At 36.3% G+C, this 72,089-nt stretch overlaps 2 pseudogenes; one reads left to right on the top strand and one right to left on the bottom strand.

The window, feature by feature from the left end:
* Positions 1-27,195: 27,195 nt before the first annotated feature.
* On the top strand, positions 27,196-44,349 carry LOC131169365 (protein SAWADEE HOMEODOMAIN HOMOLOG 2-like; annotated as a pseudogene).
* Positions 44,350-46,002: 1,653 nt separating this feature from the next.
* On the bottom strand, positions 46,003-50,491 carry LOC131169364 (protein kinase STUNTED-like; annotated as a pseudogene).
* Positions 50,492-72,089: the final 21,598 nt, after the last annotated feature.

Raw genomic sequence — 72,089 nt, 5'->3', positions numbered from 1 at the left:
ATAAGGGGTTCATAAGCCCCAGTGTGTCACCATGGGGAGCTCCAGTGCTGTTTGTGAAGAAGAAGGATGGAACTTTGAGATTGTGTATTGATTACCAGTAGTTGAACAAAGTAACTGTGAAGAATAAATATCCGTTGCCCAAAATTGATGATCTGTTTGATCAGTTGAAGGGAGCCGGTGTATTTTCAAAAATTGATCTCAGATCAGGGTATCATCAGTTGAGGGTAAAGGATGCAGATGTGTTAAAAACTGCATTCAGAACCCAGTATGGGCACTATGAATTTCTAGTGATGCCATTTGGGTTAATAAATGCACCAGCAGCATTTATGGACCTTATGAACCGTATCTTCCATCCATATTTAGATCGGTTTGTAGTGGTCTTTATTGATGATATTCTGGTGTATTCCAAGACCAGGGAAGAACATGATGAATATTTGAGGATTGTTCTGCAAACCCTGCGAGAAAAGAAGCTGTATACTAAGCTGTCCAAGTGTGACTTCTGAATGAGTGAAATCTCCTTTCTTGGACGCATAGTATCAGCTGAGGGGATTAGAGTGGATCCCAAAAAGATAGAAGGAGTGATGGAATGGAAGCCTCCCAGAAATACAACTGAGGTCAGAAGTTTCTTGGGGCTAGCTGGGTATTACAGAAGATTTGTGAAGGGGTTTTCTCTTATAGCTGCTCCAATGACCAAGTTATTGCACAAGAATGTGAAATTTGGCTGGAACGACAATTGCCAAGCCAGTTTTGAGAGGCTGAAAGCTATGTTGATAGAAGCACCAGTGTTAACACAGCCAGTGTCTGGAAAAGACTTTGTGGTCTACAGTGATGCCTCGCATAATGGGCTAGGGTGTGTATTGATGCAAGAGGGGAAAGTGGTCGCTTATGCTTCCAGGCAGTTAAGGCCACATGAACAGAACTACCCTACTCATGACCTGGAGTTAGCAGCAATTATCTTCGCACTAAAGATATGGAGGCATTACTTATATGGTGAAAAATGTTACATCTATATAGACCACAAAAGTCTAAAATATTTGCCAATCCAGAAGAAGCTCAATCTTAAACAGAGGCGATGGATTGAGTTCCTAAAGGACTATGATTGTGTGATAGATTATCATCCTAGGAAGGCGAATGTAGTTGCTAATGCTTTAAGCAGAAAATCCATCACAGCTTTAAGATCACTAAATGCCTGTCTGTCCTTAGCTCAAGATGGAGTTATTTTGACTAAGTTGCAAGTGAGGCCAAACCTGCTACAGCAGATACAAGATAGGCAGAGGGCAGATGAAAAATTTATGGCTATTGTGAGTAAAATTCCAGAGGGAAAGGAAACTGATTATGAGGTGAAAGCAGATGGGTGTCTATACTATAGAGGAAGAGTGTGTGTACCAGATAATGGGGAACTGAAGACTAGTATTCTGAAAGAAGCACACACTAGTGTTTATGCTATGCACCCGGGAAGCACAAAAATGTATAATGATTTGAAGCCTCATTATTGGTGGCCTGGTATGAAGAGGGATATAGCTGACTATGTAATTAAGTGTTTGATATGTCAGCAAGTTAAAGCAGAACATCAAGTTCCATCAGGATTGCTACAGCCTATAAGCATACCTGAATGGAAATGGGACCGAGTCACTATGGATTTTGTTAGTGGTCTACCTCTCACCCAAAAGAAGCATGATGCAGTGTGGGTGATAGCGGATAGATTGACGAAGTCAGCACATTTTCTGCCAGTTAGGACTGACTACTCACTGGAGAAGTTAGCAGAATTGTATATCAGTGAGATAGTTAGATTGCATGGAATCCCACTTTCCATCATATCTGATCCAGACCCAAGGTTTACATCGAGATTCTGGAAAAAGTTGCAAGAAGCCTTGGGCACACAACTCCACTTTAGCACGGCTTTTCATCCCTAGATAGATGGACAGTCAGAACGAGTAATCCAGGTAAGCTTAAGAACTAATTGAATTTTCATGATTAATAAATTGAAATGATAGTAACAATATGAATTATGTGATAAATCCTGGAGGATATGCTAAGGAGTTGTGTCATTGAGTTTGAGGGGAGTTGGGACAGATATCTCCCACTGGCAGAATTCGCATATAACAATAGCTACCAAGCTAGCATGCAAATGGCTCCGTATGAAGCACTATATGGGAGGAAATGTAGAACACCAGTGTGTTGGACTGAATTGGGCGAAGATAAGTTAGTAGGACCAGACCTGGTGCAACAGACTGAGGAAAAAGTAAAGATAATCAAAGCTAATCTTAAGGTTGCCTCAGATAGACAGAAATCTTATGTCAACTTGAAGAGAAAAGAGATAGAGTATGCAGTTGGCGATAAAGTATTTCTCAAAGTCTCACCGTGGAAGAAAGTATTGAGGTTTAGGAGAAAGGATAAGTTAAGCCCTAGATTCATTAGCCCATATGAAGTCATTGAACGTGTGGGAACAGTGGCCTATCGGCTAGCTTTACCACCAGAACTGGATAAAATTCATAATGTATTCCATGTTTCTATGCTGAGGAGATATTGCTTAGACCCTTCACATGTCATTTCGATGGAAGAGATTGAAATCCAACCGGACTTGACATATACAGAAGAACCTATACAGAACCTAGCTAGGAAAGTGAAGGAACTGAGAAATAAATAAATTCCACTAGTGAAAGTGCTTTGGAAACACCACAACACTGAAGAGGCAACTTGGGAAAGTGAAGAGATGATGAGGCAACAGTTCCCTCAACTGTTTGCATCAGGTAAATTTTGAGGATAAAATTTTTATTAGAGGGGAAGAGTTGTAAAACCCTCCTTGTAGCAACTCCGCACATTCTACTGTTCCGGTGACCAGTGTTGGTCCGGACAGCTAGAATGTCCGAAAAAATATTTAAACTAAAGTGAGGAACCATAATTAACTCAAATATTAATAAGAAAAATTTTTAAAAAATTTTAGAAATAAAATACAACCAAGTTAAATGAGCCGGTGCCCTAGCAATGGGTAACCTAGTGAGAAGTTGCGGTTCTCGCAACTAGGAGCCCTAGACCCAGGGGAAAAATTTTAAAATAATTTTTGGGACTCCAGAGAAGGGTCATTGAGGTTCTTATGGCATTAGAATGCCAAAAAAATACTTAGAAAATTTTTTCTATCGGTACAGACAATTTTGGCTCGTTAAGCCAAACGGAGGGCATTTTGGTCATTTCGTCTTCAGAGATGATTTTTGGCCAACTTGTCCAGTTAAATAAATAATTTATATAACATAAAATATGAATAAATATTGTTAAAAATTTAATTGCAATTAAATAGACAAGAAATGGAGAGAAAATGAAAAAAATGGACTTATGACATCATAATGAGGTCATTAAGACTCTCCCAACCAACCCAATATGGACACATGGCATAAACTTATTTTGAAAAGACAAAATGGGATGAAAATGAACAAAAAAATCAGATCTCTATCTCCCTTTCTTCTTCCTTACCGTGACCCTCCTCCATAACCACCACTTTCAAGCTTTTTCAAAGCTTGATTTCACTAACTTCTACCCAACAAAACCCTATACTCCCAACACAAAAAAGTATTCTTGCATCTTAGTGATTCTTTTTGGAGCAAAAATAAGAGAAAAACAAGAACCCTAGCAAGTGGGGAAACTTCACTCCATAGAGGTTAGTGACCTAACCTTAGTTTTCACCTTAAATTCATGTTAAGGACTATGTATGAGTGCAATTTATAAAGAAAATTTGTTGAATACCATTTGTATGCCAACCCATAATTTTTGGCAGCCATGGTTAAGGCAAGATTGTGATGATTTTAATGAAGTTAAAAGGGTAGTATGGCTGCCCATAATATGCATCTTGTAAGTGAAGTGATGAAATGCAATGATAATGCATGGTTTTGTAATGTTGAGTTAGGGTCGGAGTGGAAAAATGAGACTTTGACCATGTGATGATGGAAGTAGGTTTTAATGGTCAATTAGTGACCATTTGGTTTGGTTTGAATAAAAAATGAAGTGAATTGTGTAGTGGAATTTGGGTTTGGTATGGCTGCCCTTGGTGACCTGTAGGATTGAACATGAGTCCAATAGGTTTGGGTAGTAATAACTTGAATTGTAGAGGTTCAATTGGTGCAAAGCCAATTGAACATGAAACTAGACACATAATGGCACAACTTTGGTGAAGAAACTATGCCTAGAAAACCAAACCAAGTTAACCAAAAGTTTGCCTTAATCCGGGTGACCTGCATTCTGTCTGGGCAAAATGACCAAATGAATAGTATTTAGTCATTTGGCCATAACTCAGCGTAGAAAGGTCCAATTAACCTGAAATTTTACAGCAATAAGCTGAGATACACATCTAAAACTTTCATGAAGAAACCTAACCCAAATTATGACCAGAACATATTCAAAAAGTGAGTTGCATTCACTGTTCCAAGTATTATAGATTTGGTCAGTCCAGAAATTCTGGACAAAATTTCAATCCGGCCAGTTGTGGTTTTTGGGCCATAACTTGAGATACAAAACTCCAAATGGAGTGATTCAGAAAAGGAAATGCAACTAGACAAAATAAGGAACAACTTTCATGTTTATCATTTTGCCAAATTCCCACTGCAAAAATGACTAATAGAATAGTAAACACAAAGCATGAAAACTGAAAATTCTGTCCAATTAATATTAAGTTTAGAAATAGTATTGGCAATCAATACCAATAAATTTAGAATGTAAAATGTGGTATGTTGGGAGTATTAGAACTAATATACTTATTGCCTATGCAAAAGTCAACATTTTTGTTGACCAATGAATGGAATAGTAACACTAAAACTTAAATTTTAAAAATTGTGAAACTTAAAAGTGTAAAATGCCCTAGTATACCTAGCAAGATTGGTTTGGATAGGTTCGCATGCCAATAGGGTTCTGTTAGCAGTACTGCATATGACTTCATGCTATTCTGTGTTTCATGGCTTCCCATGCCATTCTGTGACATAATAGCCTTTGGCTATGTTATTTGAGTTGATATACTTGGGTTTTAACCTTAATAATTATTATAGCTTATTAGCTGTTCTGTTGCACACCGGGAGACACAATGTGAACAATGGTGTGATAGTTCGAGGTACTTAGGACCCAGTGCCAGTTACCCATTTATCCAGTCCAGTCGACTAGTCTGGTTTACTCGAGCAATGATAATAAACCTTACAAAATTTTAATTGAATAATACTGCAAATAATATCAGAAATTAAGTCTACTAAAAAAATGTAAACATACAAAAAAATGTAAACATACACTCTGCATACTTATTTTTATTATATTTTATTCTATTCTATATTGTCACCACTAAGCAGAATTGCTTAGCGCGTTGCTTTTGCCACGCACAGGTACTAGAGACCTAGCTGGGGAGCCCAGTAGACATCAGACAAGGTGAGCCTTTAGAGCTGCATCCGGAGTCCAGAGTCACCTCACATCTGCACTGCATACGGTAGGACATTAGGATTTTGGATAGCATTTTGTATTTTGCATTTTGTATTAGTTTTGGATTGTAACTATAAACTTTTGTAATTATATAATCATGTAAATATATGAAATTTCATATTATTGAAATTTTCTGCATATTATGTTGAGAAATATTTATGAATGTGCTTTCAGTGATGATGTGAACAGAAAATAAAAATTTCTTAAAATAGTGTTGTGATTTGAGATTGAGATTTTGAGATTGACTTGAATGTGTATAATGGAGTTTGGATTTGGAAATTATATTGAAAGTGTTTTTAAATAGGTTCAGAAGAACTATTTTTTCAATTTATAGCCGACACTCTGTCAGATTTTCTATAAAAATTGCGTAAAAATTCAGATTTATCAAAAATTGTAAATAAATGAATTAAAAGGGATAAATTGTAATAGAAACATGAATTGGTACTCTGGCACACTGAGTGGCATAACTTGCTCGGCTACACTGTAGACGAGTAAGGGGTGTCACATTTAGTGGTATTAGAGCATCGGTTTAGGTGTTTCTGGGCCTAGATATAGTGCATACCATTGCATTGCATTTGTAAGTATTGAGGTGACTCTGATGCAGATTTGTTTGTTTTCTTATTTTGAATAGGATATGGATCTTGCTTTGCAAAGAGCAGTTGATGAAGAGGTAGAGAGTTGTGCTCCACCCAGGGCTGAATCTAGGGGCAGGGGAGAATCTGCTCCACCAGCAGCTGAGGCACCTGCCCAACCTCAGTTTGCTCTATTTCAACAAATGACTGAATTCTATCAATAAATAATGGGGGCAATACCACCACCACAACCACATCCACAACCTCCACTAGCACCACAGAAGTCGCATATGGAGAAATTGAGAAAGCATGGGGCTGTAGACTTCTTTGGGAAGAGGAAGGATGATCCCATGACCGCAGAAAACTGGTTGGATAGAACCATTAGAGTGTTGAAATAGCTAAACTGCACCCCCGAGCAGAACCTGGTGGGTGCTGTGTCCCTACTTCAGGATGATGCATATCCGTGGTGGGACACAGTAACCAGTGAGGTGTAGCCAGAACGGATCACCTGGGAATTCTTTCTCATAGAGTTCAGGAAGAAATATGTTAGCAAAGTGTATTTAGAAGAGCGAGGAAGAGAATTTATCAATCTGAGATAGAGGCAATTGTCAGTGATGGAATATGAGCGTGAGTTTGTTAGACTGAGCCGGTATGGGAGGGAGATAGTCCCTATTGAGGCAGAGAGGTGCAGAAGGTTTGAAGAAGGGCTCAACGACAATATAAAAGTTATGATAACAGCATTGGAAATCACGGATTTTGCTAAACTGGTAGATGCTGCATCAAAAGTGGAAAGGGTCTGAATAAATGAACAAAATAGAAGGGAAAGACAGCAAAAGAGGGGTCCGGGTCAGTCTAGTACATTTTATGCTCCTAGTAAGAAGAGTAAGGGTCCTCCTGCTCAGAGTTCAGGACCACCACAGGGTCAGGGTCAGTCTCAGGGGCCTAGACCACAGTTCACACCTAGGAGAGGCCAGTCCACACCATCAGTGGGCAACTCTCCAGGGACAGTGTTTAGTGGACCAGCCCTTGCATCTTCTGCTTGTTAATACTGTCAGAAGTGGCATAAGGGGGAATGTTGGCGAGTGACCGGTGCATGCTTACGGTGTGGATCGACAGAACATCAGATCAAGAATTGTCTGAAGAGGACTACCACAGTTGCTCTGACATAAGCTAACAGACCTGCTCCTGCACCACAAGAATTATGTGCCTAGTTTCATGTCCAATTAGCCTTGCACAGATTGAACCTACACAACTCAAGTTATAGCTGCCCAAACTTTTTGGACTCACATCCAGACCTGCAGGGCCACTCAAGGCAGCATACCATTTCAATTCCAATACCATAATGATCTCTAATTTAAGGTCAAAATTCATCAAATGGTCACTAATTGACTATTAGGACTTTCATTCACCAACACTTGAGCAAAACCCTAAGTTTGCTCTAAACCCTAACTTCCATACTTAACTTCCATGCAACCTATACTCTATCAACCCATCCATCATATCCATCACATGTATACATTAATATACAAACTTAATTGCAACTAAACCATCAAACCCTCACTCTCTCTTAGCTGCTGAAATTTGAAGTGACCTTAACATGCATATTTTTCTTTCTTTTTCCACAATTCCTAGTTGAATTTAAGGTTCTAACATGGATACAAAAAGAGAGAGGGAGAGAAATAGCACTAACCTCATTTGATAAAATTCCCAAGCTTGCTAACTTCACTTTCTCCACTCCCTTTTGCTCCTAACCTCTTAGGCAAGATCTAAAATTAAGTTTTTGTTTTGGGGGCTAAGGTTTTTATGGTGGAAATTGAAGGAAATTCAAGCTTGAATTAAAGAATAAAATGGAGGAAGAGGGAAACTCATTTCCGGCCAAGAAGTTCAAATGAAGAAGATGACCACTTTTCTTCTTTTATTTGCTTTGTTTTTATCTGTTTAAATGTTTGTGTCTTATGGTAATTAGTTAGTAAGCTTTTATTGCATCATCTTTACATGTGCATGATGTCATAAATGTTATTTAATATCATTTTGTTTTCTTTCTTTTTTTATTCATTTTTAATTAATTTTTCTTTAATATTTATTCATATTTTAGATCATAATAATTATTTACTTAACTAGACAAGTCGGTCAAAAATCATCTCTAAAGACGAAATGAGAAAAATGCCCTCCGTTTGGCTTAACAGACTAAAATTGTCTGTACCGATTGAAAAATTTTTCTAAACCTTTTCTTGGCATTCTAATGCCATAGAAACCTCAATGACTCTTCTCTAGAGTCCCAATAATTATTTCATGAATTTTCTCATGGGTCTGCGGTCGGTAACTGTCTTTACCGATACTTCCCCGTACGGTCACCCATCGCTTGGGCACCGGCTCATTTAACTTGGTTGTATTTTATTTCTAAAATTTTTTCTAAATTTTTCTTATAAATATTTGAGTTATTTATGGCTCCTCACTTTAGTCTAAATATTTTTCCAGACGTTTTAGCTGTCCGAACCGACACCGGTCACCGGAACAGTAGAATGTACAGAATTGCTACAATGAGGGTGTTACAAGTTTAATTGCTTCTAAAGTTCAGTAAACATATAATTGACTCAGAGTTCATGAAATATGAATCTCTATATAAATTTATACATGAAATAATTATCCTTGATTATTTGGTTATTTTTATTTTAAATTATGCACCACTAAGCAATATGCTTAGCGCGATGGATTGTTTTCTCACGTAGGTATTGGAGAGATTGACCAGTAGAGTCCTGACAGAGATTCCGAGCAGATCTTCACTAGTATGGGAGTCACCTCAGCAGAGTATTTTTGGTAGGGCACATGTGTAATTAGATTTTTGTATTTTTAATTTCTGTACATAAGTTAAAGATATAATTCATTTTGAGACTGTAATAAATTATAAATTATTGTATATGAATTCTATTAATAAAAGTAAATGTGTTTTATATGAATTGATTATATGACATATGATATGAATTAATGATATGATGTGATACAGGGAAGTTAATGAGATGGATATGACAAGAGGTAAATTGATATGGATTGAACTTATAATATGAAAATTTTAACAGGTAAATAGTGGAATCCGCCATGTACTAATAAAACTAAGCAGACTCTGTCTGAGTCTTCATAAGAATTAAATGAGATAAAAAAAATTATATGTTTGATAACAAAAATAAATGGACATTAAATTAATAATGTACATGACAAGATAAGATAGGGTGCTCCGGCACTGAATGTTGCACACCTTGCTCTGCTACACTGTAGACTGGTGAGGGGTGTTACACATACCAGGAGATTGTATATGAATTAGTGGCTACCAAACTCTCAAATAACTAGGTCTCTTTGACTCAGTCTCTATTCCTTATATAACCTTTTAGAACCAAAAGCCCGAGCTAAACTTGAAGAGAAAGAAAAATATCCTCTTATAGTCAACTACGCCTGATTGTCCATATAATAACATTTAACCTATGTTTCTTGGTCTTTCTCTTCAAACTTCATCATCTCCTAGTACAATTGTGATCTACTTATAAGGTATCATCCGCATTAACCCTTTACTGTACCATTGTCCTTCCTGACATAATATTTTATAATTTATTAACTTTACTTATACTCGATCTATGATTCATACCTATCATCATTTATACTGTGCCCTCAACTTTTGTTGAATCCTAAAAGATTTCTCACACTAATAGATTCTTCTAGCACTAATTCCACCTTTACCTATGGTCATTAATTTGATCCTTAAACTTTCTAGTGATTTATAACTACCTATACTTGTCGCTTTTCGTTCTACCCCTACTGTTGTTCTGTAATTATTCCTTCACTGCAAAGTGATTCTGTTGATTACACTAAAAACGTTTGCCTGACATTCATAACGAACCTCTAACTACCTTTTCACTATCTCAAAAGTATACCCTAAAGCCTATGTGTCATTATCTATAATTCTTTCCTCTCATCATACCTATTTGATTCATTAGATTGACTTTTATTCAACTTACTACTTACTAACTTGTAACACCCCTAAGTTCGGTAGTGCGTTCTACTGCTCCGGTGACCAGTGCTGTCCGGACGGCTAGGAAGCCTAGAACTACACTTCAATATGAATGAGGAGACATAAATAATGAAATACAAGAAAAGAAAATACAAGAAAAACAAAGGAAAAATCATAGCAAAGAAATGTAACCGAATAAGTGAGCCGGGAAACCTAGCGATGGGTGACCGCACCGGGAAGTCACGGCGTGGACCGTTGGTAGCCACTGATCATGGAACCACGGAAAATATTTTTAGGACTTAAATAGACCCTTGTTGAAGAATAAATATCATTAGAAATATCAAAGAAAAATTAAATAAATAGTACAAAGAAAAGTGAGAAATCGAAAAACAGACAAAACCCGGTAATACCGAAAAATCGGGAACATAACCCGAACAGGGGCATTATGGTCATTTGACATCCCGAATTGTCTTTTGACCTAAATGTCCATTAAAAATAAATAATATTACACTTATAAAATGAAATGAAAAATTAATTTGGTGGTACCTAAAATAAATAGCTAAAATCAAGGGTTTAATGTGGGATTAAGTGAAAGTTTAGCTTAAAATATGATTTAATTTTTTAGTGGACCACTAAGGGAATTAATTAAACACATAGTGGGACATGTGTACACTTAATATGCAGCTGAAACTCCATCTTCTCCACATGAATTCAACATTGCCGTGAATGAAGGTGAGAGGAAACTCCATAGCCATTTTTCATGCAAGCTTTCTTAACTCTCCATTTTCAACTCCAACCTCTTAGGTTTCTTCATTAAACTTTGTCTACACATCACAAGGAAGATATTGATACCAATTTTGAGAAGTTTGGTGAAGGTTTAGCAAGTTACAATCAAAGGTAAGTTTACATTTTTGAGAATTCCTTTGTTAAACTTTATGTTCATGTAATGGGTGTTAGTTTGGTGAAGGAAATTTTAAAGTTTAAATAGTTATTGAGATAGCCATTTTTGGACAGCCATGGGGTCACACATTTGATGATTTATTATGCATATAATTGATTAGAAATAATGTTGATCATGGTGATTTAATATCCTAGTGAATTATTTCACATATATATGTTGATTTATGCACTTGGATGGGAATTGGTTAATTTGTAGGGCACTTTGATGTTGGAGGAAAATTTTCGGCAGCTTGGAAAACTTGAGTAAATGTATGTAGTCATGGAAGTGTAGGCAGAATATTGACCTAGAAGTATTGATGGATATGTATGGAGATTGATATTGTAAAGTGTATGTAAGATTTGTAATGGTTAGGTGTGTATGTAATGGTATTTAGAACTTGTAAATGTGAATTATATTTGGTGTGTTGAGGGTAATGGTAATCTGCCCAAAATAATGTTAATGTAAAGTAGAAAATGCTTTTGGTAACGTACCAAAACAGATTGGTAGGGTATGGAAGTAAACTTTGCAAGGTAAAAATGTGTTTGAAGTGGGGTGTGAAAGGCATAGTGAGGGCAGTGTACATTTTAGCCTATAACCTTAAATGTGTAACCTCAATTGGTATGAGACCAATTGGAGGTGAAACTAGGCACAAAATGTGCCAACTTTCATTGAGAAAACATACCAAAATTCTGCTTGCAAGGTGACCTAAAAAAATGACCAATTCGGATTAGGTGCAATTAGGACCTGAAAAATGACCAATTGGGCAGCAGTGAGTGTTTAGGCCATAACTCACTCAAAACAGGTCCAATTGACCTGAAATTTTAACCATGAATAGTTAAGACCCATACCTACAAGTCTTATGAAGACACCAAAGCCCAGAAATGACCATAAGCAAGTCAAACAACTTGCACAAGTTCGGGTCCAAAAACTGGCCGAACCAAAGTTGACCAAATTGACCTAAAATTGACCTAATTTGATATCAATTGACCAGCAATAGTATAATGACCATAACTTGGTCTACTTAACTCGGATTGACCTAAAATTTTGCCCCGCGTGCAATAAGACCTAGATCTACAAGTTTGTAGTTTTGACCGAAACCCGAAAACTGAGGGAACTAGGCCGTCCGGCTAGGTCAAACCAGTATCCCGGAATCCAGCAAGTTGCATTAAAATGCACTAAACAAGGAAACGAGTTTGGCAAAACGTACCAAACCTAAAACCCTATCGAATGTGACATATTAGCGACACTAAAACCTAATTTACCTAAAACGCAACGAGGGTCGGTATATTAGGTGATTAAGTGAATAATTGAGTTCAGTGCATTATTTACCAAACACCATCGATAGAGACAATTTAATTTGGTATTGAAACACTTCGAATTGTGTTTCTCAGTTAACAAGGACTCAGCAAAAGGGAAAGAAATACTGAGTCAGGACCAGGAGACAAATATCAGAGGTTTGTGCACAACAACTATTTCTCTTGAATTTTTCAATTGAAATAAATATTGACTATTTGTATATTATTGTTTTAAATTGTGGAAATGTGTTTGATGGACACTTATTGATTGAAAAACATTGTGAATGGTTTGAAACTGTGAAAAATTGTTTGAATGATATTGATGGATACTTATTGATTGAAAAGCACTGTAAATGGTTTTTGTGGAAATTGAAGTGAATTACGAATTGTGTTGCCATTTTGTGAATGAAATTATAACTTTGGAAATTTATTGGATTCTTACAGATCATTTGAATAAAATGTTTGGAATTGTTTTGACTCACAATTGGCATGACACTGATACTATGTTCCTCCTCCATTAATGGGGTGAGTGTGATTATTCCTCCCTCTTTGACTTATCGATGCAGGGTGAGTATGATTATGTTCCTCCCTCTTTGACTTCCCAGTCTGAGGTGAGTATAGATGACTACTCATTAGATAGCTAGCTTCCTCCCTCATTGATTTCGATTATTGGGGTGAGTATGTCTTGTCGTGGTGTACAACACGGCATATATGGAAAAATGTGTGTCATGACCTAAATTGTGTTATTGATTGGCAACATTGTATTATTCAATTATTTGATCGAATTGTGTTATTGATTTGCAAAACGATATTATTCAATTATTTGATCGAATTGTGTTATTGATTTGCAAAACGATATTATTCAATTATTTGATCGAATTGTGTTATTGATTTGCAAAACGATATTATTCAATTATTTGATCGAATTGTGTTATTGATTTGCAAAACGATATTATTCAGTTATTTGATCAATTGTGTTATTGATTTGCAAAAAGGTATTATTCAGTTATTTGATCAAATTGTGCATGAATTGGCAATACGGTATTCTTAAACTATTTGACTAAATTGTGTTATTATGAATTTTGATAATTTGTGAATTGGAGTTTAAATTCTTTATGACATTCATTGTCTTGAATTTAACTATGGTTTTAAGTATCCACTATTGATATGATTTATGAATTGTGATTTAAAATTTGTATTTGGTTAATGTTGTGCACCACTGAGACATTGTCTCAGCGATAGCTTTATTCTTTGTCGCAGTAGAGAGACAGAGCAGTGACTAGGCTGCTAGTACCGCCAGCGAGAGATTTTTGGGTATAGTGAGTATACCATATGTGGCATTTTGTACTGTAATGTATATTCACTGTATGTATATTTTATTCTTGGTTTTGAGCAGTTGTAAATTTAAGTTGTACAGTAAAGTTGTAAAATAATTATGAGTTATTTGGCTTGTAAAAATTGTGTTATATATTTGTATCTTAGTCTTTGAAAATCACTATGGATTTGACTTGAGAAATGTGTTGTGTTGATAAAAATGTTGGAGTTGAGATTTGAAAATATATTGAAGTGCTTTTTACAGGTTTTCTGAAGAACTGTTTTGTCCAAAATACAAATCGCACCTTGCCAAAATTTTTATAGATACTCCAAATAAATCAAATGAGTTAGTTGTTTCACTTCAGTTCACCAAAGTCTTTCACACCTGTAAATAGTGCTCACCACTGTAAAAGAAGTAAGAAAAGTTTTTAAAATCCCTTGTAGTGTATTTAATGGATTATCAGTAGACGGAGTTGGTAATTCATTAGGTATACTACGGGATCATGTTATGCCTTACAGAGGGGTAGGGTGTGACATAACTTCTTTTCTCTACCTAATTAGATAATTCATAATACCATTGCACATCTTCTAGCTTTTGCTCATTATTATTGTATTTCTTGCCTAATCTTCTTGTTACTGTTAACAAGTTAAAGAAATTTTGCTCCGTTGCTATCCACTTCACTTTAGAAATAGGGAATAGATAGAGTATGATCCAATCATGTAACTCTAAGCTCTATATTCTAGCCCCTGGCACTACCTCAACTACATCATGTTATGAATATCACATTACTAGATTCCATACCTCCATCACTATTCTCACTAATGTGGTCCCATTTTGGGTTCTCCATCCTTGTCATTCACCTTGCCAAGAATAACACTTAGCCTACCCTATATCTTAACCTTGTTCCTTTTATTCTGCACCCTTCAGGTTGTCCTTTCATTTATTTCTTTTATCTTACCCACAATAGAACTTGATTATTCTATTCGTGATTCCCTTCTTCTTCCTAACATGACAGCTGTACTTGCTAACTGTATCTTTCAGAGTCTCTACCAGGTTATCACATATCTATGCTGCTCAGATTTAGTCCTTTGACAATTTTAGCTAGTATTGCCACTGGCATTTAGATTATGTTGCATCTGCAATCAATTGTCCAAATTTTTATTCTGCACTTTCTCTATCTACTAGCCTTCTGTCATTTATCTTCGCTAATTTATTACTCTTAACACTATTATAATTAGATTATACTATTGTTTTGAACAATATGAAGTTAGAAAGGAACTCAGGAAATTGCAGTCATGCATTTATTGTGTGATCTCTATTCTTAACCTTTAGCCTCGATAATACCCTTACTACCTTGAGAACTAATTCTGCAGTAATTTTATTTTATTTTATTTTATTATTTTATTTTTTTTCCATGTTTACTCAATTAGCCAAAACTTAAGATACTGGGCACCCAAACCCGTTATTCAATTCAAAGGTTTTACATCCATCATGATCTGATCATTTATGGTTTATATAATGGAACTTGTATCCTTTCCAGGATACCCAAGCTAACTACTCTCTACCACACTCTACAGTCCCATCTAGGGCACTATTTTATTGGTCACCATCATTAGTATTAAACCCCTATCTCTCTTGAAAGAATAAGACCGCTTTACGTCATAACTGACTATGAAAAAGGTACTACATCTACCACCTTGCCACAACCACGTCTAGTTATCTACTCTCTTATCATACTGCAAACCCCTTAAAGCGTTGTTTCATAGGCTATGAACATCATCCATAGCATCCTGTCTCCTTTAGGGGAGAAAAATCATACCCTGCGCCCTGCTGCTACACAATGAAGATACTGTTTTTCACTAAACTTTAGGGAAAAGGCCCATTGCAATGCCAAAACTATCTAAGACCCCATATCAAAGACCAAATGGCCTCACCCTATAGGTGTTACCTTTAATTTATGACTATACTAAAACCTCTAGTCTTTCAGCAATTCCTGATGTAACTATACCTCATGTTAGGGTAATTGAGTCACTGACTCTAGCTACCTTACAATTCTGACCCTTCGATATTCTAGCTCTAGAGTTTTAATCTCTACCTAGGATTTCCAAACTCTTTTGTAGTAATAGAACCTTGTTCTGGCATAACTGTACCAAAATAGAGGCTGTCTGCAAACATCCTCGTCATGAGTACCACAGGAAGCACGCAGCTCTACATAATAATCCTATGTCGGTACTGTAATCTACAGCTTACAGCATAAACATCGAGAACATTGCATTGTTACTACTGTACATCCCAACAGACTAGGTTTCCCACTCTTTTATCTATCCTGAATCCATTGTTACCATGAACTTACTTCAACTGGCTATTCACTAATGACTGCTAGCAACGATATCCTCACTCCCATTTAGGGTAGCTATACTGCCAAAAATCACCTTTAGGTCCTCGTGCCTTGCACTAGATAGGCACACCACTTGGACTCATACTAATAGAAACATAGTGCTTCTTGGAGTATATATTTCCATGGCAAACCTCAACATGTTTGCTAAATCTATTTCACATCACCATGTACTTTACAAAACTGAGATGCTAAATTGAAGCACTCTTATACTACCTAAGGAATAACGCAGAATCTAGAAGCAATGAATTACAGAAGACGAAACAGAATTCTATACTCCGCATATAACAACTTTACGTGCACACTTTCCCATGAATCTAAAGCCTAAGATTTGATACCAACTTTGTCACAATCAAATCTCATGAGCCGGACCAGCACTAGGACCTGGGCTATCATAAAGCCCCCGAGACCTGTAGTAAGCCTTACTGTTCCCAAACCTATGACCAAGCCCCCAATTTAGGCCCAACATGCATATAAAATAATTTAAATTAAACTATTATAATTTTATTTCTGACCAACTTAACCAATAATTATCAGAAACTAAAATTAGGGAAGCCCAGCTCAACCCTATTACATCATTTACAAACTATTTAAAAATAAAAAAAAATTCATTTATTAATACAAAACTTAAATTCATACAGTCCCTAACAAGATTAATACTACTGCTAGTACATGCGGAGTTCTAAATTACAAATTTAGAGAATAATAATACAATTAAGTAATTATTGATAACCTGCGAGAAAAGAAGCAGGTTATTCTAAAAAAGGTCTCCTCTTGTAGCTTGGAAAAAAATAGGATGAACAGGAGTGAGCGTTCGACTCAGAGAGTAAAATACCAATTTTAAGTACAATTTTTACAACTATCTAATGTTAATGCATCCTAAAGAGTGGAATACAACACTTTCATAGTTTTCGTACAAATCACATCATAGCAGTAAAAAGGTAAATTTGGAGCACTCACGCACACATATAATTTTCAAACAGTACATATATGGGAGTTGATCCCCTATACAGCTTTCTTAATCCAACCTCTGCAGCGAGTGTCTCTCAAGCCAGACTTTCGCTTGATAAACCAAATGCGGAGGCAAGCGAGATCATCTCGAGCCTTGCCTACCCCAACTTATCCATAAAGGATCAGGTCCCAGTGAATGTCTCTCAAGCTATGTCTATCCATCCTATCCATATCCAATACCACACACCACACGCAGGTCAACACACACACTGCTCTAAATTATCATAAAACAACATCCATGGCACTTCATCAATTTAGAATGCAATATAAAACATGCCTAATACTTAACTACATAGATACATATTTATAAGTGATGCATGAGCATGCCTGAACATATAATAATATTGAAATTATAATTAAAATTAATATTTTACTCACAGTACACCAGAGACGACTGTAAAGGTTGGGTGAAGGAAGATGATTAACCTTGATCACCTACATAATTTTATTGTGAATTTATTAGTGCTAATTCAATTAAAAATAAATTTAAAGAGGCAAACACATCCTTATTTATGCTGAAAATTTGACAGAGTTTCTCCTCTATCTAAGACATACCCAACCTACAAAATAGTTCAAATAACACTTCTAAACTCAACCCATATCTCATTATCATTATATGACCTCTTCTTGGGCCCTCCAAACCAGGCAATAATCACAACATCAGACAACTAAATTATAAGACTTTAAAACTAATATTTTTCAAAAACTATCCAAATTAACTTTAAAAATTCTATAAATTTGCCCCGCGATCCTTAGTAATATTATAAGGCTATTGCAAAAAGAATAATAATTTTCTGATTATCCACGAATATTTTATAAATTTTATTCTAACTCAGTACAAGATAAAAATTGAGCAATATAGAGTTCAAATTTACTTATACTAAATCTAACACTTGGAACACATCCAGAACATCTGAAAATGCTAGGATTGACTATAATATCAACCACGTTCTGAGACGGGCCATCGGGCAGCCGGATTTGGCTGAAAATGTGGTCCCAGTGTCGGTGAGCACCTAAATTAACTTCAAATTTTGTTAATAATTATCATAAACTTATTTTTAAATTTTGCGAATCGAAAAAGTTTGAAAATCTCACAAAGTGATTTGGACCGTCGGATTATCGCCTTTTTCAAATGGTATCCAATCGGAGCGAGACCAGTCCTATCTCAAAGATTTTGCCATCCTGAGTCCATCGGTGGTCTCAGATTTTTGATTCGACGATCAGATCGCCGGGAAAATGGCCGAAAAGCCACTTCCATAACTTTCTTTCTCTTCGTTTCTCATAGGAAACTTCATCATTCTGAGCATGGCTATCACACCCTACACCTTAGTAAGATGTAACATGATCTCGTAGTATATTTAATGATTTATCGTACTTCGCCTACCAATAACCCATTAAATATACTACAAGAGATTTTAAAACCATTTTCTTATATTTTGGAAGTGGTGAGCATTTTAGTAGGAAATAAAAACATTTAATTGAAGTTTGAAAACTAGTTAAGATTTTTGTCCCATTTTATTTTTTCGCAAATTTTATAAAAATTTCGACAAAGTGCCATCTGTATTTGGGAAAACAGTTCTTCAAAACCTGTGAAAAATACTTCCAAATAATTAATTTTAACCCCATTTGCAACCACCAAACTTCAAATCAACAGCAATAGCAACACTTCAATTCAAAATCCAATTTCAAATCAAGAATTGATATCTCAAAACATTTCATAAACTCATGCACATTGCATTTTAAATATTTAATTTACATTCATAAGTTAATTTACAGACACAAAATCTCAAAAATAATATTATTATACATTGACTGTACAACTGCTCAATCTACCTTAATACATATGACACTAAACCATTTACATCAAAATGATTACAAAGGTATTAACAAATACCCGTACAAAAATTCTTCAACTATGCTCCTCTCTGACTGTAGCAGCTCACTCTGCTGCTATGTCCTTTTCTTTATCTGCGACAGCAAAGAAAGCTATCGCTGAGTATAAAAATACTCAGTGGTGCACAATAAATATAAAATGCAAAATATAAAACATTTGTCATTAATTCATAGTTCAAATATTTCACAATCACATTTCACAATTTTTTTTCAAATCACATTTATAACAAATCACAATTTTCAAAACTTAATATAACACAACTTTGATCAAACAATTTAATAATCATAGTGTTGCCAATCAATAACACAACTTAGGCCATGACACAAAATTTCCAAACATGCCGTATTGTACACCACGACAAGGCAAACTCATCTCACTAATCGAAATCAATGAGGGAGGTGGCTAGCTAGTTAATGAGTACTCATCCAAACTCACCCCTCAGACTGGGAAGCCAGAGAGGGAGGAATATAGTCAAATATCAAACTCACCCCACAAGTGGAGGAGGAACATAGTAATATTGCCATGCCAAGTGTGAATTAAAAATAATTTAAATCAAGTTATTTAAATATTTTATGCAAAACACAATCGATTTCCAAAGTCAAATTTCCATTCCCAAAGTGGCAACAAAGTAGTTCTCAAAACCCATAATTAACACAATAATTTCACAATGCATAACTAAACAAATTTTCTATGAGAAAACGATAAATTAAGGTTTATTGTGCACAAACCTTACATGAGCCGCCTCTATGCCTTGACTTAGTCTCTTAGACCTTCCGGGTCTTTTTCAGCTGAAACACAAAATTTAGAGTGTCTCAGTATCCTTGCCTCACAATAATTCCAATAATTAATCCCAATATGCTTAAACTTCATTCTTGAAAATTTTCATGTTGAGGTTACTATTCATGGTACTATCAAGTCAAAATATTGACTTTCTTATGCTTAAAAGGTATGGGAACTCCAACTATACTCACATACCACATTTTGGTTATGTAACACCCTCCCGGTAACCACTCCGTACATTCTATTGTTCCGGCGACCGGTGTCGATCCGGACTGCTAGAACGTCTGGAAAAATATTTAAACTAAAGTCAGGAACCATAATTAACTCAAATAGTAATGAGAAAAATTTAGTAAAAATTTTAGAAATAAAATACAGTTAAGTCAAATGAGCCGGTGCCCAAGCGATGGGTAACCGGAGGAAAGTTGCGGTTCTCGCAACGAGGAGCCCTAGACCCGGGGGAAAAATTATAAAATAATTTTTGGGACTCCAGAGAAGGGTTATTGAGGTTTCCATGGCATTAGAATGCCAAGAAAATACCTAGAAAAATTTTTCAATCGGTACAGACAATTTTGACCCGTTAAGCCAAACGGAGGGCATTTTGGTCATTTCTCCTTCAGAGGTGATTTTTGGCCGACTTGTCCAGTTGAGTAAATAATTAATATGACATAAAATATGGATAAACATTACTAGAAATTAAATTGAAGATGAGTAGTGGAGGAAAGAAAAGAAAGTGAAGAAAAAGCTTATTTATGACATCATTGTGATGTCATTTAAAATTGCCAACCAATCACCATTAAGTAACCATTTGACTAACTAATAAAAGAGCTAAATAAAGACCAAGGAAGACCAAAAACCAGCTGCCTTCTCTTCAGCCAAAAGCATGAGTTTCTCTTCTTCCTCCCTCCATTGATGTTTAATCAAGCAAGCTTAATTTCCTACCTTGTTTCACCATAAAACCCTAACCCCACTTCATTAAAATTTTACCCTACACCTTAAACAAGCTTTTGGCAGCCAAGAAGAGGAAAGAAAGAGAAGTTTGAGTTGGGAAAAAAACTACCCTATTCAAGGTTAGTGCACTATATACCTAAAACTCTTTAATTTCATGAAATGGAACTTGAATTTAGTAAGAAAATGTAATTTAAATGAACAAAATTCATGTGTATGTGTACATGAGTTTTGGCTGCCCTAGTGAAGGAATAGGAAGGAGTGTTTTTGATGAGCTTGAAGTGAACTAAAATCATGTAGGAAGTTTATAAACATAAGAATAATAAGTTGGTATGCTAACTAAGGCATTTTGTAGAAAACCTAATATGAAGCTAGGGTTTTGGGGAGTGAAAATTGACTTGGCTTAGGAAATTGTTAGAGCACATTTTAATGGTCAATTAGTGACCATCTTAGGTAAGTTGACCATAAAATGGACTGAAAAATAGGATTGCAAAGTGAAGTTGCAGGCTGCCCTAGGATAGCAGCAGAGGGACTGAAAATTTAGTCCACTTGCACTGCCATAACTTGGGCTGTGTTGGTCCAATTGGTGTTTGGCCAATTGGACATGAAACTAGGCTTATAATGGCACATTTTTGCTGAAGAAACCATGCCCAAAAGACCAAAGCAAGAGGACAAAAAGTTGGCCCCAATCCGGATACCCTGCAACAGCACCTGCAGAAATGACCAAATGAACAGTAACTGTTCATTTGGCCATAACTCACTGTAGATATGGTCAATTGACCTGAAATTTTTACAGCAACAAGATACGATATAGACAAACAACTTTCATGAAGAACATCACCCAAAATTATGCCATTAACCTATTCAAATTATTGGCCAAAGTTAAGTTATCAAACCTGCAACTCTGCAGATTTTCACTTGAGCAGTAATGTTTGGATGGCTATAACTCTCTCTAGAAAACTCGGATTTAGGCGATTCTTGAACCGATGAAAACCTAAGGCATAGTAGAACATTTCATATGAAGAAAGCTAGGCCAAATTATGAACTTAACTTGATCAAATTACTGACCAAAATTGGACCAAAATCTGCAAAAACCCAAAAGTGCAGCATGAACAGTGCACGTGAACAGTAAACTTATTTTGGCCATAACTTGAGCTACAAAACTCCAAATGGAGTGATTCAAAAAAAGAAATTCAACTAGACAAAATAAGGAACAACTTTCATGTTTACCATTTCCTCAAATTCCCACTGTAGAAATATCAAATGGAACAATAAAAATGAAGCACCAAATCTGAAAATTTTGTTCAATTAGCATTAAGCTTAGAAATGGTATTGGCAACCAATACCAACAAGTTTTAAATACAAAATGTGGTATGTTTGGGGTGTTAAAACCAATACACCTATTTTCAATCCAAAAGTCAACATTTTTATTGATCAATGAGGTGAATAGTGACACCAAAACCAAAAATTGGCAATTTTGCCAAAATGACCTAAGTTTTGAGAAAGTGACCAAAACCAACAAGTTTTGAATACAAAATGTGGTATGTTGGGAGTACTAAAACTAATGTACCTATTGTTTATGCAAAAGTCAACATTTTAGTTGACTAATGAAATGAATAGTGACATGAAAACTTGAAATTGAAAAATTGTGAAACTTAAAAGTGCAAAATGCCCTAGTAAGCCTAATGTGATTGGTTTGGATAGATTGGCATGCCAATAGGGTATTGTTTTAGCAGTACTGCGAAAGGCTTTATGCCTGTATTCACGGCTTTATGCCCGTATTCATGGCTTTTATGCCCAATTATGTGATATCATGGCTTTTTAGCCATACTGACTGCATACATGGTTGACGTTCTGCGTCCCATGGTATGACGGCCCAAGGCACCGCGGTGTCCAGTGCCAACGACCCGTTATCCAGTCCAGTCGTCCAGTATAGGTTACTTGGGCATGGAAAAGTGTAACTGTGATTGAACTGATTATTAAAGGAAATACGAAAATTAAGTATCAGGAATGATTACCAAAAATACAAAGAAGCTCAAGATCATGAAAAAAATAATTAACGAAATGCATGAAGTTAATATCATAAAACATGATTAGCCCTCGACTAAAACAATAAGTGAGTAATTATTCCTTTCTCATGAACACAATAGCAAGGAAATTATTATTTTTATTTGCATATTATATTTTCTTGTATTATTGGCACCACTAAGCTTTATGCTTAGCGCGTCGCTTTTGCAACGCGTAGGTACTGAAGATTTGGACAGAGGGCCCAGTAGACCACAGATTCGATAAGGCAGTTCACAGTTCTGCATAGTGTCCGTGTCACCTCAACTTCTGCAGTGCATTGGTAAGACACTAGGTGTCATTTTGGCATTCTGTAATAAATTTTGATTTTCTCATATGTAATGAAACTTATGTAATGTATTTTGATTTTCATGTAAATAATGCAAATTTGTGCTTGTAAATGGAAAAGTGAATATTGATCTGTGACTGTTACATGACTATCAAACGAGATGAATGATTGAGAATTGAAATTGAGAAATGAATGGTTAACAAATGTTGAGATGATGATTTTTGGAGTTTGAGAGTAATTGAATACGAATATATGAATATTGGAAGTGTTTTTCACAGGTTCCGAAGAACTGTTTTCTCCATTTTTAGCCGGTACTCCGCCGGATTTTCTATAAAATTCTCGAAACCTTAAATAAATTATAATTTCGATAAATGGCTTAAATAAATTATATTTCACAAGTTATATTCAAAAGGAAGAATAAAAATGAATTAAGATAAAATAGAGTGCTCGGCACACTGAGTGGCATAACTTGCTCGGCTACACTGTAGTCGGGTAAGGGGTGTCACAGGTTACCAATTTTGTTAGTTTTGGTTGTTTTCTCAAAATTTAAGTCTTTTAGGCAAAATTGCAAAATTTCAGTTTTAGTGTCCTATTTTGTACTGTTCCATTGATAATGTTGCTGTTAGAATTTGGCTAAGTTTTCTTCATAGAAATTGTTCCTTATTGTCTTAAATTTATTTTCCTTTTTGAATCACTCCATTTGGAGTTTTATAGCTCAAGTTATAGCCATTTGAACATGGCTGGCCAGATTGCCCTAACCCAGATTTTCTAGGCACCAAATTGGTTCTGGCAGTTTTAGGTCACCAATTTTGGGTGGCTAAATGACTTAGTTAAGGGTATAATTTGGGTTTGTGTTCTCCATAAAAGTTGTAAGTCTATATCTCAGCTTTTTACTGTTAAAATTTCAGGTCATTTTGACCTACCTAGCCCAAGTTATGGTTCATTTGGTCATTTTTATACAGGTCAGAACACCCCTTTTCGGATTTGGTCAATTTGTTCACTAGGTTTTAGTCACTTTCTGAGCATGATCCTTGAATGAAAAATGTGCCATTTTGTGTCTAGTTTTTATTACCAATTGGCCTCACACCAATTGGATTGGTGAATTTTTAGTTTTGGTCCCTGAAAGGGACCTTGGTCCTGCTACCTGCAGAATGCCCATAACCAATCTGAATTTCCATTTAATTTCAACACTTCCAACATACCACAATTGGTCATACATGACCATTTTTCAGCTCAAACAAGGTCAAACGCACCATTTGACCAATTCTCAGAGTTTTGTCTCTCAAAACCCTAGGTTCAAATCCTAACTCACTTAATTTGTTACATTTAATTAGTTCCAAGCAAACAAACACCATTTCTCAACTCATTCAAGCTCTCTAACATGTTTAATTCAATCAAACTCAATCAATTCCTACCACATCTCAAGTTGGCAGAAATTCCATAGAATTCTATACATGTTATTTTTGTTTCATTTTTTCACAATTTCTAATGTAATTCAACTACTTAATTATGAATTTAAACATAAAATTGAAAACTAATCACTAACCTCTTTTGTTAAATTATTCCCTCTTCAAATCTCCTTTCTTTCCTCTTCTTTTTGTTGTCAATAGTCTTATCAAGCTTCAAAAACAAGGTTTAATGAAGGAATTTATAGAAATTATGGTTAATTTTGGGGTTTCAAAAGCTCAAAGAGAGCTTTAATGGAAGAAAGGAAAAGAAAAATGAGAGAGAGGAGAGAATAGGTTCACAGCAAGAAGAAGAAGAAAGGGAAAAAAAATGAATTTTTTTTTTCTTTTAATTCTTATTGGCTCCTTTTTATGTTACATTATCTCCCAATTTTCAAATTTTAAAAATTAATATTTATTGTGTCATGGATGATGTCATAAACTTTTTGATTTTTTTATTTTTCACTTCTTTTTCATTTCTTTTTCATTTAGCTCTTCAATTTAAATCTACATTTCAAAATTTTCATTTCTCAAATTTTATTAGAAAGTTAGGTCAGGAGTCAGCTCTAGGGGTAAATTGACCAAATTGCCCCTTGCCGGTTCGATTCAGTTTGTAAATAATTCAATATTTCTTTCGGATCTCTGACCTAATTATTTGACCAGCTTAACAATTTTTTTTCGTGATTTTCTCTTTTTCACTGTGTTCGCAATAGTCCTGAGGACCTCAGCGTCACATTTTACGGTTCGAAATTTGAGTTTAAATTGACCTCGCAGTCCTTTCCAAGAATGTCACCCATCGCTGTGACTCTCGGCTCATTTAACTTCTTATGTTCCGTTTTTCTTATTTATACTTAACCAATTTACAATTATTAATTATTTATGTTCAGAGCTTATCTAATTGTCTTAGACATGGTTTTAATCCCTTTAATTATCCGGACCGGCACCGGTTACCGGAATAGTGAAATATATCAGGTTATGCAAATAGGGGTGTTACAATGGCTGGTCGGAAAATGGAGCTAGGTTCGTGGGGAGTTGATGGCAACTTGGATTGCCGGCGTTGGTGGTCGGAATCGGCTGGAATTTCTCTCTCTCTCTCTCTCTCTCTCTCTCTCTCTTCTTTTCCTTCCCTTTCTTCGCTATCTCTTTGTCCCTGCTGCCTATTGCCATGGCTGCCACTGCTTGACATCGTCTTGAAGTGGGGGAGTCCCACTAGTGCCTTGCCGACGTTGGTGCTGGCCGGCTGGCCGGAAAACGAGAGGGAGAAAGTGAGGGGGAGAGTGGTGGTGGTGGTGGTGGTGGGGGGGGGGGGGGGGGAAGAAAGAGAGAGGGAGAGAGAGAGAAAAAAATTAATTTTTTTTTAAATTGCTGCAGTAGCAACAGTTGACAGTGGGTGTAGCCCATTGCTACACGCCACTGTTACCTCCCAATTCCTTTTTTTTTTGTTATTACAATCTCGTAAGATTTTTATAAACTATACGTTTTTAGTAAAGTGATTAATTATGAAGAATTTAATTATTTAATGGAAAAAAGGTTTTTTTTTTATGTAAAAGAATGTGATATATTTCAGTAATATTATAAAAATAGTAATTATAAATAACATTAAATAAGGTATATTCATCTAATATTTTGCATTTAAAATTTATGATTTTAATTAAATTGTAAAATTTTATAAAAAAATTTGAGATATTAATGAAAATATGATGATTCAACACAATTTTAAACTCACCTTATAATATTTTTTAAATTGATATTCTTTTTTTTAAGTAATTAATTATAAAAAATTTTTTAACTTAACAAAAATTACTTGAAAAGAAAAGAAACACATTTAATATTTTTTAATAATACTACAAAATAAAATATTAGTTAAAAATAATAATTAAGTAAGATCCCATTTTCTATAATTTTAATAAAAATTATAAAACTTAATAGAAAAATTTAAAATATTAGTATTATTTTAATATTTTCTATAATTAATATGTAATTTGCTATATTTAATGGGTAATTTATTAGTGCAGATAAATAAAATTTTATATTTATAATTTTTTAATAAAATTTGTAATATATAATTTATCTATTAATTTTTTAAAAGATATTCTATGTATTTTTTAGTGAAAAATTTTATTTTTTATTATATTAATAAAATTTTTATGATTAACTACCTTATAAAAAAATATCATTTAGAAAAAAAAAATCTCTTAACATAAATTATACATTATTTTATTTTTTTATAATAAAGTAATTTCTTCCTATAAAATTAAGAAAACATGGGAATAAATTTTAAGAATTATCCTTGAACTTATATGGTTATAACATTACAATCCTTTAAATTTAAAATGTAATATAAAATCTCCTAAATTTTTAAATTTTTTACAATAAAAAACTTCTAACTTTTAATTATTGATTTTTCATTTAGAAACTGACGTAAATAATTTCTACATGGTGCTTAATTAACACTTCTCTTTTTCTCTCTTATATAAAATATAAAATTATTCTCACTATATGTAAAAAATTATTTTGTCTATAAAAAAAAAATGATTTAATTTATATATGGCATAAGAGAGAAAAAAAATACTGATTAAACTCTATGCTGAAATTGTTCAAGTTCAGCGTCTAACTAAAAAAATAATAATTAGATATTAAAAAAAATTTTACGGTTTAAAAAATGAAAATTAATAAAATTTTATACTATAAAATAAAAATTAATAAAATTTTATACTATATTTTTAAATTAAAAAGATTATAATATTATAACGAGATAAATTAAAAAACTTCGTTAAAATTTACCCGAAACGATGGAAGACACCCAAGTTAAAGCTCATCTCCGGTTGAAAACCTCAAAATGGCCTTCCAATTTAAAATTGAAAAGGAAGGCCAAGGCCACTAGAGCCTTTCCCGTTTATCTATCTGATAATAGATTTTTCAGTGCCTCCCTCTTGCTTCTAAACAAAAACAGATATTGCCCACAACAAATAACAATCTGATTCTTGCAGTAAGCCAATTCTTTTGGATTGTCTTTGCTGTTCACATTTCAGTTGATAGTAGTCATGGGTCGACCTCCTAGTAATGGCGCCCTGCCTTTCGCTTCATGGCCAGTGAGGCATCTTCTCTTTCTCCAATTTTCTTTAAATTCCTTAATATATTGTGTGTATGCATAACATATATTTACAAGTTTGCATGTCGGTTTCTGGGGATACTAACATATGAATTTAGAGTTTTTTTTTTTTCAAAAAAATTAATTTAGAGTTGAAAATAGGATAAGGTTTGATTTTATTGCTGTGTTTATCTGCTTGATTTTCTGGGTTTCGATCTTATATCTATCTATCTATATATATATATAGTATTTAACTGTGATTTTTGGTGCTGAGTTGTACTTGTAATGCCAGTCGTGTTTAATTTCAATAGTTTTATTTAATTAATTATTTTTGTCCTTCTAGTAGTTGAGATAGGTAAAATTTATCTTTGGTGGCCTTTGTGGATGTTAGGAATATGGTGGTTTTATCAAAGTCACTTCTGTGTGTGAACTTTTGGCTTTCAATTAATTTTTTTTTCTTAAGTTATTTCTGGGTTTGAAAGGTTTAGGGTGTGCCGGGAAATATCAAATGGTGCTGGTAATGCTTCCATGGAAACCTCAAGAGAGGGAAACTAAAAGTATGAGAATATTCATTTTTGTTCATTTTTGTTTAATTGGTCTTGCAAAAAAAGGGATATTTTTCCTGCAGTCCCAAGAGTGTTCTATTGCTTTTATCATTATAATTCACTTCTGATCTAAAATGCTGATTTGAGAAATAAAATTTTTGATGAATTTAATAGGAAATAGTTAAAAGGGGAAAAAGGAAAAAGCATTCCTTTGTTTGACAGGAAAAAAAATGGAGAAAAAAAAAACATTTCCCAACTTCAACAAACTCATTAAAATTGTAGGAACATAAATTGAAATTACACAAATAGATACTCGTTAGTCTACATACTATTGCTAGTCATCTTTGGTCATCATCAAACACAAATAGCTACCAGTAGTCGCTGGCTACAATCATGATTTACCATTTTTTGGTTTTATTTTTTTCTCACATTCAATAATAAATTGAAAAATATGAAATTATTTAGAACTTATTAAATTATTTTTGTTGAAAGAGAAACTGTGATGTAACAATATGGAAATCAATCTATCATTCATGGTTTTAAATAATGGCCATTACGTTACGTAACATAATGACCATTATTTAAAGGTTTTGAACGCCTCCTGTTACCGTTACACCTTTTATTTAAGGGCAACGGAAAAAATGCACCTGTAATGGCCAACGGCTGTTTTTTATCGTTAAGTAATGATAACAGTCCGTTACGTCATTGTTTTAATTTTTTTTTGTCCAAATGGGCAGTAGCTCTTCCTTATGCTTTGTTTTTGGTTTGGGGAATTTTAAGTTGCTATGTCTTACTTTCTCAACTTTCCATCTAAAATTTTCTTTCTACAAATCTTTCAGTTATTGTCTCCTAAGCTAGGATCATCAACTAGTGAGCTAAGATCATAAACTATCTTTCTAGTTCTGCACATCCATATCATGCAGAAGATGAGTTATTTATTTTTTAGTATTTTTTGCTTATTTGTTGAAGAAAATTATTTTTGATGCTATCTTTTCTATTATTTTTTATTTTGTAGCATGAAGCATTAGTTTGCCTTATCTATCTATCTATATACGTATATATATTTTCTCTAATTTTGAACTATTTTCAGAATTAATTTTAGTAAAATACATAAGTAATTAGAAAATAACATAAAAAAAACTTTTAGGCTTCGTTAATGTTTGTTAAGTATAATGTTAGTTCTTACATGTAGTTATTTAGTTTTAAATTGATTAATGCTAATAATGTCTAAGCATAATAGATTTAATGTCTTTATTTAATATATTTATTGTGAGAAAAGGTGTTTTCATTAATTTGTAAAGAGGTTATACACAAATATATACACAGTTGCAGTTGTCTCCTATACTAATTTGGAGTTCTACATTGTTTAGGAATTGTACATTGATTAGGAATCCTTTTCTAACTAGGATATCCTATAAGGATCGACTTCTATAACGCTCCCTTTTAAAGTTGGAGCATAAATGTTAATCATGTCAAACTTGTTACAAATGTAGTCAACCTGAGCTCTATTCAGAGTTTTTGTAAACATTATTATATTATACTAAAAGAGGGCATGCTTTCACTGTTCCTAAGAACAGTGAAAGTTTCCTTTTGCCCTTATGAATGAATCAACCCGTACATTTGCAAGGGTCCAAAGGAGGGAAAAAAAAAAAATCCCAAGCCGAAGTGCAGTAGATGGCGTTAAAATAAAATGGAGGAACTGATAGGACAGCAAAATTAATCAACGCGTATTATGCAGATGGAAGCCACGATATCTATCTTTTGGGCAATTCTTTTTATTTTTTTATAATTCTTTTTAATTTATTTCCTTTTACTTTTTATTTTTTAAATTATACTTATTCAATATTTGTATAAATATTGTCTTAAAATTCAAAAAATTTTATCATTAAGAAAATAATATAATTATAATATTACATAATTAAAATATGAAAATTGAGAAATTTTTTTATAAAAAAATTATTCTTAATTGTTCATTTGATTTATTAATTTATGAAATTATAGTATTATATTTTTTTTTTCAAACTATGTATAATATATTTTATGTGTGTAGAAAATGAAAGTAATTAAATAAATTTTGTAATTAATTATAAATAATAATTTTATTTAAAAAATATATAGTTTATTTATTAATATTATTATAAAAGTTTTAATGAAAAAATTACACCCGCAGCATTGTGCGGGTATGATATAGCTTGTATCTCCTAATTGCTCTCCAGTTTTAATGTGTTTTATTAAGATTACCTCTTGTTGAAGCTTTTAATGAACAAAATAGCAATCAATCTCAACATGCTTGGTTCGTTCATGGAACATAGGGCTAGAAGCAACATGGAGAGCAACTTGATTATTACACCACAATTGTGCAAGTAGAGAGGTCTTAAGGCCAACCTCATCTAATAATTGTAGTAACCACATTATCTCACACACTAATTTTGTCATAGCTCTATATTCTGATTCAATATTAGATCGAGAGACTACGCTTTCCTTTTTTCTTCTCAAAGATACCAAATTACCTCAAACAAAGACAATATTCGGTAGTTGACCTTCTATCAGCCTTAGATCCTACCTATTCTGCATCTGAAAAACACTCAACATTCAAATACCCATGATTACTATATAATAAGCTTCGCCCTGGAGCTTCTTTCAAATAATACAAGATTTGTCTCAAAGCTTCCCAATAAGTAACTGTTGGAGAAGACATAAATTGACTTACCACACTGACTGGATATGCAGTATCAGGATGAGTTACTGTAAGATAGTTCAATTTACCTACCAATCTCCTATACTTTTCTGGATCTCCATTCGATCCTTTGTTACAATTTGCAAATTTAGGATCATTGGTGCACTGCAAGGCTTAGCACATAATTTTCTCATTTCTGCTAGTATATCAAGAGCATACTTTCACTAAGACAAGAAGATACTTTTCTTACATTTCATAACTTCAAGACCCATAAATTACTTAAGTAGGTCCAAGTCTTTTGTTTGAAACTGGGTATGATGGAAATGTTTAAGGGATGAAATACTTGTAGAATTATTTCCAGTGATAACAATATTATCAACATACACTACTAGTAGAATTATTTCCAGTGATAACAATATTATCAACATACACTACTAGTAGAATTAGGCTAGTCTTAGACTGCTTATAGAACACTGAATGATCGCACTTACTCCTTTGCATATCAAACTCCTATATTGCTTCACTGAATCTCCTAAACCAAGTTTGAGGACTATGTTTCAAGCCATTAAGAAACTTTAGAAGTCTGCAAACTTTACCTAACACTCCTTGAGTAACAAATTCTGGTTGTTTCTCCATCTACACCACCTCCTGAAGATCACCTTGAAGAAATGTATTCTTGATATCTAATTAGTGCAAAGGCCAATCATATGTAGTTGTTAGAGTGATAAACAATCGAACTGAAGCTAGTTTAGCTATAGGAGAAAAAGTGTCAAAGTAATCAGCCTCGTATGTTTGAGCATGAGACAGATGACAAAGATATGGATGATGTTGGATTTATAGTTCTAAAACCCTTGACACGAGTAGATCCATCGGTTAAAGTAAATGTGGAAGGGGTAGTAAAAGACTTGAAATCAAATAAAACATTAGAATTACCTGTCATATGATTTGTAACACTAGAATCAATGACCCATTTATATGAGGAGGACACAAGGCATGTAGTGGATTTACTTGATTTAGCGATAACAATGATTGAGGAATTGGTAGGCTTTAAAGATGCCTGATACTGGGAGAACTATGCAAATTTTTCTATAGACACTAAGATAGTTTTCTCATAGGAGGAAGACACTATATAATCTTTTGTTACCATATTTGCCACTTGATATTGCTGATTTTTCTAATGAAGTTTCAAACAATTATGTTTTGTGTGTTCAGGCTTATGGCAATAATAACAAATGACTCCTCCCAAGTTCTAATTAGAGCTAGCCTTCCCATTACATTGATTATATCTGTTGTTGGTAAAACCTCCTCTATTTCCCTATTGTCCACTCACATTCTGACTAATAAGAGAACTGTTAGTGGGTTGTGAAAATTGAGTAACCCTTATACAAAGGACATGTGTGAAGGTATCATGCAGAGAGGGAATCTCAGAATTAGAGAGAATATAAGATTTTGTAGTCTCATCTTCTGAGGGTAGACCAGTAAGAAAACTTATAACAGCTATTTGCTCACGTTGAGCTTGTTGCACCTTTATATCAGGATTAAATGATAATAAAAACATTAAGCTCTTCATAAATACATTTAAGTTAAGTAGAACGAAGACAGAATACATGCATTGCAAATTCAGTGAAGGCCAAACTGGTGATAGGGAAGGAGTTAGTTTGGATGGAGTGGTATTGTCCCAAAGTAATCACTTTAAATATCTCGGCTCGATCCTTCAAGTAGATGGGAGATGTGAGGAGGATGTTAGTCATAGGATGAGAATGGAGATTGAGGTGGTTTGGTCATGTGAAGCGTAGACATATGGAGGCTCCAGTTAGACAAGTAGAGCACATTAGGTTAGAGGATAGAAAGAAAAAAAAGGGGTAGACCTAAATTGACTTGGAGGAGAGTAGTACAACATGACCTAGAAGCATTATACATTTCTAAGGATTTAACCCAAAATCTTTTAGAGTGGAGAAAGTGAATACATATAGCCGACTCCAAATTTTTACGATAAAGACTTAGTTGAGTTGAGTTGAGTTGAAAGTATGCTATAAGAGTCTTATCTTGTTTTCCAAGTCAATAAAATGCCTTGCAAACATCATATATGCGAGAAATATTGCCTTTGCCAGAATATAAAAAATCTAAATAATCCATTAATTTCTTAACATACTCACAGTGATTAATAAGACTAATTACCTCACTGTGAATTGAGTTCCGAAGCTATAACAACAAATGGGCATCTTCCCTTAGCCAAGCTTGCTTGGTATCATCATCCGATAGATCATTTGTGAGATGATCATCCTTATCAATGCTCCGCAAATAAATCTGAACTGTCTTGCTCCATTCCAAGTAATTCAAGCCTTTGAGTTTGTGTTCGATGATTAGTCATCACCGGTACTACATCAAGAATCATAGACTTAGTTTCATCCTTGGCTATTGTCCTTTAAATATCATAGTCCACAAGTAACCCTTTTCAAGAGGTTGCCTCCAGTTCTAGTAGCAAGTTCCCTTTGAAATAGTAACCTAAAAAGCCAAGTTTTATGACACTACAAGAAAGAAGTCCCAAAACCCAACACAGCCTATAGGGATAGAATCACCATGTTCGACGATGCTGGGAGAAGAGGTTCGATCGCCTGATGTTGCTGGAGAACACCACAAGCATTGGCGTGTGGACCTAGGGCGTAGAACAATGGACAGCGCGTGAGAGCCACACGCAGCACGTCCGGTCATCGGAGCTTAATTAAAGGTCGATCGGCGGCCAAGATCTTCAACAAGAGGGGCGGTGATGGAAACAAGACACCCTGTATGGGTGACTTAGAGAACAGGGTCGTAAGGCAGAGAAACAGAGTCTGTACGGCAAAAATTTAATTTCAAACTAATTGTTTTGATCTCACCTTGGCTCTAATACCATGTGAGAAAATGTGTTTTCATTAATTTCTAAAGAGGTTATACACAGATATATGCACAGTTGCAGTTGTCTCCTATACTAATTTAAAGTTCTACATTGGTTAGGAGTTCTACATTAGTTAGGAATCCTTTTCTAGCAAAGATATCCTATAAGGATCGACTTCTATAACTATTTATTATTTAGTTTTATATATTACTTTTACTTATATTTTTAAATGTCTACTCATTTCGTTAACTTTGTAAATTTTTCAAAAAAATTTGCATAGCTATAGGCCGTTACGGTTACGTTATCGTTGTTAAAGGCCTGTTCTTGTTACTTGTGACCTGATTTAAATCCATGGCTGTGAATAATACCACTACTCTTTTTGGGATTATGTTCTTATCAATTGATGATGTCATAAAGGAATATTTTTTAGTATGAGAAAGTCGCTATTGAATTATGCTTCTGAATAAATGAGAGATTAATAGTGCGAAAATCATCCTTATGAATCTTTTTTTTTTCCCTTTTCTTTTTAGTGCTTATGGGCCTCTGTGTTGTAGGTGTTTTGAATGCTTAATTGATTAAGACACGTGCACTAAGTGAAACCTTTTTTCCTTTGTGGAAATGCGTACTACATATGATTTATAGCCATATTTCAAAACTGCTAATGATTTATTCTGCAATATCTTGTTTGCATAGGGTACAAAGATGGAAGGTATTTTGCAAGAGCACCATAATTCGATGCCAGCTAGGGAAGTTTTGGTAGCTCTTGCTGAGAAGTTCAGGTTTCCAGTTTGCTTTCTTTTGAGAACATCAGATGTTGGCTTTGTTTTAATATTAGCATGGATATTAAAATCGCGGGGCTCTTGTGTTTTGTGTAGTGAATCTCCAGAACGAAAAGGGAAGATCGTTGTGCAAATGAAACAAGTGAGACAATTTTATTGCATTTTCCCCAGGAATAAGGAGTCAGTTAGAGTTTATTTCTCAATTAATTTATGACTATAGGTTTGAAATTGGTTCCAAAATAGACGCTATGCAATGAGAGCAAAATCAAGCAAGGCTCCTGTGAAGTTAAATGTTACTCTTGTCTTAAGAGGAATCAACTCCCGTGAGAAGTGTGCCTCAACCCATAGCTGCTTCTATTGCTACTACTGTCTCTACAACTACGGCTGCTTCTTTTGGTAGATTATGTTCTGAAGTTTTGGGGACCTTGTTTCCCTTTTCTTAAGATTTATGCATACTTATGTGGAGATATTTGTTTGTTTATTTATTTGTCTTAATGCTGTGCCAAATTGAGCCTAGTAAGTTGGATAGAAGTTGCTGCCTGCTCAGTTGCCAACTTGCCATTTGCAACTCCCGATCATTTAAAATGTTTTAACACCTATACTTATGGCAATGGCTATTTGGCCCACAATTAATTTGGCCAAAGTAGTTGCAGGATTGAAGAAGTCCTAATTTTGTGAGTTTGATTGATCAAATAGTCTTTTTTTTTTTCCCGTTGTATTTTAGTTAGGTCATATTTCGTTGATGAATGATACTTTTTAGCTTGAGCAAGCGGACATTTTTTGTATCAATGTGTGCTGTTTTATTTGTTTTCCCTTTATGATGTGCTGCTGTAAGTTTCATTGAGACTAGGGGCGAGCCAAAATTAAAAAAAAAAAAAGAAGGAATTCCATATGGGTACACTAATGTTCCTCCAAGCAAAATTGATTGCTTTCTTTGCACTGATGGTGGCCAATGTTTATGTTTCTATTAATTTAATGAAATGGTTGATGGTATTGTAAATTCTTCCCCCTAAAGCTAGAATGTCTGAGGGCTAGACATAGGAGTTTGCTCCATTATTTATTGGTTAATGGCATTAGAGAATCTCTGACAACTGCCTCATTTGTTAAGAAAATCCATGGTGTCTTCTTTAATGGTGAATTGAAAGTAGCCCTGCTTGAGGATCTTGCCTAGCTGAACCTTCCCTTCAATATGGGTCCCACACACAACCATGTGGATTTCCTAACCCTGTAATGCTTGTCATTTCCACTTATATTTTGCTTGTGGTACAAGTTACGGGGCTATTTATTGTCAAAGTGACAGGTTTGGTGCAGATCTAATCAGGTCGGGCTAGAAGACTTGGTAGATTATTGAAAAGACTTGGGAAGTTATTAAATAATCTGGCAGCAAGTCTTGAAATATGACTTACCCCTCCAGTTTGCTTCTTCTTGCGTAGTTTTTAACCAATCAATATTTGACTTTTCCCTTTGTCACTTTGCGGTCCAAGATATGAACATATCATACCCTTCATCATCATACTTCCAAGTTAGTATTAAAATTTGATTTTCAATCTCCTTGTTTGTTTTTCTTCCTTCCCTTATAGTTCTTTCTCATTCTATCATATATTTTGGCATGCATCTTAAAACTTTGAAATTAGGTTTCAAAAATGCATATCATGAAAATAGTGTTGTGCTGTTAAGAAATTATTTGAATGTTAAATCATGTTTTTACAGGATCTAATTCTTCTTTGTGTAAACTCATACAAGAAGAAAATAGCTAAATAGATAGAGTTTACACAAATAAGGGTCAAGTATAATTATACCTTAATTTTTATTTCTTAATGTTTCATCACTCCTTTTCAAACTTGTTTTCATTATCTTTTTCTTATTCTTAAGAAAATGGGTCAAACCTAACTCATCCCCAAAAGCTAGCTTACAAGGGCGGGGAGGGGAGTGCTCAGGGCCATATAAGGGGCACATTACCCTTATTTCAAACCAATATGGGACATTAACACAACTTTCTCGCACTTAGATCAAACACTTGAGGCGTGAAATGCTTATGGGAGGCTCAAACATTAGTTGAGAGGGCTCTGATACCATCTTAAGAAAATGGACCGGGTCTAATTCACTCCCAAAAACTAGCTTAAAGAGAGAGGAGTGCCTAAGGCCGTATAAGGGGTGTATTACCCCTATTCCAAACCAATGAGACATTAACACTTATATTAGTTATCCACGCTTTTTGGTTTTAGTATATGTGAGGGGGAAATGTCCAAAATGCTTTTTCTGAGCGTTTTGGAATAAATAGTTCTGCATCCTTTCCTTGCATCTGCCAAAAACTAAATGTTTGTGGAGTATTTCATAAAATGGTGATTACATGCCATTTTAAGTCCTGATTAGTTGTTTAGAAACTGTATCAAACATCTGGAAAAAGGATTGAAGAACAACTGCCATTCACTTCCCCTGACAATGCTGAAAGAACTCATTATTTTAAATGCATGCTTAAAAGCTTGTTATTCTTTAATTTATTTAGCTATCACTTCTTGAGTAGTCTCTAGTGCAGGAAGGGTTATTACAGAAGTTTCTTATATAGAATTCAAAGCCAAATCTGCAAGGGATGGTGCATGGTGAGTATTTGGCACCATTCATGATGGGCATTCAATTGATGAGATGTTAATGCTTCTTGGTGTTTTCTTGACACTTTTTGTCTTACTTTTTTCTTTTATGTTAGATAGACATATTACTAGAATCTGTTTTAATGTGTTATCATCTTTGTCAGGTATGATGTTGGGACTTTCCTATCCCATGGACATTTGGACACGGGAGATCTGATAATAGTTGAGTTCTTTTTCCTTTCAAATATTCATAAATTAATTAAGAAATGGTTTTAGATCATAGATAATTCTGGATCCTACCAATATCTATAATCCTACAGTAAAATCTGCTCCCTTTTTTATCTGCCAAAACTTACAATTGACTGATTGTTGAGAACAGTAAATTTGGAGAAAAAAATCTCTATTTCTTATATTTTTAAACATGTACAAGGTTCCCTATTTTTATAGGATGAGTTACAAAGGCTCTCTATTTATATAGTGTGAGTTACAAACATAAAAGGAAGCTAAATAAAGACCTAGCTAATTACAAGGATTCTAATTAAATAGGTTTCCTATAATTACTGATACACCTAATAATTACAAGGATTCTAACACCCCCCCTCAAGATGGTGCATGGATATCACACATATCTAACTTACAAACTAAAGTGTAAAAACTTTGCTGCTAAGACATTTAGTGAACACATCAGCTAGTTGCTCTTTTTAAGTTATATACTCAACAGTTAATGAGCCATCTACTACCTTTTCTTTTATCAAGTGTTGATCAATCTCCATTTGTTTGGTTCTATCATGCTGAACAAGATTGTGGACAATACTAATAGCAGCCTTATTATCACAAAACAGGGACGAGCTATTTGTTTTTGACAGCTTCAATTCTTTCATCAACTTTCGCAACCGTAGTAGTTCACAAACTCCCTATGTCATGGCTCTATACTCAGCTTCTACACTTGATCTAGCAGTCACACTCTGTTTCTTGCTTATCCAAGTAACAAGGTTTCCTCCAACAAATGTACAATATCCCGAGGTTGACCTTCCGTCGTCAAGAGGACCATCCCAATCTGCATCTATAAAAACTTATATCTGTAAATGACCACCACGCTTAGAGAAAAGCAAATCTTTCCTAGGTGTAGACTTTAGATATCTGATAATACGGAATACAGCCTCCCAGTGAGATTCTCAAGGATCATGCATATAATGACTTACTAGGCTTACTGCATAGGCTATATTTGGCCTAGTATGTGAGAGATAAATTAATCTCCCAACCAACCTTTGATATCTCCCCATGTCAACTGAATTACCAACACCAGCCTGTAACTTATGGTTGGTTTCAATAGGAGTATCTGCAGGTTTACACCCTAACATGCTAGTTTCTTCCAAAAGATCCAGGATTTATTTCCTTTGAGAGATAAAAATACCTTTATCAGATCTAGCAACCTCAATTCCAAGGAAATACGCAGCTTTTCCAAATCCTTAATTTCAAACTCTTGGGCTAAGAGAGTTTTCAATCGAGTAATTTCCTCTTTATCATCTCCTGTCACAACTATATCATCCACATAGACAATAAACAAAGTGATCCTACCTCTTAAATGTCTCATGAATAGGGTATGATTAGCATTGCTTTGATGATAGCCAAAGAAAATCATTGCCTTATGAATCTATCAAACCATGCCCTTGGTGATTGTTTTAAACCATACAAGGCATTCTTTAATCTACAAACCTTTCCTTTAGTCTTAACATCATCAAAACCTGGAGGAATTTTCATAGACACCTCTTCTTTCAGATCTCCATGTAAAAAGGCATTCTTGATATTAAACTGTTGAAAATCCTACTCAAGATTGGCTGCACAGGATAATAACACTCTAATGGTGTTCATCTTTGCAGCAGGTGCAAATGTCTCCTCATAATCAACTCCATAGGTCTATGTATAGCCCTTTGCTACTCTGGCCTTGTATCTTTCAATTGATCCATCTGCCTTGTGTTTTACTGTGAATATCCATTTACATCCTACTGGTTTCTTTTCTAATAGAGAGTCAACAAGATCCCATGTTCCATTTTTTGCCAAAGCCTTCATCTCTTCAACCATAGTTGCCTTTCACTTTGGATCAAGGTATGCCTCCTTCCAATCCTGTGGTACAGATACAGAAGAAACATATAATACAAAGGCTCTATAGGAGAGAAACAGAGTCATAGGACACAAATTTGGAAATAGAATGTTTAGTACAAGATCTAACTCCTTTTTTGATAGCAATGGGAATATTAAGATCATTAGCAGAAGAATTAGAGCTAGGGTCTGAATTTAAATCGTTAAGAGTCAAAGGAAACTCATCATGAACTTCTAAATGTTCAGAAATTGAATCCAAGACATCAGGTTGATCAGTGGTATCATGCTCAACTCCTGTATCACCATCAACACTTGTATCCACCTTGTTCCGTTGAGTATACCTTAGCAAATCCACTCTATCCAATCTCCTTGAGGGTTTTGGTTTGAGTGATTGTTTTTGGTTAGGAACACCACTAATCGGTAAAGAAAAAGGTAGGGATTGGTTAGGAATATTAGAAGACACATCTTCCTTCTTATGCTCCCCCTTAAGAGGTGACTGTGTGGGTAAATAAGGTTCAGACTCCCTAAAAGTAACATCCATGCTTACAAAGTATTTTCTTGATGGTGGATGATAATACTTATATTCCTTTTGAGTTCTAGAATAACCAACAAATACACATCTAAGAGCTTTAGGCTCTAATTTGCCCACATTGATCTTGTGAACAAAACAAATACACTCAAAGATTTTTGGAGGAACAATATAGGAATTGGTACCCTGTAGAACCTCTAAAGAACTCTTAAAGTTCAATGTCCTCAGGGGCATTCTATTGATCAAATATGTTGCTAATAAAACAACACCACCGCAATAAGATTTAGGAAGGTTCATGGTGAACATAAGGGATCTAGCCACCTCAAGCAAATGTCTATTCTTTCTCTTAGACACCTCATTCTGTTCACTAGTGTTAACACAACTAGTTTGATGCAATATACTAAAAGAATCCAGATAGGCACTAAAAGCACTATTAACTTATTCTATCCCATTATCTATTCTGAAAATTTTAACCCTTGCATCAAATTGAGTGCAAATCATTTTATGAAATTGTTGGAAACAAACACCTTACTTTTTGCTTTCATCAAATATACCTAGGTTAGTTTGGTGCAACAATCAATAAAGGTAATAAATCATCGACAACCAGATAAAGAAACATTTTAGGTAGGTCTTTACACATCAGAATGAATAGTCTCAAAAGGAACTAAGCTTTTATTATTAATTGAAGGGTAAGAATGTCTTGTCTTGTGTGTTTAGCAAGCTCACAAGCATCACAAACAAGTAAATCAGATTTGCACTTTTTAAACAAAATAAGATATAACCTTTCTAAAACTTGAAAAGAAGGATGCCCTAAACGTTTGTGCCACTGAATAATCTCATTATTAGTAGTCATAGAGTGTCCTAGTAAAGCTTAGTTTGGAAACCTACATTTGTCATCCAAAAAATACAAGCCATCTTGCTGTCTACCATTTCCAATCGTCCGTCCTGTTATCAGTTCCTGAAAAACATAGTGTAGGAAAAAACTCAGTTTTGCAATTAAGGGCTTGAGTAAGAGCACTGACAAACAACAGGTTTATAGAAAAACTAGGAACATGAAGAACTGAAGTAAGGTTAAGTGTAGGAGTGCAAGCAACAGAACCTGTACTAGAAATAATGGTTAAAGATCCATCCGCTATACGAACTTTTTCTTTTCCTGAGCATGGAAAGTAAAAAATTTGTTTGAAAAGCCTGTCATATGTTTGTTTGCTCCTGAATCTATAACCCAAAATGATTTATCAAGATTGGCAAGAAGAGATGTACTTGACTTGACAAAGTTAGAAGAGGCAACAGTGGTTGGTTTAGACTCCAGTTGTGACAACAAACCTTTCAGGGTCTGAATTTCTGAACTTGAAAAGCTCTCATTATTAGAAACCTCTTCAGATGATTCCACTATCTCAGAAACATGTGCCTGAGGTTTGGAAGAACTCATTCTTTTTCCTCCATGCCCCTTAGTTGGACGACCATGTAACTTCCAGCAATATTCCTTCGTATGCCTCGACTTGCCACAATAGTCATAGTGTAAATGATCCTTATCCAATGGACCCTGAATAGCCTGTTACTCTTCTTTAGAAGAAGCAACTATCAGTCCTGCTTTGTCAACTGGTAAACAATGAATCATGGCATTTCTGCGACTTTCCTCCTGCTGTATATAGGAGTAAGTCTGTCTTAACGAAGGCATGGGCTCCTTACCAAGAACCTGAATCAGTATCTGATCATGCTCCATATTTAGTCTGGCAAGAAAATCATAGATCCGTTCTTTCTCAATCAACTTCTGAAATTTAACAGCATCTGTAGGATATGTGGCTTGAAAGTCTTGATAGTAGTCTAGTTCCTGCCACAAATTAGTCAATTCAGCATAATACTGAGCAATAGTCATCTCACCTTGTTTCATACTATGAACCTTGTTTCTTAGCTCATAAACCTGTGCATCATTTCCAAGTTAAGAATAGGTCTGGGAAACAGCACTCCAAATGGTAGCTGCATTATCCAACAACAAATACCCACGAGTTATATGTGATTGCATGGAATTGATGAGTCATAACATGGTAAGAGAGTTTTTTTTACTCTCACTGACTGTAGGTAGAATTCGAAGTGTTTGGTTTCTGCTCATCTCCGGTAAGATACCCCTGTAGTCCTCTAGCCTGGATGAACAAAAGACAAGACCTTGATCAAGTAAGATAGTTGGCTCCATCAAGCTTCACGGGATTAATTTGCAGAGAGGAATTGTCAAAATTAATTTTTGAATCCACTGTCTTTCCATCAACCATATTTTAAAAAGGAACAAGAAAAAAATACACTGGTAGTGGTAAAATTATTCTAACAGTAGAATCCACACAGGAGCAGTACCAAACAAAGGTTGAATTAATGAACAAAAGCAAACCAACAAAGATTAATAGGTTGAACAGGGTCGCAGCAGACAGGCGAGGCTGTCGAAAGAGGATTCGGCCGGCAAAGGTCCCTGGAAAATGCCCCACGCGCCGGCGTGTGTGAGAGATGCTAGGGACAAACAAGGCGCGTCTACTCATGCGCATGGCCGGATGACGACGCTTCCTCTGGGAAAGTGCCGATCGGCGAGTGGGTTGCCGTTTGAGGTGGGTGGTGACCTCCAACTCCCGTCGTAGGAGACGCTTCAAGTAATGACCTTAATAAAATTCTAGATCTTGGTATTGCTCAGGAAATTTCACGCCAACAAATTTGGCTGTGCTATGATACTATGTTAAGAACAGTAAATTTAGAGAAAAAAATCTCTATTTCTTATATGTTTAAACAAATACAAGGTTTCCTATTTATATAGGGTGAGTTACAAATATAAAAGGAAGCTAAATAAAGACCTGGCTAATTACAGGGATTCTAGTTACATAGGTTTCCTATAATTACTGATACACCTAATAATTACAAGGATTCTAACACTGATCTTTATGCGAGAAATTAGGATGCTTAACTGAATCTTACAATGCTCTGGTTTTAAGTTTTTAGAGCTACTTCCTTCTTCTCCTCATATGTCCTGATGATGCTGGTCATTTCAGGAAGTATTGTTTCGCTTTGCTGGTTTTGGACCAGATGAGGATGAGTGGGTTAATATTCGAAAGCACGTCAGGCAGCGGTCCCTTCCATGTGAAGCATCGGAATGGGCTGCAGTTCTTCCTGGAGAACTCATACTCTGTTTTCAGGTGGGAATTTCTACTTGTAAATGAGAATAAATGATAATTAAACCATTTTAAGAAGGATTTTATCTTGATTGTCTATGCACTTGAAATATTTAGGAAGGAAAAGATCAGGCTCTTTACTTTGATGCACATGTTCTTGATGCACAAAGACGGAGGCATGATGTAAGAGGCTGCCATTGTAGGTTTTTGGTGCGTTACGATCATGACCTTTCTGAGGAAAATTTATTTTTCTTCTTTATTCCTTTTCTTTATACCTCCACACAAGCCCCATTTGAATAGTCATAGGGGAAAATTTATAACCAATGGGATCGTAGTTTGCTACTTTTTAAAAAAATTTTTATTATTCCCATATATTGATGGATTTTGTTCTTCTTCTTCAGTTTTCAGGCAAAGAGTGTTGTTGCTTTTAGCCATCTTTGGTATTTTTCCCCTCTATCCAATGAAATTATTTCCTTTGTTGGAAAAAAAAGTGTGGATTTTAACAGTTTGTACCGTGTCAACTCATATGGTCATCTTCATGTACTGTTGAAATGCTAGATGTTCTCTCTCTCTCTCTCTCTCTCTCTCTCTCTCTCTCTCTCTCTCTTTTCCCCTTCTTGGAGAAGATGTTAAACATAAATTTTGACTTGACAGGGCTTTAACTTTGACTGGTTTTGATGGGTACTGTTTCGTGCTGAAGCCATAATATGTTTTTATGCATCAGTGCAACCAATTTAGCCTTTTGAATGTGTGTAGCTATTGACTTAATAGAAGTTTCGCCTATAATACAATTCGTTTAAGGACAGCAACATCCAAATGATGATGCATTCTGTAATCTGTGATGTCTATTTGGTTCTTAAATGATCATAACAATGCATTTTGTGATGTTGTTAATTGTGTAGTTCTCAATATCTATTGATCCTCAGGAAATTGTGCCGCTCAGAAAGGTTTGTTGTAGGCCTGAAACAGACTATAGGCTGCAGCAACTTCATGCTGCGAATGACGTGCGAACTAGTGACCAGCATAAAACCAGTATGGATCCTTCTACAACTAGCATCCAAAGTATTACTGTTTCTGCTGCTAAAACAATGCATAAGCAACAAAATGCTGATGTTGTCATAGCAGGCCCTGTTTCACATGCTAATACTTCTCTAGCTGCCCAAAAAATGATTCCAGAGCCAAAAAGTGCTGGAACTAGCAATACTGTCAATGTTGGGAATCTTACTGTCGCCCCTAGCAGCACTCTCAATGCTGAATCAAGTGGAGTTACTCCAAGTAGGGTTTCTGGAGGGTCTGATTAGAGAATTTTCAAAGGAGGAGCCACTTTTGTTATCATTCTATTTTCTTGATAAGCTCATTTCCATTTTAGAGAAGGCTATCCATAAAATTTGGTTTTGAAGCTGTGGCCATATGATTAGCTACTAAGTCGAAGGATGACCGGCAAATACTTGGGATTGGTCCAATTTTGTTAATTGGGTCTTGAAAGTGATGAGCATTCTCTCATTTCTTGCTTTTGTCAGTATATCTCCTAGAAACCTAAGCCTAAGGTGGTGCTAAAATGCGCTTTTTTTTTCCCAAGTAAAATTGCTTTTTTCTTTTTTAAATAAATTATTATTTAGTTCTTAATTTTGATTTTATATTTAAAAGAAATATATGATTTAGTTTCTTCGATTCCGTTAATTTCTTGGTTTCTCGCTTATTTTTGTCAATTTAATTGTTAGTCAAGTGGTCAATGAGGGATAAAGATAATAATGATAAAAAGTCAGGAATGAAAATGTTCGTAATGGTAAAAACTTTGCGACTAAAAGTAGATGTGTAATTAATGTATTCTTTAAAATATAATGATTTAATAATAAAATGGTGATCTTCTCTTTATATTTTCGTAGAAATCAACAATGACAATATATCATCTTTACTATCATGATGTTGCCACTGTTACTATAATTAGTAAATTAATTTTATAAAAAATAAAATAAGGCCATACTTATATTTTTGGATTCAGAAAAATAAGAAAAATAATAATAATAAAATAAAAGATTGTGATCAGCTGTTAAATAAATCTATTTTAAATCCTTTTTTATCTATTGTATAAATATTGTAAAATGATAGTTGAAACACGAAATATAATGAGATCCTACTGGTGAATTATTATTATTATTATTATTATTATTATTATTATTATTATTATTATTATTATTATTATCCATGGAATAAATAGCCAAACGGAACAAAGGGAAAAAGAGATTTCGTAAACCCAAATGGGATAGTAATGGGTACCATAAAAATTATACTAAAATTCGAATTCGATTCGTAATGGATACCATAGAAATTATCTTACTTAAATTTGAATTCAATTAATGTTTTTAATAATTAAATGTGTATCAAAATTAATTAAAATTTATTTTAAATTATCTAAATTTGTCTCAAATTAATTATTATTTGAATAATATTTAAATTCATTTAATTTTATGTATTTTAATTAATAATTTAAATAAAATATATTTTTTATTTAAATTTTGAAAATTTTAATAATTATATAATATATTATTTATTTATTTAAATAAAATTTATAAAAATTTTATAAATATTATATATATATATATATATATATATATATATATATATTAATTAATTAATTATTTATATAAATGTGTTTAAACGAAACCATTTCATAATATCAAAACAACAAAAGTGAGATTAGATGGAGGGATAGGCATGTTAGATCGTGCATGGACGGTCGGATGAGAAATTCATCAATGGAAATGTGTTGATTAATGACCCATGAGACATAGGTGCAGTGGCAAATGCAATTCACAAAATGAAAAGAGTCAATTGGCCTCGTTTTCTTGAATATATATATATATATATATATATATATATATATATATATATATATAAATTTAATTATTAAATAATCCTTTTCATAAAATTTAAAATCAATTGAGATTAAAATTAAAATAAAAATGTTGAATATTCAAAAGATCAACTCCATTGCACGACCTTTTTTTTTTTTTTTCCTTCTTTTTATGTTTCTTCCCTTTGATAAGTGCTTTTTCGGTTTTAATTTTATTTTTAATGAATTAGTTAGGTTGTTTGCACGCAGAATAGGCTTTTGAATCACCACTAGCTCAAGTCTTAATTTTTCAGGCATCGGGAAGCAATATTGCATATCAAGACAGAGAAATGAACTGCTATGCCTGTACATTATTTATGTAGAAATTAACTAAAAGCTTTTTTTGGAATCGACTTGACCCATCTTATGTGGTAAGATTCCAAAGATCAAATGGACACCGAGTCACGAGATACGAGAAGCCATTTAAAGTGCTGACTCACCATCTCCTGTACACCAACAGTGATTGACTCTGACGACTCTGACTTTGATACTCTTAACCTGTTCACTACCCCCTAATAAAAGTTAAAATCTGTCAGTCTATTGTCCAATTATGTAATAAGTGTCTTCAGGTACAACTTGTAACAGAAAAATGGCCACTTAGATGAATGAGTATTCAAATAATGCTACTTTGGCTACACATTCGCTCAGCTCTCCACCATCTTCGCAAGAAAATTCAGGATAGATTAGGAATTGGAAACAAGACCATCCCATTTAATTAAGGACGGCGACAATTCTTCCAAGTCAAGGAGGGGGCAAGCCACTTGCAAACAACCTCTCTTACAAGACCCATTCAGCCAAATGAACCCCAAAAAAGGGGTGATGAGCCAACAAAAAGGAATATACAGAACAAATAAACAAGACATATTTTCATACTTGCACGTTGAATTCTAGCCTAAAGAGATGCTTAGTCAAAAGCTTGATGTGCGACTCCCATCTTCCATGCTAGTAATCCTCTACGGAGACACCTTGTATGGTGCCACTTATGGCGAGCAAGTCATCCTCTAAATCTAGCAATGCAAGATTAAGATGGGATTGGATATTAGTAGGAAATGCTTCCCCATCCACAGCATCATCTTCTTTTCATGCACTAACTTGTTGTCTAGCCCAATTTGTTACTTCCTGATCACCTTGGAGAAGCTTTAAAACCTGTGGGCAACCGAGACATCCAGAGTAAAGCAAGTCAATCCATAGAAAATTGAAATAGTAAAACGACAATAAAGACCAAAAATATAAAAACTACAATGAAAAACACGGTGAAGGTTTACTCACAAGGCTGATTTGTGGCCGAAATCTAGGGGAACGACTAATGCAGAGGGTTGCAGCTAAAACCATTCTCTCAATCTGATCATCATCATACTCGCTTCCTATAACTGGATCAAGTAACTGGGAAACTTTAGCATCCTCTAAGATCGGCCTTGCCTGTATGCCAGAATCAATCCCATAATAAATAAATAAATAAATGTGTGTGTGTGTGTGTGTGTGTGTATCTATATTGAGAAGCAAATTAACAAAAAATCAGCTAGAATTCCTCAAACAACAACAGAAACTCTTGGTTTTTTAGGCGAAGAAGAAGAAGAAACTTCAGAATCAAGCATTTGGCAGTATCACATTCAATCCGAAAATGCCATGTAACTTGGAAGAAGATTATAAAAGACTGATCATCCTGAGATTTCCTCCCTAAACAAGTACATACAGAACAGATAATCTTACCAACATTCTCTAATATGAACACAAATTATTCTATTCTTCTTGACACTTTGAGAATTTTTTCAAGCTCTCTTATCATGGTAGAAAAACAATAGATAAATAAATAAATCAAAACCATTCTCCTGACCATCTGCTCATCAGGCCAAAAATTCAGAACGAAGAAAATGAAAGATGTAGAACACATTACCCACATAACAAGACTCTCCTGGCCCTTTTAATTTTCACCACCAATTGGCATTCTACCAGAAAGAAGCTCAAGAAAGCACAACACCAAAAGCGAAGACATCAACTTTGTCACTCATTTTGCCATGCATGAAATACTCTGGAGCCAAGTAACTGCAAAAAAGAGAGGACTACGAAATATATCTAAATTCTGAAGTGACAGAGAAAGTAGGTAAACAGCTATAAACAACGAGAAAATTACTCAACCAAATGTTCCTGCAACATCAGTGCACATAATATGGGATGAAGATGTCAAAACACAACTAGCTAGTCCAAAATCTGACAGCTGAAGAAATAACAAGTATTATGGGCATTAGAAGCTATGAATAACTAAAGAAAGCCTCAGACAACCTTAAAATATTGCCCTTGTGGCTCAAAATCATCAGATAGAAATATGTTTGAAGATTTCACATCTCTGTGGATCACAGGTTGATCACAGAGATTGTGTAGGTAGTCAAGTGCCTCAGCTACACCCACTGCCACCTTACATCTCTCATGCCAACCAAATGCATTTCCATCCTTCTTATTACCTTTATCAGAAAGTAGCAATTAGAATTTAAGAATCACCAAGAGAGTGAGAATACGCAGCAATTAGAAATTACGAATCACCAAAAGAGTGAGAATACACAAATTTCATCACATCCAAGGCAGATAAAAAATCATATACCACGAAGGTTCTCTTCTAGGCTTTCTCTTGATAAAAAATCATAAACCAAGAGTAAATTGTTGTGCCCAAAACAGAAGCCAAAGAGGGAGATTATGTTCTCGTGATGCAATCTTGTAATGATCTCAATTTCTGCAACAAACTCTTTTAACACATCTTTAGATGGCTTCAAGATTTTCACGGCCAATTCCTTGCCACTAGGTAGACAACCTTTGTAAACATGACTACTACCACCTTTGCATACAATATTTTCTGAAAATTATAATTCAACAGAAAATTAGGGAAATAGAAAAAAAAAATGCTGCCAAAACCAAAATTAATGATTGGATCAAGATAACAAACCAGGCATGAAGTTAGAAGTGGCCATGCAAAGTTGCTCATAGCTGAACAGTAAATGATGAATATTTCTCATGTAGATCTTTCAACTTGTCAGGAATGCCATTTGAACCATGGCACGGTGAGATTGGCGACCATCCAACCTTAGGCCCCATGATTGGCACAATTGCACCATTCTCTCCTTCCAAACTGGAACAGTGGTCTTCTGTAACGCTCAAAACAGTCTGTTTTTTATCAGGATACACTACGAAGAATTCCAGCTTGGTAGTTTCAATGCCCATTTAACCACAGAATTCTTTTTTACATGAGATTTCTCTGTGTGTTGATGCTTGGTTAGAAACACCTGGCGTAGAATTGACCAACCTTGTTTACTCTTTGGCAATCTTTCAATCAGAGTAGAATTTATATTTGACACAGCCACACTTGTTTGAGCTGGCACCAGAGCCAATGAATTATCAACATCATCATCATTATGTGACCCCTCACGTAAATCAGTTACAGAATTATCTGGCCACACTAAGTGTGAAGGACTATCTATAGAATTCTTGTTCCCGGATTTATGTGAACTTTGACTTTCTTGCTTGAATTTATCTGCCGCCACAAAACCAAATCCATTTGTTAATACTATTACATTATTATTGCATAAAGATCCCCAAATTAAGCAAAAGATCATTTTAAATTCATTCAAGTACAAAACAACAGAACTGAGCATCTCTATGAAATCACAATAGAGGAACTGATCATATAATGGGCATTGTTCTTGGATGAAAATAAAAACCATAAGAAAAAACAAATCAACCTTGTAAATGAGGGGTTGCTTCTCTTTGAAACATGATTTTGCCATTACTAACAGCATAGACTGAGAAACTCTTTGACAGATTTCTGGCACAATGCTTAGGTACTGAGGTTGATGAACGGATTTTGTGATGGGTCTTAGAAGTTCCCACAACAACCTTAGCTGCACCACTTTATTTTGCTTCTCTTACTAGAATTTCCCTCGCTGATGTACCTCTACACACTTTTAGCTTCAAATCCACCTGTAACAATTCATCCAATTCAATCATTCCACTCTACTTCCTTCTTCCAAGACTAAAATTGCATGGATACACCTATACAATGATGAAAGATACTTCCCGTCTATTTCACAGTGATTCAAATGAAATAACAATCACAATAACAAAATGAAATAACTCTTAAAAAAAAATTAATTTAAAGAAAAATGAGATATGGTCAACTTAAGATTAGAACTGTGAAATTGGTCTACGTCCCATGATTTTCTAAGGAATCAAACCAAAGAGATAGAAAGAGACCTGGTTTCTGCAACTTGAAGCAGGTCTCTTTCTATCTCTTTGGTTTGATTCCTTAGAAAATCATACACTTCCAACAAAGAATCAAATGTCTTTACTAGAGACAGAAGCGATGTTGTGCCTCGTACAAAATCTACATAAAAAACCCACATAACAAATTATTTATTTATCCAAAAATAAACCAAATAAAAAAACCCCAAAACCAGAAACACAGAAAGAGAGGTAAATGCAAGTGAGTCACCATACCAGTGATAGATTTAAGAATGAGAAGAGCAATTACACGGTCACCTGGCTTTGCCACTTTCATCAGAGTCCACGTAAGCAATTCTCTGCTTTCTGCATCGAACTTGACACCCACCACCACTACTTCTCCTCCCTCCCCACCGTCGCCTCCCACCATCGCCGCACCCACCGTACGTTATTTGACAAACTTCATCTCTCTCTCTCTCTTTCGCTCTAAAGCGAAGGGATAGAGATCCTTTGGTTCATTGGGTTTGGTAGGGTCTCAGTGAGTATTCGGGGAAACGAGAAATGAAATCATTCTTAGATATGGCACATTACCCACTAATTCTAATTATGTTCTCTACTTTCTCAACCGTTGAATCACCATCACGCTTTTGATTATTGATTTGATGTGTCGAGTAGCTGCTTTTTGGGCTTAATGTAGATTGCAGGACAGCAACACGCTTGCGGCAAGTGGCATGCCCAAAGAAAACCAATGGCTACGTTTTCTACTCTGGTCAAATTGAAGCAACTCCCTTATTTTTATGTTTTTTTTTTCTAAAATTAAAAAAGTTTAACAAAATTGGAAATTTTATTTAATAGATTATATTTTTTTTATTGTTGATGTTAGTTTAAATTAAATTATTAAAATTAAAAATTAATTTAATATAGGAGATAAATTAATAAATTTAAAACTTTTTATTAAAATTGATTATTTGAAAAAAAAAATCTAATTGATACTATCAACTCAAAATCGATTTTAATAGTCAGTACTTGATCAAAAAAACTAATGTGACTGTGACACCCTTACCCGTGTACTGTATACCCGAGTAAGTAATGTCACACGGTGTACCGGCACACTCTAATATACCTTAATTAATTTTTATCATAATTTTTGAATATAACTTATAAAATATAACTCATTTAAGTCATTTATTAAATTCATAATTTATTTGAGGTTCCGAAAATTTTATAGAAAATCCGGCAGAATACCGGCTAAAAATGGAGAAAACAGTTCTTCGGAACCTGTTAAAAACACTTCCAATAAACAAATTCATTCATTCTCAACTCCAATATCAACACAAAACTCAATATCAAGATTTCAACATTTCAATTTCTATTCTCATTCATCATTCACATGTGATGTTCACATATAAATCACAAGTAAACATTTACTTTTCCATTAACAAATACAATTTTCATAATTTACATATACATCAATATACATTACACAAGTTTAATTACATATGAAGAAAAATCAAAATTAAGTTGCAAAATGTCAAAATGACACCTAGTGTCCTACCAATGCACAGCAGAAGTTGAGGTGACACGGACACTGAGCAGAACTGCCGGATGGACTCACCCAGTCTGTGGTCTACTGGGCTCACGATCGGGGTCTCTAGTACCTACGCGTGGCAAAAGCAACGCGCTAAGCAATAATGCTTAGTGGTGCAATAATATAATAGAAGAAAATAGTAGGAAAATGAATGTGTATAGAATGTGTATGCTTTCTTTGTTTGGTATTGGTATATCCATTATTTCGTTAACGTTGTTCACTTTTATTCATTTGGTTGCCCCAAGTAACCTACACTAGACGCATCGGATCGATAACAGGTAACCGCACTGGTACCAGATTTCGCCGCCACACCATCGGTCACATATGCATCTCCGTGTGCAGCAATGCTAACAATGTCAGAATAATATCGAGCACAAGGCCAAATCTCAATACAAAGTCGAATGGCTAAAAGCCATGAAATCACGGAATGGCATATTGCCATGTGCGATCGCTAATCGACCCTATTGGCATGCCAAACTATCCAAACCAATCTTGTTAGGTATACTAGGGCATTTGAAACTTTTAAATTCTTCAATTTGTGAATTTCATGTTTTGGTGTTACTATTCACCTCATTGGTCAACAAAAATGTTGACTTTTGGATAGAAAATATGTACATTGACTTTGGCACTCCCAACATACCACATTTTGTGTTTAAAACTTGTTGGCATTAAGTGTTAATACCATTTCAAGTTTAAACCAACACAAGCAGAATTTTCAGTTTTGGTGAGTCAACTTCACTGTTCCATTGGACACTGTTACTGTGGAAATTTGAAGAAATATAAAACATGAAAGTTGTTTCTTATTTTGTCTAGTTGAATTTCCTTTTTTGAATCACTCCATTTGGAGTTTTGTAGCTCCAGATATGACCCAAAAACCCAAACTGGCCGGATTGCCAATCTGCAGAAATTACCATATCTACAGTAACATGAACAGTGACTGCCACTGCCATTTGGGTTAGGTTCTGGCTATAATTTGGGGTAGGTTTCTTCATGAAAGTTGTTTTTCTATGTCTTAACTTGTAGCTGTAAAAATTTCAGGTCAATTGACCATATCTACAGTGAGTTATGGCCAAATGAACAGTTACTGTTCATTTGGTCAATTCTGCAGAATCAGTTTCAGGGTATCCGGATTGGGGCCAAGTTTTGGTCCTCTTGCTTTGGTCTTTTGGGCATGGTTTCTTCAGCAAAAATGTGCCATTATAAGCCTAGTTTCATGTCCAATTGGCCAAACACCAATTGGACCAACACAGCCAAAGTTATGGCTGTGTAATTGACTGAAATCTCGACCATTGTCATTGTCCTAGGGCAGATTTCACCTTCACTTTACCATACTATTTTTCAGTTCTAATTATGGTCAACTTACCTAAAATGGTCACTAATTGACCATTAAAATGTGCTCTAACAATTTCCCAAGCCAAGCCAATTTTTCACTCTTCAAAACCCTAGTTCCATTATAGGTTTTCACAACACCTTAATTATTAGCTCCTTCAATAATCACATACACACATGGTTTAAACTTGATCTATAGCCCACTTTAAGTACATCAAAACAATCAAAATAATTCCTTCACAAGGGCTGCCAAAAATTCATAGTATGTGTACACAAAATTCTTGTTCACTTTAGTTACAATTCTTACTCAATTCAAGTTGCAAATCATGAAAAAAAAAAGGAGTTTTAAGTATCTAATGCACTAACCTTGATTAAGGTAGATTTTTCCCACCTCTAAACTTCACTTTCCTTCACTTTCTAGGCTGCCAAAAGGTTGTTTAAGGTGTGGGGATAAGTTTTAGTGAAGAGTGTTTAAGGTTTAGTAGTGAAACAAAGAGAGAAAGGGAGCTTTGGTGGAGCTTTCATGGTGGAAACCCTCTCTTTTCTCTCTCTATGTTTTTGGCTGGTTTTGGGGAAGGAGATGGCTGCTGGATCTTTGATGAATTTAGTCTTCAATTTGTCTCTTTATTAGTTAGTCAAATAAGGGCTTAATTGTGATTGGTTGGTAATTATAAATGACATCACCATGATGTCATAAATAGCCCTTTTTCCTCAATTTCTTTTCTTTCTTCCACTACTCAATTTCAATTTAATTTCTAGTAATGTTTCTTCATATTTTATGTCATATTAATTATTTACTCAACTGGACAAGTCGGCCAAAAATCACCTCTGAAGGCGAAATGACCAAAATGCCCTCCGTTTGGCTTAACGGGTCAAAATTGTCTGTACCGATTGAAAAATTTTTCTAGGTATTTTCTTGGCATTCTAATGCCATGGGAACCTCAATAACCCTTCTCTGGAGTCCCAAAAATTATTTTATAATTTTTCTCCCGGGTCTAGGGCTCCTCGTTGCGAGAACCGCAACTTCCCTCTGGTTACCCATCGCTTGGGCACCTACTGCTTAACTCGTTTGTATTTTATTCCTAAAATTTTTACTAAATTTTTCTTATTAATATTTGAGTTAATTATGGTTCCTGACTTTAATTTAAATATTTTTCCGACATTCTAGCTGTCCGACCGACACACCTGGCCACCGAATGAGGATGTACGGAGTAGTTACCGGGAGGGTGTTACAACTCTTCCCCTCTAATTTAAATTTCGTCCTCGAAATTTACCTGATGCAAACAGTTGAGGGAACTGTTGCCTCATCGTCTCTTCACTTTCCCAAGTTGCCTCCTCGGTGTTGTGGTGCCTCCAAAGCACTTTCACCAATGGAATTTGCTTGTTTCTCAACTCTTTCACTTCCCGAGCTAGGATTCGTAGAGGTTCTTCTTCATATGTCAAATCCGGTTGTATTTCAATTTCTTCTCTGGAGATGACATGTGAAGGATCTGAGCGGTATCTTCTGAGCATAAACACGTGAAACACATTGTGGATCTTGTCCAGCTCTGGTGGTAAAGCTAGCCTATAGGCCACTGGACCCACACGTTCAATGACTTCATATGGACCAATGAACCTAGGGCTCAACTTACCTTTCCTTCCAAACCTCAATACTTTTTTCCATGGTGACACCTTGAGGAACACTTTGTCGCCAACCCCATACTCTATTTCTTTCCTCTTCAGGTCGGCATAAGATTTACATGCATGCGAGGCAACCTTTAAGTTGGCTTTGATTGATTTTACCTTCTCCTTAGCCTGTTTCACCAGGTCTGGCCCTACCAGTTTGTCTTCGCCCAATTCAGTCCAGCACACTAGAGTTCTACATTTTCTCCCATACAGCGCTTCATACGGGGCCATTTGGATACTAGCTTGGTAGCTATTGTTGTATGCAAATTCTGCCAGTGGGAGGTATCTATCTCAACTTCCCTCAAACTCAATGACACAACTCCTCAGCATATCCTCAAGGACCTGACATATATTTCATGTTATTGTTATCATTTTTAGTTCAATATTTGTACTAATTCAATTGGATCAATTGTTTACCTGGATTACTCTTTCGGATTGCCCATCCGTCTGAGGATGGAAAGCTGTGCTGAAATGGAGTTGTGTACCCAAGGATTCATGCAACTTCTTCCAAAATCTTAATGTAAACCTTGGGTCTCGATCAGATATGATGGAAAGTGGAATTCCATGTAGTCTAACTATCTCACTGATATACAATTCTGCTAACTTCTCTAGTGAGTAGTCGGTCTAATCGCGAGAAAGTGTGCTGACTTTGTCAATCTATCAACTATCACCCATGCTGCATCATGTTTCTTCCGGGTGAGAGGTAAACCACTTGCAAAATCCATGGTGACCCGATCCCATTTCCATTCAGGTATGCGTATAGGCTGTAGCAAACCTGATGGAACTTGATGTTCTGCCTTGACTTGCTGACATGTCAAGCATTTAGTCACATAGTCAGCTATATTCCTCTTCATACCAGGCCACCAATACTGAAGCTTCAGATCATGATACATCTTTGTACTTCCTGGGTGCATAGCATATACACTGGTGTGTGCCTCTTTTAGAATACTGGTCTTCAATTCCCCATCATCTGGTACACACCGTCTTCCTTTGTAGTACAGACACCCATCTGCTTTCACCTCATAGTCAGTTGCTTTTCCCTCTGAGATTTTGCTCATAATGGCCATTAACTTTTCATCTGCCTTTTGCCCATCTAAAATCTGCTGTAGCAGGTTTGGCCTCACTTGCAACTCAGCCAAAATAGCTCCATCTCGAACCAAAGATAGACGGGCATTCAATGATCTCAAAGTTGTCATGGATTTTCTGCTCAAAGCATCAGCAACTACATTTGCCTTCCCAGGATGATAGTCAATCACACAATCATAGTCCTTCAGGAACTCAATCCATCGCCTCTGTCTAAGGTTGAGCTCCCTCTGAGTTGGCAAATATTTTAGACTCTTGTGGTCTGTGTAAATGTAGCACTTTTCACCATACAAGTAATGCCTCCATATCTTCAGTGCGAAGATAATTGCTGCAAGCTCTAGATCATGGGTAGGGTAGTTCTGTTCATGTGGCCTTAACTGGCTGGAAGCATAGGTGACCACCTTCCCCTCTTGCATCAATACACACCCTAACCCATTATGGGAGGCATCACTGTAGACCACGAAGTCCTTTCCTGACACTGGCTGTGTTAACACTGGTGCCTCTGTCAACATAGCCTTCAACTTCTCAAAACTGGTCTGACACTTGTCATTCCAGTCAAATCTGACATTCTTGTGTAACAACTTGGTCATTGGAGCAGCTATTAGGGAAAATCCCTTCACAAATCTTCTGTAATACCCAGCTAGCCCCAAAAAGCTTCTGACCTCAGTTGTATTCCTGGGAGGCTTCCATTCCATCACTGCATCTATTTTCTTGGGATCCACCCTAATCCCATCAGCTGACACTATATGTCCAAGGAATGCAATCTCATTCAACCAAAAGTCACACTTGGACAACTTAGCATCTGACTTCTTTTCTCGTGGTTTGCAGAACAATCCTCAAATGCTCATCATGTTCTTCCCTGGTCTTGGAATACACCAAAATATCATCAATAAAGACCACTATGAACCGATCTAAGTGTGGATGGAAGATACGGTTCATAAGGTCCATGAATGCCACTGGTGCATTTGTTAGGCCAAAGGGCATCACTAGAAACTCATAATGCCCATATCGGGTCCTGAATGCAGTTTTTGGCACATCTGCATCCTTCACCCTCAACTGATGATACCTTAATCTGAGATCAATCTTAGAAAATACTCCTGCTCCCTTCAACTGATCAAACAGATCATCAATTCTAGGCAACGGATATTTGTTCTTCACGGTCACTTTATTCAATCGCCAGAATCAATGCATAGCCTCAAAGTCTCATCCTTCTTTTCACGAACAGACCTTGAGCTCCCCATGGTGACACATCAGGCGTATGAACCCCTTATCAAGCAACTCTTGCAATCGAAGTTTTCAACTCCTCAATTCGATGGGTGCCATCCTATAAGGACCAATGGAAATGGGTGTCGTCTTGCAGTTGTCTCAATAGCAAATTCAACTTCCCTTTACGGTGGCAAACTAGGCAACTCTTCAGAAATACCTGCAGGAAGTCTCTTCGTGGGTATGTCACTCGGGTTTGGCTTAGCTCGCCTAGTATCCACCACATGTGCTAGGTAGGCTTCACACCTTTTCTCATCATTCTTCTTGCAATCGTGGTTGAGATGACATTGGACAAGAAATCATCCTTTCCCCACAACCGTGATCTCATTACCCTCGATGTTTTTAGAGAAGTTCTCTTCAATTTGCAATCAACTATTGCTCGATGACGTGACAACCACCCATTCCCAAAATCACGTCAAACTCATGGAAAGGCAACTCAATCAGTGCGCCAAGAATTCATACCTGAATCCTCAACGGGCAACCCTTGTATACTTTGTTCACTACCACATCAGGCCCAATGGATTAGTGACCGTAATGTCTTGGTCACTCTCCCTACCAATATCCCCTTTCTACGGGTAGGTTGATGCAAATGTAGGAATGAGTGGATCCTGGATCCACCAATGCATGCACAGGAGTATTGTAGGAGAACGCACTCGATGACGTCCGGGGCATCTTGCTCCTCCTGAGCTCTCAGGGCATAATTTCTGGCAGGTGGTCTGTTATCTGGCCTCTCTGCTGGCTCAGATGCAGGCCTCTGTGATGGTCCCACTACGTCAGATTTGCCAGATTTTCTACCTCTCTGTGGTGCAGGAGCAGGTCTGTTCGCTTGTGTTGGAGCAGTTGTAGTGGTTCTGCGTGGACAATTTCTCAGCTGATGCTCTGTCGACCCACATCTCAAGCAGGCACCAGTTACTCTCCAACACTCCCCCTTGTGCCATTTAAGGCAGTGTGGACATACAGAAGATGTTGGGGCTGGTCCCCTAAACCCCATCCCTGGAGAGCTGCCCACTAATGGTGTGGACTGACCTCTCCTAGGGGTGAACTGTGGCCTGAGCCCCTGAGACTGACCCTGACCATGTGGCTGAGCTGAACTCTGTGCAAGTGGACCCTTGAACTTCTTTCCAAATGCAGGGGCTGAGCTAGACTGATCGGGTCCCCTCTTCTCGCCTCTCCTTCCAGTCCGCTTCACTGATTCTCACTTTTTCAACTCTTATTGCAGCTTCCACTAGCTTGCTAAATTTTGTGATTCCCAAGGCAGTGAGCTGGATCTTGATGTTGTCATTTAGTCCCTCTTCAAATCTCTTGCACCTTTCAGCTTCATTAGGGACTATCTCCCTTCCATAACGGCTTAATCAAACAAACTCCTTCTCACATTCGGCCACTGACATCTGTCTCTGCCTCAGGTTAATAAACTCTCTTCTTCTCTCTTCTAGGTATATAGTACCCACATATTTCTTCTTGAATTCGGAGAGGAAGAAGTCCCAAGTTACAGCTTCTGGCTGCACTTCACTGGACACAGTGTCCCACCATTTGTAGGCATCGTCTTGTAACAAGGATACAGCAGCTTCTAAGTTCTGCTCTGGGGTGCAGTGGAGTTGTTTTAAGACTCTGCCCGTTCTGTTCAACCAATTTTCTGCTGCAACAGAGTCATCTTCCCTCTTGCCAAAGAAATCCACTGCCCCAAACTCTCTTAGCCTTTCCAGGTGTGATTTCTACTGTGGAGTTGGTGGTGGTGGTGGTGCTGGCATTACTCCGGCCATTTGTCTAAAGAAGTCGGCCATTTGTTGGAACATGGCCTGTGGGGCCGAGTGCTCTGCCGAGCGGAGTAGGTTCTCCCTACCCCGGGCCTCACCAAGCACGGTGGAGCATGACTCTCCACTTCCTCCTCAACAGCCCTCTGAGATGAAGGGTCCATATCCTATTCAAAATAAGAAAAACAAACAGATCTGCATTAGTGTCACCTCGACTCTTACAAATGCAATGCATGGTATGGACTCAATCTAGGACCAGGAACGCCTAAACCGTGCTCTGATACCACTAAATGTGACACCCCTTACCCGTGTACTGTATACCCGAGTAAGTAATGCCACACGGTGTACCGGTACACTCTAATATACCTTAATTAATTTTCATCATAATTTTTGAATATAACTTGTAAAATATAACTCATTTAAGTCATTTATTGAATTCATAATTTATTTGAGGTTCCGAAAATTTTATAGAAAATCCGGCAGAATACCGGCTAAAAATGGAGAAAACAGTTCTTCGGAACCTGTTAAAAACACTTCCAATAAACAAATTCATTCATTATCAACTCCAATATCAACACAAAACTCAATATCAAGATTTTAACATTTCAATTTCTATTCTCATTCATCATTCACATGTGATGTTCACATATAAATCACAAGTAAACATTTACTTTTCCATTAACAAATACAATTTTCATAATTTACATATACATCAATATACATTACACAAGTTTAATTACATATGAAGAAAAATCAAAATTAAGTTACAAAATGTCAAAATGACACCTAGTGTCCTACCAATGCACACAGGTTGAGGTGACACGGACATCGAGCGTAATCGCGGATGGACTCACCCAGTCTGTGGTCTACTGGGCTCACGATCGGGGTCTCCAGTACCTACGCGTGGCAAAAGCAACACGCTAAGCAATAATGCTTAGTGGTGCAATAATATAATAGAAGAAAATAGCAGGAAAATGAATGTGTATAGAATGTGTATGCTTTCTTTATTTGGTATTGGTATATCCATTATTTCGTTAACGTTGTTCACTTTTATTCATTTGGTTGCCCCAAGTAACCTACACTAGACGACTGGACTGGATAACGGGTAACCGCATTGGGTACCTAGTACCTCGGGCGTCACACCATCGGTCACATATGCATCTCCCGGTGTGAGGCAACTAACAAGCTGTAAATAATATCAGGCACAAGGCCAAATCTCAATACAAAGTCAGAATGGCTAAAAGCCATGAAATCATGGAATGGCATATTGCCATGTGCAGTACTGCTAACAGGACCCTATTGGCATGCCAAACTATCCAAACCAATCTTGTTAGGTATACTAGGGCATTTGAAACTTTTAAATTCTTCAATTTGTGAATTTCATGTTTTGGTGTTACTATTTACCTCATTGGTCAACAAAAATGTTGACTTTTGGATAGAAAATATGTACATTGACTTTGGCACTCCCAACATACCACATTTTGTGTTTAAAACTTGTTGGCATTAAGTGTTAATACCATTTCAAGTTTAAACCAACACAAGCAGAATTTTCAGTTTTGGTGAGTCAACTTCACTGTTCTATTGGACACTGTTACTGTGGAAATTTGAAGAAATGTAAAACATGAAAGTTGTTTCTTATTTTGTCTAGTTGAATTTCCTTTTTTGAATCACTCCATTTGGAGTTTTGTATCTCCAGATATGGCCCAAAAACCCAAACTGGCCGGATTGCCAATCTGCAGAAATTACCATATCTACAGTAACATGAACAGTGACTGCCACTGCCATTTGGGTTAGATTCTGGCTATAATTTGGGGTAGGTTTCTTCATGAAAGTTGTTGGTCTATGTCTTAACTTGTAGCTGTAAAAATTTCAGGTCAATTGACCATATCTACAGTGAGTTATGGCCAAATGAACAGTTACTGTTCATTTGGTCAATTCTGCAGAATCAGTTTCAGGGTATCCGGATTGGGGCCAAGTTTTGGTCCTCTTGCTTTGGTCTTTTGGGCATGGTTTCTTCAGCAAAAATGTGCCATTATAAGCCTAGTTTCATGTCCAATTGGCCAAACACCAATTGGACCAACACAGCCAAAGTTATGTCTGTGTAATTGGACTGAAATCTCAGTCCATTGCTGCTGTCCTAGGGCAGATTTCACCTTCACTTTACCATACTATTTTTCAGTTCTAATTATGGTCAACTTACCTAAAATGGTCACTAATTGACCATTAAAATGTGCTCTAACAATTTCCCAAGCCAAGCCAATTTTTCACTCTTCAAAACCCTAGTTCCATTATAGGTTTTCACAACACCTTAATTATTAGCTCCTTCAATAATCACATACACACATGGTTTAAACTTGATCTATAGCCCACTTTAAGTACATCAAAACAATCAAAATAATTCCTTCACAAGGGCTGCCAAAAATTCATAGTATGTGTACACAAAATTCTTGTTCATTTTAGTTACAATTCTTACTCAATTCAAGTTGCAAATCATGAAAAAAAAAGGAGTTTTAAGTATCTAATGCACTAACCTTGATTAGGGCAGATTTTTCCCACCTCTAAACTTCACTTTCCTTCACTTTCTAGGTTGCCAAAAGGTTGTTTAAGGTGTGGGGACAAGTTTTAGTGAAGAGTGTTTAAGGTTTAGTAGTGAAACAAAGAGAGAAAGGGAGCTTTGGTGGAGCTTTCATGGTGGAAACCCTCTCTTTTCTCTCTCTACGTTTTTGGCTGGTTTTGGGGAAGGAGATGGCTGCTGGATCTTTGATGAATTTAGTCTTCAATTTGTCTCTTTATTAGTTAGTCAAATAAGGGCTTAATTGTGATTGGTTGGTAATTATAAATGACATCACCATGATGTCATAAATAGCTCTTTTTCCTCAATTTCTTTTCTTTCTTCCACTACTCAATTTCAATTTAATTTCTAGTAATGTTTCTTCATATTTTATGTCATATTAATTATTTACTCAACTGGACAAGTCGGCCAAAAATCACCTCTGAAGGCGACATGACCAAAATGCCCTCTGTTTGGCTTAACGGGTCAAAATTGTCTGTACCGATTGAAAAATTTTTCTAGGTATTTTCTTGGCATTCTAATGCCATGGGAACCTCAATAACCCTTCTCTGGAGTCCCAAAAATTATTTTATAATTTTTCTCCCGGGTCTAGGGCTCCTCGTTACGAGAACCGCAACTTCCCTCTGGTTACCCATCGGCAGGCACTAGGCTCGTTTAACTCGGTTGTATTTTATTCCTAAAATTTTTACTAAATTTTTCTTATTAATATTTGAGTTAATTATGGTTCCTGACTTTAATTTAAATATTTTTCCGGACATTCTAGCTGTCCGGACCGACACCGGTCACCGGAACAGTAGGATGTACGGAGTAGTTACCGGGAGGGTGTTACAGTGGCAATCAAAGGGCCAGCGCTCGTTCAGAAGCTTAGAACAAAAGAAGTCATGACTAGGAGACAGAAGAACCATCACGTAGTTCGACTAAACCAATCTGAATGAAAAAGATCTAGACCGAGTAAAAGAATGTGTGGGCTGGTGGGGCTGACCAAACACGAATAAGATATCAAAATAAGTGTGGATGCTCGCCTGATAGACTGAGCATCAACCTAACCGAGCATTAGTAATACTAGTAAATGATCAAGGCAGATTCTTAGATGAAAATCTCAAAATATTAGCCAAGTATCCGAGATTCTCGTAAATAGATACAACGGCTTTTTAGCCCTTAGTCTATAAATATGAGAGCTAGGTATTAATCAGGTATGCTTACTCTATCAAATTTACTACTGAAGCTTTCCATTGTTCAATATTCTTATTCTCAATCAAATTCTAACTTGAATATTGGAGTGGCTGGCTAATAGGTTAGCAATCTCACTTATCTTTTCTTTGTCTTCTAGGTTGATCTGGCATTGCGACTGGTCTTTGGATACTCATGGTAGCATTAATGGAACCATCTGTGGGAAATTAGGAATATTGGTTGATGCCCACAATTACAATCATTCTTTTTTATATTTTTTTGTGCTTTTGTGAGTTCCATTTCCTAGTTCTAATTTGATTTGATTTTTTGTCTTTTTATTATGCCAATGGCTATAGATCCATGAATTATCAGTAAGATTGTGGGCTAGTTGGGTCAAGCCCACTAGCGATTGGAGTAAACCAAAATGTGTCAGTGCCCAATATGCCTCCAAGTGGGCAGGTTTCACCATGTAGCACTAGTGTACTGCTTGTAACAGTAGAACAAGTTCTCTAACGCATCAAAGAAATGAAGGCCCAAATTGCATTTCTAAAAGGCTTGGTAAGTGGCTACAGCGCACCACTTAGAGCATCAGGACCAAACTTCCTCCATGGGCACCATCTGAAGAAGTTCCTCTAGCTCAGCCTAGAAGGACAAACATAGAAGCAGCTTAGGAAGCTCACTCAACCAACAGTACCTAGACTAAGATTGAACATACTAAAATAGAAGAGCAAGAATAGGAGTGTGATGAACCTCCATGGTTGAAGATGAATTGGGGACTAATCAAGGTGGCTCATATATACCAAAAGTAGGTTGAAGAGGAAAACTTCAGGATTGGGGACAAGTCTCCATTGTTTGAGCCAATCCTGGCTAAGTAGTTGTGACACCCCTTACCCGTGTACAGTATACCCGAGTAAGCAATGTCACACGGTGTACCGGCACACTCTATTTTACCTTAATTAATTTTTATCATAGTTTTAAATATAACTTGTGAAATATAGTTCATTTAAGCCATTTATTGAAATTACAATTTATTTGAGGTTCCAAAAATTTTATAGAAAATCCGGCAGAGTACCGGCTAAAAATGGAGAAAACAGTTCTTCGGAACCTGTGAAAAACACTTCCAATATTCATACTCAATCATTTTTCAAACTCCAATGTCATCACAAACTCAATATTTTTCAACAACATTTCTCAATCAATCATTTCTCAGGGCACTCATATATAAGCAATGAATAAATACTCAAATTTTTCCATACATAACCACAAATCTTCATTATTTACATGAACCTCAAAATACATTACATAAGTTCAATTACATATGAGAAAATAAAAATTAGTTACAAAATACCAAAATGAAACCTAGTGTCCTACCAATGTACTGTAGATGGTGAGGTGACACGGACACTATGCAGAGCTGCAAGATGGACTCACCCAGTCTACGGTCTACTGGGCTCACGATCAGTATCTCCAGAACCTACGCGTGGCAAAAGCAACGCGCTAAGCAATGATGCTTAGTGGTGCAATAATAAAATAAAAGAAAATAGCAGAAAATAAATATGTATTTAATGTATCTGTTATATTCATTTATTTCTTTAACTTTGTCCATTTTCATTCATTTGGTTGCCTAAGTAACCTATCTTTGAATGACGATGGATCGATAAACGTAAACCGCACTGGGTATCTAGTACCTCGGGCCGTCACACCATCGGTCACATATGCATCTCCCGGTGTGCAACAGAACAGCTAATAAGCTGTAATAACAATAGGCACAAGGCCAAATATCAACACAAGGTCAGAATGGCTAAAAGCCATGAAATCACAGAATGGCATATTGCCATGTGCAGTACTGCTAACTGAACCCTATTGGCATGCCAAACTATCCAAACCAATCTTGTTAGGTATACTAGGCCATTTGATACTTTAAAATTCTTCAATTTGTGAATTTAAAATTTTGGTGTCACTATTCACTTCATTAGTCAACAAAAATGTTGACTTTTGGATAGAAAATAGGTGTATTGGTTTTAACACTCCCAATGTACCACATTTTGCATTTAAAACTTGTTGGAATTAATCACCAAATCCATTTCTAAGCTTAAATCCAAGAGAGCAGAATTTACAGTTTTTGAACCCTAACTTTACTGTTCCATTAAGCACTATTGCAGTGGGAATTTGAGGAAATGGTAAACATGAAAGTTGTTCCTTATTTTGTCTAGTTGAATTTCGTTTTTTGAATCACTCCATTTGGAGTTTTTTAGTTCCAGATATGGTCCAAAAACCACAGCTGGCCGGATTTCCAATCTGCAGAATTTACCAAATCTACAGTACCATGAACAGTGACTGCCACTGCCTTGTTGAATAGGTTCTGGTCATAATTTGGGGTAGGTTTCTTCATGAAAGTTGTTTTTCTACGTCTTAAATTGTTGCTGTAAAAATTTCAGGTCAATTGACCATATCTACAGTGAGTTATGGCCAAATGAACAGTTACTGTTCATTTGGTCATTCTGCTTTTGTTTGCAGGGGATCCGGATTGGGGCCAATTTTTGGTCCACTTGCTTTGGTCTTTTGGACATGATTTCTTCAGCAAAATTGTGCCATTATAAGTCTAGTTTCATTTCCAATTGGACAAACACCAATTGGACCTACACAGCCAAAGATATGGCAGTCCAAACAGGCTGGATTCATAGCCTTCTTGCTGTTGTCCCTAGGCAGCCTACCAATTGGGTTTGTAACACTTTAGTTCACTTCAAATTATGATTAACTTACCTAAAATGGTCACTAATTGACCATTAGAATGTTCATATACCATTTCATGAGCAAACCCTAATTTTTGTTCAAGTCTCTAAGTTCTCAAAGTTCAATTTATAAATTAAACTTACAATTTCAACTTAAATCATGTTCTTAAACATGAATTGAGTGAGAGAGAATAAATTGGGCACTAACCTTAGGAGGGCAGAATTTTCCCTTCAATTTCCTTCACTTTCTTTAATTTTCTTGGCAGCCAAACACTTTCCCAAGAGGTAAAATCAAGTTTTTGTGAAGAAGACTAAAGGTTTTATGGTGATTTGGTGGGTTGTCTCAAGCTTCCATTAAGCTTTCATGGAGGAATGGGTTTGGGAGAGAGTGTAACGTTTTGCGTGAGGAAGAGCAGATGGTATTTTGATTTCTTTTGTCTCAGTTATCTCTTTTTATTAGTTAATTAAGTGATTGTTTAAATGTAATTGGTGGAGACTTTTAAATGACATCATAATGATGTCATAATTTGCATTATATTATATTTTCTTTTCTTTTCTTTTCTACTAACTTCAAATTAATTTTTCATCAACATTAATTCATATTTTATGTCATAATAATTATTTACTCAACTGGAAAAGTCGGCCAAAAATCGCCTCTGAAGGCGAAATGACCAAAATGCCCTCCGTTTGGCTTAACGGGTCAAAATTGTCTGTACCGATTAAAAAATTTTTCTAAATATTTTCTTGGCATTATAATGCCATAGGGACCTCAATGACCCTTCTCTAGAGTCCCAAAAATTATTTTATGAATTTTCTCTCGGGTCTAGGGCTCCTAGTTGCGAGAACCGCAACTTCCCTCTGGGTTACCCATCGCTTGGGCACCGGCTCATTTAACTTAGTTGTACTTTATTTCTAAAATTTTTACTAAATTTTTCTTATTAATATTTGAGTTGATTATGGTTCCTTACTTTAGTTTAAATATTTTTCTGGACGTTCTAGCTGTCCGGACCGACACCGGTCACCGGAACAGTAGAATGTATGGAGTTACTAACGGGAGGGTGTTACAACTCTTCCCCTCTAATTTAAATTTCGTCCTCGAAATTCACCTGATGCAAACAGTTGAGGAAACTGTTGCCTCATCGTTTCTTCACTTTCCCAAGTTGCCTCCTTGGTGTTGTGGTGCCTCCAAAGCACTTTCACCAGTGGAATCTGCTTATTTCTCAACTCTTTCACTTCCCGAGCCAGGATCCGTAGAGGTTCTTCTTCATATGTCAAATCCGGTTGTATTTCAATTTCTTCCCTGGAGATGACATGTGAAGGATCTGAGCGGTATCTTCTGAGCATGGACACACGGAACACATTGTGGATCTTATCCAGCTCTGGTGGTAAAGCTAGCCTATAGGCCACTGGACCCACACGTTCAATGACTTCATATGGGCCAATGAACCTAGGGCTCAACTTACCTTCTCTTCCAAATCTCAATACCTTCTTCCACGGTGACACCTTGAGGAGCACTTTGTCGCCGACCACATATTCTATTTCTTTTCTCTTCAGGTCGGCATAAGATTTCTGTCTGTCTGAGGCAACCTTCAGATTGGCTTTGATTAGTTTCACTTTCTCCTCAGTCTGTTTCACTGTGCAGCCCCACCGATTTGTCTTCGCCCAATTCAGTCCGGACTGCTGGAGTTCTACATTTTCTCCCATACAGTGCTTCATACGGGGCCATTTGGATGCTAGCTTGGTAGCTATTGTTGTATGCAAATTCTGCCAGTGGGAGGTATCTATCCCAACTTCCCTCAAACTCAATGACACAACTCCTCAGCATATCCTCAAGGACCTAACATATATTTCATGTTATTATTATCATTTTAATTCAATAGTTGTATTGATTCAATTGGTTTAATTGTTTACCTGGATTACTCTTTCGGATTGCCCATCCGTCTGAGGATGGAAAGCTGTGCTGAAGTGGAGTTGTGTACCTAAGGACTCATGCAACTTCTTCCAAAATCTCGATGTAAACCTTGGGTCTCGATCAGATATGATGGAAAGTGGAATTCCATGCAGTCTAACTTTCTCACTGATATACAATTCTGCTAACTTCTCCAGTGAGTAGTCAGTCCTAACTGGCAGAAAGTGTGCTGACTTCGTCAATCTATCCACTATCACCCATGCTGCGTCATGTTTCTTCTGGGTGAGAGGTAGACCACTTACAAAATCCATGGTGACCCAATCCCATTTCCATTCAGGTATGCGTATAGGCTGTAGCAAACTCGATGGAACTTGATGTTCTGCCTTGACTTGCTGACATGTCAAGCATTTAGTCACATAGTCAGCTATATCCTTCTTCATACCAGGCCACCAATACTGAAGCTTCAGATCATGATACATCTTTGTACTTCCTGGGTGCATAGCATATACACTGGTGTGTGCCTCTTTTAGAATACTGGCCTTCAGTTCCCCATCATCTGGTACACACAGTCTTCCTTTGTAGTACAGACACCCATCTGCTTTCACCTCATAGTCAGTTGCTTTTCCCTCTGAGATTTTGCTCATAATAGCCATTAACTTTTCATCTATCTTTTGCCCATCTAAAATCTGCTGTAGCAGGTTTGGCATCACTTGCAACTCAGCCAAAATAGCTCCATCTCGAATCAAAGTTAGACGGGCATTCAATGATCTCAAAGCTGTGATGGACTTTTTGCTCAAAGCATCAGCAACTACATTTGCCTTCCCAGGATGGTAGTCAATTACACAATCATAATCTTTCAGGAACTCAATCCATCGTCTCTGTCTAAGGTTGAGCTCCTTCTGGGTTGGCAAGTATTTCAGGCTTTTGTGGTCCGTGTAAATGTAGCACTTTTCACCATACAAGTAATGCCTCCATATCTTCAGTGCGAAGATAATTGCTGCAAGCTCTAGATCATGGGTAGGGTAATTTTGTTCATGTGGCCTTAGCTGCCTGGAAGCATAGGCGACCACCTTCCCCTCTTGCATCAATACACACCCTAACCCATTATGAGAGGCATCACTGTAGACCACAAAGTCCTTTCACGACCTTTGGTGTGCTGCGATGCCTCTGTCAACATAGCCTTCAACTTCTCAAAGCTGGTTTGACACTTGTTATTCCATCCGTCGACATTCTTGTGTAACAACTTGGTCATTGGAGCGGTATTAAGGAAAATCCCTTCACAAATCTCCTGTAATACCCAGCTAGCCCCAAGAAGCTTCTGACCTCAGTTGTATTTCTGGGAGGCTTCCATTCCATCACTGCTTCTATTTTCTTGGGATCCACCCTAATCCCATTAGCTAACACTATGTGTCCAAGGAATGCAATCTCATTTAGCCAAAAGTCACACTTGGACAACTTAGCATACAGCTTCTTTTCTCTCAGGGTTTGCAGAACAATCCTCAAATGCTCATCATGTTCTTCACTGGTCTTGGAGTACACCAAAATATCATCAATAAAGACCACTACGAACCGATCTAGGTATGGATGGAAGATACGGTTCATAAGGTCCATAAATGCCGCTGGTGCATTTGTTAGGCCAAAGGGCATCACCAGAAACTCATAATGCCCATACCAGGTCCTGAATGCAGTCTTTGGCACATCTGCATCCTTCACCCTCAACTGATGATACCCTGATCTGAGATCAATTTTAGAAAATACTCCTGCTCCTTTCAACTGATCAAATAGATCATCAATTCTAGGCAACGGATATTTGTTCTTCATAGTCACTTTATTCAACTGCCGGTAATCGATGCATAGCCTCAAAGTCCCATCCTTTTTCTTTACAAACAGCACTGGAGCTCCCCATGGTGACACACTGGGGCGTATAAACCCCTTATCAAGCAACTCTTGCAACTAAGTTTTCAACTCCCTCAATTCCGTGGGTGCCATCCTATAAGGAGCAATGGAAATGGGTGCTGTACCTGGTAGTGTCTCAATAGCAAATTCAACTTCCCTTTCTGGTGGCAAACCAGGCAACTCTTCAGGAAATACTTCTGGGAAGTCTCTTACTATGGGTATGTCACTCAGGTTTGGCTTAGCCTGCCTAGTATCCACCACATGTGCTAGGTAAGCTTCACAGCCTTTTCTCATCATTCTTCTTGCAACTGTGGCTGAGATGACATTGGACAAGAAATCTGTCCTTTCCCCCATAACAGTGATTTCATTACCCTCAGGAGTTTTCAGAGAAATTCTCTTCAATTTGCAATCAACTATTGCCTGATGACGTGACAACCAGTCTATTCCCAAAATCACGTCAAACTCGTGGAAGGGCAACTCAATCAGGTCTGCCAAAAATTCATACCCCTGAATCCTTAACGGGCAACTCTTGTATACTTTGTTCACCACTACACTGTGTCCCAATGGATTAGTGACCAAAATGTCTTGGTCACTCTCCTCTACTAGTATCCCCCTTTCTACGTGTAGGTTGATGCAGATGTATGAATGAGTGGATCCTGGATCCACCAATGCATGCACAGATGTATTGTAGAGGGAGAACGTACCTCTGATGACGTCCGGGGCATCTTGCTCCTCCTGAGCTCTAATGGCATAAGCTCTTACAGGTGGTCTACTGTCAGGCCTCTCTGTAGGCTCAGATGCAGGCCTTTGTGATGGTCCCACAGCCTCAGATTTGCCAGATTTCCTACCCCTTTGTGGTGCAGGAGCAAGTCTGTCTGCTTGTGTTGGAGCAGCTGTAGTGATTCTGCGTGGACAGTTCTTCAACTGATGCTCTATTGACCCACATCTTAAGCAGGCACCAGTCACTCTCCAACACTCCCCCTTATGCCATTTCAAACAGTGTGGACATGCAGAAGATGCTGGGGCTGGTCCCCTGAACCCCATCCCTGGAGAGCTGCCCACTGATGGTGTGGACTGACCTCTCCTAGGGGTAAACTATGGCCTGGGCCCCTGAGACTGACCCTGACCTTGTGGCTGGCCTGAACTCTGTGCAGATGGACCCTTGAACCTCTTCCCAGGTGCAGGAGATGAACTAGACTGACCCGGGCCCCTCTTCTGCTATCTATCCCTTCTAGTCTGCTCACTGATTCTTACTTTTTTAACCTTTATTGCAGCTTCCACTAACTTGGTAAATTCTGTGATTCCCAGGGCAGTGAGCTGGATCTTTATGTTGTCATTTAGTCCCTCTTCAAATCTCTTGCACCTTTCAGCTTCATTAGGGACTATCTCCCTTCCGTAGCGGCTCAATCGGACAAATTCCTTCTCATATTCAGCCACTAACAGCTGTCTCTGCCTCAGGTTAATGAATTCCCTTCTTCTCTCTTCTAGGTGTATAGTACCCACATATTTCTTCTTGAATTCTGAGAGGAAGAAGTCCCAAGTTACTATTTCTGGCCGCACTTCACTAGATACCGTATCCCACCATTCATAGGCATCATCTTGCAACAGAGATATGGCAGCTTCTAGGTCTGGAGTGCAGTGGAGTTGTTTTAGAACTCTGCCTGTTCTGTTCAACCAATTTTCGACTGCAACAGAATCATCTTCTCTCTTGCCAAAGAAGTCCACTGCTCCAAATTTTCTTAGTCTTTCCAGGTGTGATTTCTGCTGTGGAGCTGGTGGTGGTGGTGGTGGTGGTGCTGGCATTACCCCAGCCATTTGTCTGAAGAATTCGGCCATTTGCTGGAACATGGCCTATGGAGGCTGAGCAGGCTCTGCTTGAGCTGGCGGAGCAGGTTCTCCCATGCCCCCAGTCTCAGCTGCTGCAGGTGGAGCATGACTCTCCACTTCCTCCTCAACTGCCCTCTGAGATGTAGGGTCCATATCCTATTCAAAATAAGAAAGACAAACAGATCTGCATTAGTGTCACCTCGACTCTTACAAATGCAATGCATGGTATGGACTCAATCTAGGCCTAGATACGCCTAAACCGTGCTCTGATACCACTAAATGTGACACCTCTTACCCGTGTACAGTATACCCGAGTAAGCAATGTCACACGGTGTACCGGCACACTCTATTTTACCTTAATTAATTTTTATCATAGTTTTAAATATAACTTGTGAAATATAGTTAATTTAAGCCATTTATTGAAATTACAATTTATTTGAGGTTCCGAAAATTTTATAGAAAATCCGGCAGAGTACCGGCTAAAATTGGAGAAAACAGTTCTTCGGAACCTGTGAAAAACACTTCCAATATTCATACTCAATCATTTCTCAGGGTACTCATATATAAGCAATGAATAAATACTCAAATTTTTCCATACATAACCACAAATCTTCATTATTTACATGAACCTCAAAATACATTACATAAGTTCAATTACATATGAGAAAATAAAAATTAGTTACAAAATACCAAAATGAAACCTAGTGTCCTACCAATGCACTGTAGATGGTGAGGTGACACGGACACTATGCAGAGCTGCAAGATGGACTCACCCAGTCTGCGGTCTACTGGGCTCACGATCAGTATCTCCAGAACCTACGCGTGGCAAAAGCAACGCGCTAAGCAATGATGCTTAGTGGTGCAATAATAAAATAAAAGAAAATAGCAGAAAATAAATATGTATTTAATGTATATGTCTTATTTGTTTTGTATTTGTTATATTCATTTATTTCTTTAACTTTGTCCATTTTCATTCATTTGGTTGCCCAAGTAACCTATACTGGACGACTGGACTGGATAAACGGGTAAACTGGCACTGGGTATCTAGTACCTCGGGCCGTTACACCATCGGTCACATATGCATCTCCCGGTATGCAACAGAACAGCTAATAAGCTGCAATAACAATAGGCACAAGGCCAAAATCGACACAAGGTCAGAATGGCTAAAAGCCATGAAATCACAGAATGGCATATTGCCATGTGCAGTACTGCTAACTGAACCCTATTGGCATGCCAAACTATCCAAACCAATCTTGTTAGGTATACTAGGGCATTTGATACTTTAAAATTCTTCAATTTGTGAATTTCAAATTTTGGTGTCACTATTGTGACACCCCTTACCCGTGTACAGTATACCCGAGTAAGTAATGCCACACAGTGTACCGGCACACTCTAATATTTCTTAATTAATTTATATCATGCTTTTGAATATAACTTGTAAAATATAACTCATTTAAGTCATTTATTAAAATCATAATTTAT

The sequence above is a fragment of the Hevea brasiliensis genome, chromosome 10 (assembly GCF_030052815.1).
Source record: "Hevea brasiliensis isolate MT/VB/25A 57/8 chromosome 10, ASM3005281v1, whole genome shotgun sequence".
Lineage (NCBI taxonomy): Eukaryota > Viridiplantae > Streptophyta > Magnoliopsida > Malpighiales > Euphorbiaceae > Hevea > Hevea brasiliensis.
This window is presented reverse-complemented; position numbering and strand designations above follow the sequence as displayed.